This window comes from Saccostrea cucullata, unplaced genomic scaffold (genome assembly GCF_032062105.1).
Source record: "Saccostrea cucullata isolate Sc308-1 unplaced genomic scaffold, CSIRO_AGI_Scuc_v1 ctg5680, whole genome shotgun sequence".
Lineage (NCBI taxonomy): Eukaryota > Metazoa > Mollusca > Bivalvia > Ostreida > Ostreidae > Saccostrea > Saccostrea cuccullata.
Window position 1 is genome coordinate 28,782 of NW_026941278.1, and position 72,089 is coordinate 100,870.

General features: G+C 33.2%; 5 protein-coding genes and 1 pseudogene across 5 annotated transcripts in view; 1 reads left to right on the forward strand and 5 right to left on the reverse strand.

Annotated features, from left to right (window-relative positions):
• Positions 1-2,641: 2,641 nt before the first annotated feature.
• Positions 2,642-6,405, reverse strand: LOC134257536 (protein unc-93 homolog A-like). Its single transcript, XM_062740138.1, has 3 exons — positions 5,280-6,405; positions 3,221-3,488; positions 2,642-3,012 (listed from the first exon to the last, which is right to left on the reverse strand). The coding sequence occupies exons 1-3, from the start codon at positions 6,144-6,146 to the stop codon at positions 2,795-2,797; spliced, it is 1,353 nt and encodes a 450-aa protein (XP_062596122.1). The 5' UTR covers positions 6,147-6,405; the 3' UTR covers positions 2,642-2,794.
• A 4,511-nt stretch (positions 6,406-10,916) lies between these two features.
• LOC134257534 (uncharacterized) lies at positions 10,917-24,925 on the reverse strand. Its single transcript, XM_062740136.1, has 7 exons — positions 24,684-24,925; positions 24,430-24,576; positions 13,178-13,329; positions 12,956-13,066; positions 12,561-12,642; positions 11,670-11,873; positions 10,917-11,411 (listed from the first exon to the last, which is right to left on the reverse strand). The coding sequence occupies exons 1-7, from the start codon at positions 24,889-24,891 to the stop codon at positions 11,110-11,112; spliced, it is 1,206 nt and encodes a 401-aa protein (XP_062596120.1). The 5' UTR covers positions 24,892-24,925; the 3' UTR covers positions 10,917-11,109.
• Positions 24,926-27,255: 2,330 nt separating this feature from the next.
• On the reverse strand, positions 27,256-30,846 carry LOC134257541 (uncharacterized). The gene is made up of 6 exons (XM_062740143.1): positions 30,709-30,846; positions 28,965-29,076; positions 28,633-28,721; positions 28,218-28,334; positions 27,594-27,650; positions 27,256-27,468 (listed from the first exon to the last, which is right to left on the reverse strand). Exons 1-6 carry the CDS (start codon positions 30,778-30,780, stop codon positions 27,367-27,369), a joined length of 549 nt encoding a protein of 182 aa, XP_062596127.1. The 5' UTR covers positions 30,781-30,846; the 3' UTR covers positions 27,256-27,366.
• A 4,199-nt stretch (positions 30,847-35,045) lies between these two features.
• On the reverse strand, positions 35,046-42,822 carry LOC134257537 (protein mono-ADP-ribosyltransferase PARP14-like; annotated as a pseudogene).
• Positions 42,823-42,907: 85 nt separating this feature from the next.
• Positions 42,908-53,592, forward strand: LOC134257533 (uncharacterized). The gene is made up of 7 exons (XM_062740135.1): positions 42,908-43,020; positions 43,414-43,483; positions 44,097-44,186; positions 46,647-46,708; positions 49,104-49,290; positions 50,169-50,323; positions 50,789-53,592. The coding sequence occupies exons 1-7, from the start codon at positions 42,916-42,918 to the stop codon at positions 53,360-53,362; spliced, it is 3,243 nt and encodes a 1,080-aa protein (XP_062596119.1). The 5' UTR covers positions 42,908-42,915; the 3' UTR covers positions 53,363-53,592.
• Positions 53,593-60,942: 7,350 nt separating this feature from the next.
• The window catches only part of LOC134257539 (nose resistant to fluoxetine protein 6-like), a 24,963-nt gene continuing 13,816 nt past the window's right edge, over positions 60,943-72,089 (reverse strand). Inside the window, exons 11-17 of the mRNA XM_062740139.1 lie at positions 71,257-71,422; positions 70,813-70,892; positions 70,314-70,451; positions 66,031-66,148; positions 63,738-63,924; positions 61,641-61,783; positions 60,943-60,987 (exon numbers count right to left, since the gene is read on the reverse strand). Of these exons, the coding sequence (XP_062596123.1) occupies positions 60,943-60,987; positions 61,641-61,783; positions 63,738-63,924; positions 66,031-66,148; positions 70,314-70,451; positions 70,813-70,892; positions 71,257-71,422 (877 nt within the window). The remainder of the gene's footprint in view (positions 60,988-61,640; positions 61,784-63,737; positions 63,925-66,030; positions 66,149-70,313; positions 70,452-70,812; positions 70,893-71,256; positions 71,423-72,089) is intronic.

Genomic DNA, 72,089 nt, shown 5'->3' on the forward strand with positions numbered 1-72,089 from the left:
CAAAAACTTTTGGGGGACAAGATGCGGATGGGGTTTAACACAAAGAGTTTCAAGTAAGTTCCTCCAATAGATATGATTAAAAAGGAAACATATATAGCCAACACAGCCAAAGATCGCGGAAATATCATGTCAAATTAAACCTCGCATGTTACATATCACATTAGACATATAAAAATAAGTAGAATATTTTCTACCATTCGCTCTTAAAAGTAATAATGAAGGTAAATGGAGGAATAAATGTGTGGGAATTTATCTATTCATTACTTAAGTTAGACTACAATTTTTTTCTCTCAGATCAGATTACGTTATCTCTCTCTCTCTTTCTCTCTCCATTTGACAAAAAATAAAGGGGGAGTTCCAACCCCCGGAACCCCCCCCCCCTTCTGGATCCGCCAATGAAAACATTTGCATAAGATTATCTGGAAATTCTAAGGAAGATTGGCTTTTTTTAATAGACAGAACCTGGATTTGAAATTCAATTTTTTGTTAACAATGAAAAAGCGATTACGACTAGTGATTAGATCTCATAACTCAAAATGAGGATGCGATTTCAATATTAAGCCAACATGTGAAAAAATCGAAAATTTCCAAGAATATTTTTCACTTTAAATTACAATATGAACTAAAATAAGAAGCTGAAAATATGCTTAAATAAAAAGGACTCGTGTATTTTTTCAATATTTAAAGTAGATATTTTTGAAAATAAAACAGTTCTCTAGCAACATCGAAATTTAATTTAAATGTGTAATCAAATAAATCTGAGTTTACAAAATTTATGTTTTAATAGAAGCAATATTGACGTTTGGTTGCAATACTGATCATAACTTGTCGACGAGTGGCATAGGCATTCAATGACTTTTTGTCTGATTGATCCTTACCCTCTTCTTGTTTTTTTTTTGTTTTGTTTTGTTTTTTTTTGTTTTTTTTGAACATCAAATTGTTAGAGTTGTTGTTTTTCAAAATCTGTAAATGCAGTTTTCACCTTGCAACTGTTATTATATACACTTTATTTGTAATTGTTAAATCACAGATTAAACTGTGGCCTTCAACTCTACATTTAGATATATCGACGACGTACAATGGTAACAATGGTAATTTCCATTCCTATGTCGATGCGATATATCCCGGGGAACTTGAGATAATAGATACTACAGAGTCTGATACATCTGTTTCATACTTGGATATTTTACTTGAAAAAGTCATTAACGGTAATCTAACAACCAAGCTATATGATAAACGTGATGACTTTAAATTTTCTATCGTCAACTTCCCCTACTTATGCAGTAATATACATGTACCATCATCACCTGCATACGGAGTTTATATATCTCAGTTGATTCGATACGCAAGAGCATGCCCTACGTATGAACAATTTCTAAAACGAGGTTAATTATTGACAAACAAGTTGATGAAACAAGAATATCAGCAGTCTCGTTTAAAGTAATCAATTCGAAAGTTTTATGGTCGATACTATATGAACTTATCAGCAAATACAATTTATCATTGAGTCAAATGCTGACTGACGTTTTTCATACTAAATGTAAGTCCATTATTTATACACTGAATTGACGAAAGATTTTCTCGTTATTTCCCGATCATGACAAGGAGCACATGGCGGGTGTCCATGGCACCTGATCCCACCTCTGATGTTTTGGAGGTTCGTGTTTGTTCTGTTCCTGTTTTGTATTGTTTTATGGACATTTTATCTCGAATACTGTTCGTTTTATCCATATATTTCATTAATATTTTAATTTTATAATTTTGTCCATATTTAAATTTTAAATGAATTGCATATTTTAATGGTGATTCAATCCATTTTATTTCATTATTATTTCAATATTATACAAAATGCCAACAGGAAGGTATCAAGGTCTATTCATCATGGTTGTACAGTTGATATTTACCTTCTTAATTCGATCAAACTTTGTCTTTGCATCTTATCGGTAAATCAAAGTTAGATTTTTTGTTACCATTCGTGTTGTGTGCGTTTGTGTTCAGTTTCATAGATGACATATATGGAGATAACGAACGAAGCTCAAAAGTTAATCAAACAATGCAAAATTGGAGCAGAGCAAACACGGACCACCGAAAATCAGAAGTGGAATCAGGTGCCATGGAGGAGTGGGCTTCCCCTTCCGACCGCTCATACTCGCCGTGTGCTCCTTGTCATGATCGGGAAATGACGGTAATCGTATGCAGGTGATGAAGGTACATGTATATTGCCTCATAAGTAAGGGAAGTTGACGATTGAAAAGTTAAAGTCATCAGGTTTATTATAGAGCTTAGTTGTTAGATTATCATTAACGTCTTTTACAAGTAAAATATTTAAATATGAAACAGATGTGTCAGATTCTGTGCTATCTTTTATCTCAAGCTCACCGGGATATATATGGTATCGACGTAAAAATGGAATAAATCTTTGTTAATTGACAATATGTCGTCGATATATCTAGATATCGAGTTGAAGACCACAGTCAGTGTTTTCCTCTCTTCAGGTTTAAGATTTTGGACAAATTCTGCTTCATATGAATACAAAAAAGGTCCGCTAATTACGGGGCGCAATTGGTACCTAAGGGATTCTAATAAAATTGTTGGAAGACCTTGTCTCCGAAAACATTTTTAAGTATCCACATCAGATTTACACCACTTCTCGAATTTATTGTCGGACAGCACTCGATGGATCTGATTCATCCACTTACTTCCATAGTAAGAAGGACAAAATGTTTTAGTTTACAAGCTGTGAGGTAAAGACCACTAAAGTATATATTTGAAAATATTCTGAACAAATTTCTAATCACTTATTTTCGGTTTCCCTTCTTCTATGTACTTGAACTTCAACGCCTATATACAATAACGACCCAACAGCAAGCAAACCAATGACGATGATCAGTTTGATTTTGACGCACAAGTATAAACTGATGACGAAGTACACAGTAAAGCTTGCAGCCTTAGTGCAGTGGTAGTTTGCAAAAGCAGCTTCCGTCTTCTCCGGAAAAAGTAATGCTATCAGTGCTAGAAAAAATAAAACAAAAAACGTTAGGTTTTTTTCCAAAATTGACAATAAAAAGTTGTATGTTCTAAAAATGAAATAGCAGTTATTTAAAAAAAAATCCCCAATTTCATCTTCAATCCACAAAAACGACCTTTTCCCCAATTTTAATACTTAAAATAATAATAAATATTGTGAAAGAGCTAGTGTACAAACACTTTTCATACGTACCATTCGATTGAGTTTGAAATATCCCCTCTGTTAGGCCCCAGACTACAGCAAGGGCATAGACGTACTCCTTCTGGTCTGGTTTAGGTACCCAGACAAACAGTAAGACAAAGATGGCCATGTCAATGCAAACAGCAATACCAAAAAGGATATATCTACCAGTGTACTTAGCTACCCTTGACGTCACGAAGGCACTTACGGTGGTAGCACAGCCATAGCTCGCCATTACAAAGCCTATCATTTGTATGCCATAGGGACAACTTATGTAAGACTGAAAACAAAGACAAAAAATTGGCAATAGAAAGCCACATGTTATAGGAAAAAACGCGGTTTTGCCAATTTGTTAAATTATTGATTTTCAGACATTAAAGTCAACAGTTGATCGTTTGGCTACTTTATAAGTCTTTATTCGTTAAGCTAACATAAATAGAAAGATATACTTTGGCTACTCTACTCTTTAAAGCAAGTGCTGCTATGAGGATAATGGTGTTCCTCGTTGAGAATCTTTATGAAATCATGGAGACCTGGCCCCGGGATCATGAAGCGTCTTAAGCTTAAGTCAAAAAATGCCTCAGATGCTGAAATTTTTTAGAGGTCATGCAGCCCAAAATGAAAATGCTTTCCGATTTTGTATCATCAGCCTGCTGTTGCATGCAAATTATGAGTTTCCTTTAACAAGTTTAAAGATTTAATAGATAATTGAAATTTTGACTTAAGTCTAAGTCCGTTTCATGATCCCGGGGCCTGCTCTTCCAATAAATTGATAAAATTTTGATTGACACTAATCATGTACCTCCATTAGCCGAACTGTTTTTTTTTTATTTCTTTGATCGAAGCAGATATTATTCAAAAATCTGCTGCACATTCAGATATATATTGACGGCGTTTTATCATTAAGAAATAGTTACTTCCATTTATACAAACAAAAGAATCCCTTTGGATATGCTCAATGCAGATTACGGTGTAACGGGAGGAGCATCATAGTGGATTGAATTTTACCAGAAAATCGATGTCGATTTTTGTCAATTAACTCTCTCAAATCTTCTGACGGAATTCTTCCTTTTTTACGTCCCTAAAGGGGTCTGTTCTTGGACCTTAACTCTATTGTTTGTTTTCAAAACCTTTTGGAGCCATCTGTCGATAACATGGAATACATGTAAACTGTCATGCAGACGATTCGTAAAATTACCTTGTAATATGACCAGCTGGTTGACATAATTGAGTTTTTTTTTCAAGAAAAAAAGCGTGTATAGCAGATAGTGCTAAATCGATGGCTACAAATTCTTAATCTGTTGAAACCTGACCAAGGAAAAACGAATCTAATAATCTTATTCTTATAGACATAAACGAAAATTCCAAAGCACCATCTTAAATCTAGCGTTGTATTGTGTTTATTCGGATTCCCATCTGACATTTGATAATCTTGAGTCATTTTTTGTGATGACATGTTACTTTCATGTTAGTGACTTTGCACGAATTCGCCATCTTATAACAACTGGGGCATGTAAGACTCTTGTTAATGAACAGTTATATCAAGGTTCGATTAAGCCCATTTTTGTGTCTGTTTGGCATCAACAAGACTACTTTGGACCGCTTAAAGAGGGTAAGAATATCACGACAAGACTTGTCTCTCCAAGAACATCAACGTGGAATCAAATTTCCTCGTCCTTGACGAGCTGCCGTCTTCCACATTTTAAGATAACGGTGCTAACCATTAACTACTAATGGAAGCCAGCTCGACAACTTCAATACGACTTGTGCCAAAAGTTTGCAATTATTTCGAATTTTAGAAAAGGGACTTTGCCTGCTACAACCTCACACACACACACACACATACACCCTCCCTCACATAAACACATAAAACCTGCTAAAAACATGAAAAGTGTGGATGTCTTTAAGGCAGATGCGCCTGATGGACAGGAGATGTTTTCTCCTGGGCCCTAGGTACCTGATCCCATCTGGGGTTATTCCCTGTTCACATATTAGTATTGTTCGTACGTTTCTAACTTAAAGATCAATCTGTTCGTTATCATCATTTTTTTTTCCATTATGAAATACAAACCTTGGTAAAATCAGTCCACAACACAGCTTGTTCCATTGCCATTATCGAAATAAACGGTACAAGCAAGACAAGTTTGGGGTCCCATAAAGCGGAGAAACAGGCTGTGATTGATTCTTGTGTATTAGATTGTTCAGCCCATTCACTTTTTGGAATTGAAGGTAAAAATATTACTGTACACAAAAATCCAAGGAGATCAAACGCTAGAAAGATTGAAAGCATGAGGTAAACTGTGCTTGAAGATGGTTCTACGATTTTACTTGTCCCGTTTTCCAAAGCAACATCAGGACAGTCATTACAACCACACTGTGTTGATGCTGGTGTTGAATTGTATTCGTCTCTATTTAACACGAAAGACGACACCAGGTTTCCGGAAATTTGAGTGAGTTCGTAATATGTGAAAAATATCCCATTCAAACGACTGAGGACGGCGTGAGTGTCGGCTTTATTCAGGTCAGAGAACGAGTAGGCATTTGTGGATATGAAAACACTCTGGGAGGTCCACATTGGTCCAGATATTAGTCCGAGGAGAATGGATGCCGGAAGAAGAGTAGCAAAGGTCGGATAAAAGTTGGCGCAAGTGTAAAGCATGTGGGCTATCCACGAAATAAGAAGAGAAATTTTGATTCCAAGTGATTTTATAATCCATGGTGCAAGAATGGACGACAGGATTATGAAACCATACAGACAGGAGAGTGATGTTATTCCCAGTCCCTCCTCTTGGTTTAGACTGCTCTGAAGGTTCTGGAGTGCTAGATATGCCGTAAACACAAAGAAAAAACTGAAGGAGATGATCACAACATTCAGAGTTTCCCGTCCGCTCACCCCTACTTCCTTCTCCACTTTCCGACATCCAAAAAAGATTTTCATGATGGTTTGCTAGGTATTAAGCACTATCGTCTACTTAATATACTTCAAGGCTTTTCCCCTTCCAAATGCCCACCGCTACAATTATGTTAACAGCATTCCTGAATTCTCAATTCTTGTCTGACAAGATGTTTACCTTTTCGAGATATCTTTATTTTTATGAAAGTCACTTTGGTATTTGAAATGGATGTTCTTGGGTTCAACAAGTGGAACAAACAAAGTTAGACCTACCCTAACGATAAAGCTTATATTTGGATCAAACTGTGAGGAGTGATTTCAGGTACAATTAGTAGATATGCAAGATCTAATGGCGAAATAGGCAAGGATGCAATAGTATTCCATCTTTTTGTGTTTCTATCAAAGCCAATAAATGAATTAAACTCCTGGAATTATAAGTAAAAACAAAACCAATTGAATATTCACAGCAGATTTACCGATACATATACAATTTGCAAAAGCAAATATCTGTACACATCGTTTGGTTGATAACATAATACGTACCTGTACCTTAATGTTTATTTAGAAGATATAAAAATGTAAAGTATACACTCAGTGAGAAATTTTAAAATATATTGTATTTAAAATGTACATGCGAAAATATTTGTAGATTTTATATACTTCATTTTTTAAAACAAAAATAAATATAGTCACAATAATAATAATAATTGTTAAAGGACATTATGCATAGACACAAACAAATATTATATACGAGTAAATATAGCCCTTTGATGAGGTCAATCCATAGATATATCAACTTCACAGAAAAGCATATCGACCGAGCACGAAGTGCGAGGTCGATATGCTTTTCTGTGAAGTCGATATATCTATGGATTGACCGAATTAAAGGGCTACATTTGTTATATTATTTTTTACATAGATTGACAAAACAAATTATGAAAATAATTGGAAAAGTTTTCTCCCTTTAACAATAAGAGACTAGAGATCAAAATAAATTACACCGTTTAATGTAAATGCGTTTCCTTTATATTGATGGAGTGATTTGGACGGTTTACTTATTCAGAATACTTCATTTATTTGATTAAGTTTTGTATCAACATTTGACACACATATCGAATATGTTTTAATTAATATGAAGTAATCCTAATCCAATGCCTTCTTTTGTCTCATCAAATACAGAACATTGAAACAAAGTTAGTAAAAGTTGAAATAAATATTTTTTTTTCTAGAAACATCAGATCATACACTGTATTAGCTTTGATTGAATACAGTACTATTTTGTTTCACGGAAATTATCTCCATTTTAAGAAAGCTCAAGTCGATATGCATTTCAGATTCTATAAATAGTAACTCAAGTCTTTATGCTGTTATATACTAAATCATGTGATCAAGTTTGAGCCAATCAGAGAGCTGGGAATAAATGATAAAAATAATATATGTATATATCAATTGTTTTATACCCCTGGTTCGAAAGATCCCGGGAGTATATTGTTTTTGTCCAGTCTGTCTGTTGTCAACTTAAACCTAGCCCATAATTATTGCACTCTCAAGTATTAGTGATGAACACTTCAATCTACGTCCTACTCCAGAATTGTATTACCATCGGGGGCACAATGTTCATCTAAGCTTATTAAAAACAGAATTTTAAAGCAAACACTTGTGCATGAGGTAATTGATAATACTTATAAGGTTTTAGTTATCTTTTAAAATGCATCATTTCATTTATAACGTTAACTATAAAAAAATTTACAGGAAGGTAATTATGTTAGGTAATATACCGGTAATAACGAAACTACTTTAAATTTCTTCGCATAGTCAAACATTTGACCTGCGCTAAGAAAATATCATAACGATTATTCTTCCAATTAAAATTTCATAAACAAGAAGATATAAAATATTAAGCTCTTTTCTAAATGTAAGCAGAGTGGTCAAAGTTTTACAGTATCTTACATATTCCAAAAATAAAATTAGAAAGGTTTTTGGTGTAACTTTTTAGATTATTTATTAAAATACACATGCATTTGATAATTTAAATGTTAAGTTAATTGTGCTTATATTTTTGACTTTCACAACTTTTTTTCTTCTTTTTGTTACAATATGGTGATAGAATTTAAAAAAAATACTAATTTGGACCATACTAAAAGATATTAAAAGATTTTACTGCACAACGTAATTCTGTGCGTAGCGTTCGTATGTTAATGGAACTCTAAACTTAACAGTGCTTGATTATTCGAAAGAAAATTACGAGCATTTATTTTCTTCCTTTTTAAAATAAAGCTCCTCAAACAATATCTTACCGTAAATGTGGATTTTAATCAATGAATTTTACTTGAAAACAGATAAAATCGAAGAAGTTATGACTACCTTCGTCTGCTAAAAACAAAGGAAAAACACTTGTATTTTTCATAATAATTTTTTTTACTTAATTATGTTTATTTCATTTGTGCTATATTTTTTTAAAAACTAAGAGAATTATGATATGAAACTGTTTTATGTTCCAATTTTGGCTGTTGAATTTAGTTAATTTAGTTAGTTAGTTTAAGACATATTCAAGGTATTCATATTGAAAAATTATGAGTTTGACAGAAAATTCTGAAAGTACGGACCTACCTTAAGAAAAATCATCTTTTTCTAAGAGACAAAAAATCAATATGCGATGAAATATATGGAGACAACGAATAGTTTTCAAGCTCAGAAGTCCATTAAACATTACAAAATAGAATCAGAGCAAAGACGGACCTCTAAAACAGAGAAGAGATCAGGTCCCATGGAGGAGTGAGAATTTGCTGCCGACCAGTTACACCTACCGTGTGCTCCTTATTGGGAAATAACGAGAAAAATCCGTCGATAATTCAGTATATAAATTATGGCCTAAGAATAAGTATGAACAACGTCAGTCAGCATTTGAATTAATGATAAATTGTATATGCATGCTTGCAAGATCATTGTATCGACCATAGAACTTACGAAATGATGACTTTAAACGAGACAATTGATTTTCTTGTTTCAGCAACTTGTTTGCCAATTGCAATAACTTACCTTTAAAAGCATGCGTTTGTGTATCGAAAAAACTGAGAGATAGAACCCCGTATGCAAGTGGTGAAGGTATATTGCTGCATAAGAAAAGGGAAGTTGACTAAGGGAAAGTTTATGTCATGTATATCGTTTGTTATAATGCTTGAGAATGAGATTACCTTTAACGTCCTTTTAAAAAATGTAAAAGTATCTAAATATGAAGCAGATATGTTAGACTCTATGATATCTTTTATTTCAAGCTCACTGGTATATTGTACCGACATACCCGGTAGTATGAAAATAACCACACGACAATAGGTCGTCGATATATCTAAATGTTGAGTAGAAGGCCACAGCAAGTGTTTTCTTCGTTTCGTATTTTGGACAAAGAGTGCTTTATATTAACACAAAAATAGACCTGCTAATAACGGTGACGCAATTGGTACCCATGAAAATTCCAATAGACTGGTGGAAAACCTGGTCTCAAAAATCCAAAAAGATATTGTCACTCAGAAACTCGAGCACCTTTTAATATCTTCAGAGTACTTACATGTGTACAATCAGAATGTTTTTAACAAAATAATTTTGCAAATTAAGCAAAAACTAACGCAAATAAATATATAATTCAGATATTTTTTTTATTTAATAAGTGTACATAAACGCCTTGCAAAAATGTGTGGTTGATCACAAAGCATGTACATGATTATTTATTTAGAAGATTAAAACGTGAGGAATGTGTCATTCAGACAGATGTGCATGTATTTAAAAATTACACACAATAAAGCAAAGTAGAATATTAATATATGGTTGCTTTTTTTCAAACAGAAAAAAGTGACATTTTTTTTATTGTTAACGATGTTCGATCCTGATATTTAAAGTCTTAAACTTTTTTGGCCAAGTATATTTTTAGTTTCTACATACATAGCTTAATTAAAATTCAAATCAAAAAATGGGGGTCAATATGCTTCTTTTAGCGCTACAGTACATTTAATATGACCTTTTTGCACTGAAATTTGTGTCTTAATTAAAGATTACATCTTCGACGTTTTCCCTCCAATATTTTTATCCAATTAAAGCATGAAACAAAATGAACTCTAAGTCTGTTTAAAAAGAGATACTTAAAAATTGTGACTAAGAAAAAAATTCTAATTGCTTTGCATAATCAATAATTTGACCTTTCTGCACTAATAAAATGTTATTTTCCGGCATTGAAAATATAATAAGCAAGAAAATTATTTTAAAGTCTTAAACTTTTTCTGATTTTAAGCAAATAGGTCAAAGTTATCTTGAATATGTAGAAAAGAACATCAAAAGTGGGGGTATATGATGTACATTTTCAGATATTACCCAAAAAGTGTGAATTTTACGTTAAAATTGGCTCAAATTTTCCCCGGATTTTCAGAATATATTTACTATATTTGTCACACTTTGCTGATAGAATTCATAAGAAATAATTTAATAGATATTTCAGAACCAGCATAACATATTTCACTGCAAAAAACAGCTTTGTGTGCAACCAGCATGGAAAAATAGGCATCCAAAATTAACAGTACTGTTATAGTGCAAATGGAAAAAACTGACCATCTTCGTCTATAAAACCTTCCGCCACAAAATATAGTCCCCAGCTTAATTCTACTTGAATGGAATTTAATCGCGTTTTTTTCATTGAATATAGTTTAATTTGCATTGTAGAATTCAGTTTTATTGTTAGAACCTAAAAATGATGCTTAATTTTATGAATAAAGGACCTGCGCGAAATACGCTCAAAATATCAGGATCGAACGTCCTTAAAGAACATTCATGCAAAGACACAAATAGATATAAGATTAAATTATTTTCATAAGTTTATTTTGTTCCATATATGGCTAACTAGAACCTAAAATCTAAGACTATGTACACAAACATCATTTTGTATTCACTTTGATGTGCTTATTTAAGCAAAACAACAGATTACAAAGCAAGAAGAAACAAAGATTTTTGGATTCTTTTATGTCTAGCCAATTATGGCTCCATTGCTCAAACTTCCCTGCGCATGCACTTGAGATTTATCAAAATTCATCTCGCAGATGAAGGAATGACGCTCTGTACACGATACATCGCCCCACTCATAGTCAGACTTGGGATATTCTATAACGACACAGTCCTGGTCCCCTGCCACATTATTGGGTTGTCCTGGGTGCCAGTGGGTATAGTTAAAGGTAAAGGGGTGGGAATGCCCACTCCAAGTGAATGTGTTTTCCAGATCGAAATCATTCCCATTCGTCCACAAACCAAAATCTGCGGCAAGCGACATGGCTAAAAGACGGAAAATTAGAATAATGATTTCAAAAGCTTCTATTTATACTTTGTTGGCATATTTATCCTTTTACAAGACAGTGCATATATTGAAAAAATGACTAATTATTTCTAAATTTTAATAGTTTTCATCTTTTTCATGGTAAAGAAAGTCATTCAAGTATAACCCGCTTACGAGGGTTGTGTATTTTTCTACAAAAGCTGCTACAATAATCCCCGTACTAACAAGTAAAGAAAGTATTTTTAATTTAAGTATACCATTTGACTGGTTGATCATGTTAGCTATAAATGCCTGTTCAGCAGCAGATTCGATAGCCACAAGGCTCGCCAGAGGCCATATGGTTTTACATGTCTTCATGGCGTCTTTGTAGGTCTTTGGCTCCATGTGGAAAACATAACATGTTGTCTTATCTCCAATATTGTTTACTACAGACCCTGTTGGACAACGAGGAAACCGGACGCCTGTTAATGAAGTATAGCGTTAATGTTAATACCTGTTACCAAAAAATGTATACATAATGTTTTTTTTACTATTATTTTTTGGTTGTGCATATGGCTGTCGTTTTAAATCGTTTAACATCTTTATGTAGAATAAATCTAATGCTGGGGGTATATATTCGTATGTGTAATAATATTATTGCAAGCGCAGTCAAGCAGATTAAGAATCGGTTTGGGTAAGAACCTTGATATTTTGTCTTTGAAATGCTTCTAGTAAAGAAGTCTTTTTTAATAAAACATTTCAACAGCAAATGTAGAAAAGAGCCGAACATCCCCTTGGCTTTAATACGGTGTGCATTGTTTTTTCTACATAGAATCTGCTGGCTGCTTCATTTCAATGGCAGAATAAATTATTGTCTTTTCAATACTTGTGCTCTTGGTATCATTTTCTGAATTTTGAATTTACTGTTTTAAAAGGGAGATAAATGCAAAATCTAGTCAATTCAAAATTTAACGCACGATAATATAGATTCCTGTGTAAATGTGATCAAAATTCTTCGTTGTCGCCACTGTATTTTGCTGGACGTTTACTATAGTAAACAGCTGTACATGTATTTATTTTTTAAAGGAAATTTTTTAAAGGGATCAAAGAAGTTCTTCAGCAGAATTTAATTTATTGGTCAGGCTACACACTCGTAACACTTTACTTACCTTCAGTTGAGCAGGGTGCATTGTAGACACTCAGATCGTCTATATAGACATACTGACTGACGTGGTCTGCTTCAAACACAATCTGAAATTTTAACAACGTCGGTATCAGCAAAATTAAGACAGAATGTGGCTTCATAATACATGCAAAGGTGTCAGAACAGGGAGGGAGTTTAACCCCCGCACTTTTTTGCACAGACACTTATCAGTATTAGATATAATGAAGGCATGAAAAATCGGTGAATCAGTCCCCAAACGCTTGAAAAGCAATGGTATACATTAATCGTTTTGATTTATTCTTTATTTTTCTTTGTGAGCTCCCATACTTTCAATTAGCGTCCGCGATTCCTATGACATGTAGACATTGTTTCTTACTAACTGTGTTAAATGTAACTTACTTGAAATGGCCTCCTTAGGTATTCTGGATCAGGGCTGAATTCCGCCAAGGTCCAGTTGTGTGCCGGGATGTTGGTCACAGAAAACACGGGATTACCTCTCAGGGCACCCTCCTACAAATGGATTAAAGCATGTCTGCTTTATGTGCATGAGAAAATTCTTTTTACACATTCATGAATATTTGATTCCAGACTGATAATTTTGTATATATGAATATATTTTACTTGTAGATACACATTCAGCTTTCCACTAGTGTTTGGACGAGTTTCTGCCTTGTAGTAAAAACGTATGCAGTACGCTTGTGCAGGGTTGAAAGGTCTTGACGTAATACGCGTCACATATCGACTTCCGTATCTGTATGAACTTAAAGCATGACCTGCATCAAAATATTAAATCAATTTATTATGGTTAAAAAATGAAATATACACTGTATGAGCATGAATAAAACGGTTTAAGGGGGATGTACGGCCATATTTAGTGCAGTGAGAACAAAATGTAAACATTTCTTCAAATGGCTAAAGTACATTATATTTTGATCAAATTCTAAACCCTTATGATAAAGATACAATAAATATGCATAACTGAATGCATGTTGTGCATATATAATCTATACTTTTGCAGAAAAATGCTTTTGATATGCTCCTAAGAACTGCGCAGCTACAGAATTCAGCAGAGCCTTAAAAAATCCAAAAAAATACGCAAAGTGTGATTAATGTTCTCTCTACAACCATTTGTTGAGAAAATGTCTAAATTTTGCACTTTTAAATGATAATTTTAAGTTCAAAACAAGGTATCGTTGTCTTCAAAAAGAGTGTAAAGAACCCTGAAAGTAGTTCATTGATAGCAGCACGTGGTCTATTTTTAGCACAGAATTTTGTTTTCCAGACCTCTTCTTAATATGGAGGGACATAACAATCTTTAAATGTAGAAGAGAATTACAGTTGAAAAATATTTCAAATAATATGAACACTTTTCAAAGAGGAATTGTGTTAAAGTGTGGCTTGAAGTAATTTATTTAGTATTATTATCAACCAGTTGTTAAATAGTGTACGTATTGAAATAAACTTTTTGATTCCAGGTAAGGAAAAATGAGCACCATCAAAGTTTAAAATTAAGAGTTTGTAAGTTTGCCACAGATGACTTATAATATCTATCAGAAGTTTAATTATCACCAATGAAACACAAAGAAATTAAACACATAAAATCGATATGAAAAACCTTGTGTTAGTATCTACTGGTGGACTTTTACGAGAAGCGCTGACTTTTACAGTTGACGAATTACTTTCACACTAGTACAGTGTACGGAAGCTCTTATACGATAAAAATAATCAGCTCAACAATTAATTCAACGAAAATAGCGGGCTATTTCAAAGTAGAGATAAGTTGACAACTTGCCCTTGAAGAAAACGACAACCATCCTACCCTCATCTTCCATCCTTCACATGTACGTGCCCCTAACAACATTACTATGACCACTAGAAAGATTTTCTTGTCTATTATCAATTCTGTACTTCCGTACATGATACAAGTTTAAATGTCCAAGTAAACGGTCAACTGTAAAAGTCAGTGCTTCTCGTAAAAGTCCAGTACGAGGGGTGATCGAACTATCTCTATATCTACAAAACCACAATTTAGATTAGAAACAAATATGGTGCACACTCAAGTTCTATAAATTGCATATGCCGAATAAAGTTTTGCTCACAATGTGAAAATAAAGTCATTATGCAGGTACTTGTGACGAAAAATGGTTGTCTCAGTGGAACTCATTCAATAAACAACTAAAATAATTATGGTATATCTTAAAACTGCATTTGAAGTAACGTATAAGAATTTGTTCAAAGTTTATTAAGACAAATGACTTCCTAATAATTCAATCAATGATTGGATAGACCATTTTAGTGAAGGAAGGCAGATGGTTGAATATGATACTTGTTATGTTGCCCGGTGAAAGCAAGTTTGAAAAGGGTTTTTTTTTAAATTAAGCAATATGCTATCAAAGGTCTCCAATTTACACTTTGAAAAATGCTTGAATATTTCAACAATATAACTATCAAATACCTAAGATATCGTTTACTTTTGATCACCCCCCCCCCTCCTATATACTCTGTCAAATAAACATTAACAATTTTCATTACAGCGTAGCAACATTTGAAAAGGAATAAAATCATTCAGAGTGGGTTAGGAGATTTAATGAATAATTTTTTTCTATTTGCCCATTTTGTTAAAATTACAATTTTACAGAGTAAAGAAAAAAATCAACACAATTAAATATTTTATAACATCTTTAAAAAGACGTTTGCTGGACCTCCCAACTCACGGAAAATTATTGGGTCCGTATTTATGGTGAGAAAAAAAATTCCTTAAAATTCAAACATATTTGTTGACGGAAGAAAAAAAAATCCTGTAATTGGATGTAAAACTAGTGCTAATTGTAACGGGGACCGTTACAGATGTTCCCCAAACGCTCCCCAACTCCCTTTTGGTGCCGTATTCCCGGTTAGCTTCATTAAAGAAGACAACCTTGAGACTTAAACAACGTTTACCTAGAAGTGTACGAAAGGTCATTCAAATTTTAGCAATGCACGCGTGCGCATGTGAATGCATCTAAGTAATGGCCATATCATCTTGTGTACACAATCTATATATTATTTATACTAAATATTAAAGTAGTTAACCGAAATTTTTAAAAAATACGCTCATTCAAGTGTATTTTTGATTTTACATATTTCCCGTGCACGCACGTGCATACACGAGCATGGTGATCATACTTTCTTGTAGAAGTCAATTACATCTATCTATGTTCTAAATCCCATCCCGTTTGGTTGAAAACCAAGGAAGTTATAGCTGTTTAAAGTTTCAGCCAATCAGATTGCAGCGCACATACTTGCACGTGCATGCATGTGCATGGTGTCCATATCGTCTTGTAGAAGTTTATTATATCTATCTATGTTCCAAATCTCATCCTGTTTGGTTGAAAACCAAGAGAGTTATAGCTAGTTAAAGTTTCAGCCAATGAGATTGCAGCGCACGTGCATGCATGTAATTATTGCTATATATCATGTTGTAGGATATACCTGATGCATGGCTATGTTCAAAATTTCATAGAATTTCGTCAAAAAACAAGAAAGATATTGAGTCTTTAGTTTCAGCCAATCAGAGCGAAACGCACGTGCATGCGCGTGAGATCTTGCTATTTTGACCATGTCATATCGTCTATGCTACTAATTTATCCTTATATTACGAGTTTCAAAGCATTTCATCAAAAATTGAAAAAGATACGTCTATATCAATTATATTGGGCATTTCTCGTGTTTCACGTGCGCGCTCTTGCAAGCACGTGCGCGCAAAATGACCTTTGTTTGGCAAATCTACATAACATGTCTACTGACCCTAAAAACATTTTACCTTAGTCCGATGTGTAGTTTACAAGATCACTCGAGGACAAAATTTTCCCAGGAATAATAATAATAATAACTAGATGAAACTCGTTGCGAGCAACGAGAGGTCTTCCGTCCCATTCTGAAATAAAAAACGAAAAATCTAGCAGAAAAAGTGATAAAAAAAATTCAGACATTCCTGGGAGCGAACCCGGGTCGCGCGCGTGACAATCCAACGCGCTAACCATTCAGCCATTGAAAACGCCGCTTCAAATTTTTAAATGCGAATATCTTGAGATTGCCTTTATCGATTCTAAAACAAATTACATATTACGCATTTGCAAATGAGTCTCTATTTAGATTAAAAACACCAAAGAAAAATATTGAAAAACAAAAAAATTAAAAAATTGCATTTTTTAAATATGCTTCCGGCAGAAACCGGAAGTGCTGACGACGCACGAAAAGGCGATTCTGCAAACCTCAAAGTCATGATCTATCATCTCCAATAAGTCTCCAGTTCATATTCTCAGCGATTTTCGATAAAAGTGCGCGACAAAATCGCATTTTAAAATCAGGAAATTGTCCATAACTTGGCACCGAAAGCGAATTTTCCAAATTTCTCTTCGGATGTAACAACTTCATATAATGACGCATATTTTGTGAAAGTTTCATTGAAAACCGCTGAATAGTTCTCGAGAAATCTTCTGCACAAAATTTTGTCAAAAAAAATAATAATAATAAGAACTAGAAACGACTCGTTGCGAGCAACGAGAGGTCTTCCGTCCGATTCCGAAGAAAAAAAGTAACGTCGACTGAATAAGTAAATAAAAATTGCAGACAAGTGGGATTGAACCCAAGTCGCCAGCATGAAAATCAATCGCGCTAAATACTAAGTTATTGGAACCTCCTCTCTAAATCTAATTGTATATACATCTGCAACAGCGCTTCTGTCTTAGTATAATGAAAGGCCGGTCACCATTCAAAATGTCGTGCTAAACGCCACAAGTTAATCTTCGCGCCTTTTTTTTTTGGAATGTTCTATAAAATAGGCGTGTTAGCTTCAATGAAATAAAAAAAACGATCTCATAGCCTAAAATTTGAGGTTTAGAATGTATATTAACACATTTCACAAAATCCATATTGTATATAAGCAAGTTACACAAAATCAGTGAAACGGCTATGAATTTTTAACTTTTTTTAATTTCCTGCTTATCCCCAAAGTGAACTATCGCGATTAGTTAAGCTTTTATGAAAAAGTTTAAATGTTTCGCCGAAAAACATGGCTCGCCCTATAACTGTCAAGGAATCGATACCATTTACGCTCAATAACTTGAATCAGATCTGTGAGACAAGAATGCTAATATAAACTCCATTCACCGATCTTTAAAAAATGTTTTTCTTATTTTTGTCTTTTCTATTAGTTTAATATGACACAAATGTGCACTGTAAAAACAGTCGTTAAGTTTTATAATTACAATTCATCGATATTCTTAGTTGAGAAAGTATTACTTATAAATATGATGTTTTTCCGTTGTGCGCAAAAGATATTAGGTATCGAATTTCATCAGCATATTCAGTCTTTTCTTTTTCTACTTTGTGAACCAGTCAAAACCAATTATAGAAGACGTTAGTTCGACACAGAATTGCAACGTAACTACGACCTGACAATCCAAGTATTCCTTTACATTTCATTTATCCTTATGTTACTTTCGTTCAAGCAAACGCTCTGCTGCCCCATTGCGAAATACCGGAGACAGCCGCCATTTTGGACCCGCTTCAGATTTTCGAATGCTTATATCTAGAGTTTAGATTTATCAATATTCAAACAAATTATATAGTAAGCATTATAAGAAGAGTCTCTATTTACATACCAAAAATAAATGAAAAATATTGAAAAACAAAAAAAGTTAGAAAATACACTTTTTTTCAATGTACACCTCGTAACGACCGGAAGTAATGACGACATACGAAAAGGCGATTCTGCAAACCACAAAGTCATGATCTATCATCTCCAATAAGTCTCCAGTTCATATCTTCAGCCTTTTTCGATAAAAGTGCGCGACAAAATCGCATTTTAAAATCAGGAAATTGTCCATAACTTGGCACCGAAAGTGAATTTACCAGAAAAAGTTACAGACTGCACAACTTCATATAATGACGCATATTTTGTGAAAGTTTGGCTGAAATCCACTGAACAGTTTTCGAGAAATCGCGTGCACAAAATTTTGTCAAAAAAAGAATAATAATAATAATAATAATAAGAAACAATACAATCACTACAAGGTCTTCCGTGAAGACGGAAGACCTTAACTAGAAACGATCTCGTTGCGAGCAACGAGAGGTCTTCCGTCCGATTCAGGAAAAGAACCTAAAATCGAGCTGAAAAAGTGATAAAATAAATTGGGTCACAAAGAAAATCCAACGCGCTTTTTTCCTCTTTATTCCCAACACGCTTAAATTACGCGTTTTAGTCCACTGCTATAAATGTACTTGAATATACAACAATACACCTGTCTAAGAATCACGAAATGCGCGCCACTATTTATAATTTCGCGCCAAACGCCACAAGTTAATCTGCGCGCCTTTTCTTTGAAATGTTTCATTAAATAGGTGAAATAGCTTCAATAGAATAAAGAAAAAAGAAAAAAGTTCTTTAAGCCTAAATTGCGAGGTTTAGAAAGTATATTTAACAGCTTGTACATATTCTATATCTTATATAGGTAAGTAACACAAAAGAAGTGAAATGGTAATCATTTTTAATTTTTTTTAATTACCCGTTTATCCCCAAAGTGAACTAACCTGATTCTTTACACATTCATGAAAAAGTAGAAATGGTTCGATGAAAGACATGTCTCACCCTTCGACGGTCAAGGAATCAGATTTCATTTATGTTCAATGTTCAACTTTAAATATCTTTGAGAAAAGAATGTTAATATAAACTCCATTAGACGATCTTATTTAAAAAAAAGGTTTTCTTATTTCTGTCTTTTGTATTAGTTTAATATGACTCAAGTGTGCATGGGAAACACAGTGGTTACGTTGTGAAAAACTAATAAATTTTGAATACTGCTCTAAATATAGTTATGTATACAGTACACCTGCAACAGTACACCAGTCTAAGAATCATAAAAGGCGGTTCACTATTCATAATCTGGCGACAAACACTACGAGTAAATATTCGTGCCTATCCTTTGGACTGATCTATCAAATAGGTGTGATAGCTTCAATGAAATTAAATATTAAATAAAACAACTTCCACTTATCTCTTTTATTTTATTTCGACGTTAAGAAAGTAAATTTAAAACATTGCACACACGTATCTAGCCCAATTACACTTAAGCAATAAAACGGAAATTAAGTTTTAAGATTGTCACTGAATTGCAGCGTACTACTAGGTGAAAGTCCACGTAGTTTTTTTACTTTTCATGTATCATTTAGTCAAACGCTCAGGTGCCTCCATAAACCCCTACTCGCAAAATGGCGGAGTTGACAGAGACAGCCGCCATCTTGGGTTCGCTTCAGATTTTCAAATATTAATATCTAGAGTTCTGATTAACCAAAATCCAAACAACGTATATAGTAAGCCTCGATCAAAGGGTCTCTATTATCATTCCAAAAATAAATAAAAAATGTTGAAAAACAAAAAAGTTAGAAAAATACGAGTTTTAAATTTGCATCTCGTAACGACCGGAACTATTGACGACGCACGAAAAGGCGATTCTGCAAACCGCAAAGTCATGATCTATCATCTCCAATAAGTCTCCAGTTCATATTCTCTACCATTTTTGATAAAAGTGCGCGACAAAATCGCATTTTAAAATCAGGAAATCGTCCATAACTTGGCACCGGAAGCGAATTTTCCAAAAACAATTACAGACTGCACAACTTCATGTAAAGGCGCATATTTTGTGAAAGTTTCGTGAAAAACCACTGAATAGTTTTCGAGAAATCGCGTGCACAAAATTTTGTCAAAAAAAGAATAATAACTAGATAAGAAACTCGTTGCGAGCAACGAGAGGTCTTCCGTCCGATTCTGAAAAAAAATCCCGCAAAATCGAGCTGAAAAAGGGATAAAACTTTTTATGGAAACAAAGGGGATTGAGCCCGGGTCGCCAGCATGAAAATCCAAAGCGCTTACTACATTGTATTACGGTATCGGGACCACAATTCTAAATCTACTTGTATATACTTCTGAAACAGTTCATCTGTCTTAGAATAATGAAAGGCGGTCACTATTCATAATTTTGCGTCAAACGCCACAAGTAAATCTTCGCGCCTTTTCTTTGGAATGTCCCATTAAATAGGTGTGATAGCTTCAATGGAAATAAAAAAAGAACGTTTTCATAGCTAAAATTTCAAGGTAAAGAAATAATTGTTTTTAACACATTTACAAATTCTATGACGTAAATAGATAAGTAACACTAAATCAGTGAAACTGCAATAACTTTTTACTTTTTAAAATTTCCTGTTTATCCCAATACTGAACTATCCCAATTAGTTAAACTTTCATGAAAAGGTTGAAATTATTCGCAGAAAAACATGTGTCGCCCTAAGACGGTCAAGGAATCAGATACCATTTATGTTCAATAACTTAAATCATATCTTTGACACAAGAATATTAATATAAACTCAATTCTTCTAAAAGATGATTTTCTTATGTTTGTCTCTCCTATTACAAATGTAGTTTAATATAACTCTAGGGTGCATGAGCAAAACAGTGGATACGTTTGATACTTACTACATACATCGATATTGTTTCTTAAAACTATTATTTGTAACTAAGATTTAAAATCTGTTTTTCCGCAAAACAAATGATAGTAGGTATGTATTTCATTTGCACATTTAGTTTTTTCTTTTTCTACTTTGAGAACCAGCCAAAACCAATTATAGAAGACGTTTGAGACGACCATGGATTTAAACATAGTTTGACACATAACAACGTATCTACTTCGTGACAATCCCCGTATTCCTTTACATTTCATTTATCCTTATTAAATTTCGTTCAAGCAAACGCTTGGCTGTCTCTGAAAACCCCTATTGCGAAATGTCGGAATTGACATAGACAGCCGCCATATTGGACCGCTTCAGATTTTCAAATGTTAATATCTAGAGTTTGGATTTATCAATGTTCAAACAAATTATACAGTAAGCATTATAAGAACAGTTTCTATTAACATTCCAAAAATAAATGAAAAATATTGAAAAACAAAAAAGTTAGAAATTACGGACTTTTTAAATTCGCTTCCGCTAGCGACCGGAAGTACTGACGACACACAAAAAGGTAATTTCACATATCTTAAAGTCATCATCTATCATCTCTAACAAGTCTCCAGTTAATATCTTAGACCATTTTCGTAAAAAAGGGGGGACAAAAATCCATTTTAAAATCAGAAAACTGTCAATAACTTGGAACCGAAGGTGAGTATTCCAAATTTTCCTTCTGATGAACAAAGTTCATATAATGACGCATGATTCCTGAAAGTTTCATTGAAAACCACCAAACAGTTTTCGAGAAATCGCCTGCACAAAATTTTGGGGAAAAAAATAAGAATAATAATAATAATAATAAGAAACAGTAGAATCACTAGAAGGTCTTCCGTGAAGACGGAAGACCTTAATAATAATAATAATAAGAAACAATACAATCACTATAAGGTCTTCCGTGAAGACGGAAGACCTTAACTAGATGCGTTCTTGTTGCTAGTGCAACAAGCAGGTCTTCCGACCGACTTTTCTTTAGAGTTTTATGCTGCGTCATCCCATGAAATAGATTTCAGAATGTATTTTTTCGATTACGTTCATTTACAGGAGTTTCTCAACACAGATCGTGATTGTTCCAGGTATTTCACAAAATATCTCCAAATATAGCTTTTAAAAATCGGCAAAATGTTCCACACATGTTATAAAAGAGTGAAAAGTAATTTGCAACTGAAAAAAGACAAAAAGAAAGAAAAAATTTGGGGAACGCCCCGAGCGGGATTCGAACCCCCGACAGTAAGACAAAGTTTGGTTCGGTCATATCTTTGCAATAAACACACGCATGAAGAAAATGAAAACATATATAGATATCTTTGAAGACGCTCTATAAACCCTGTAAATCCGAAAGATAAATATTGAAAAACACAAAAGTTGAAAAATTGGACTTTTTTAATTCACTTCCGTTTGCGACCGGAAGTAGGAACGACAAAAAATGAAGGACGTTCGGCACATCTACATGTGATGTTCTTTCATGTCCATAAGTTTCAATGTCATATCTTTAGCCGTTTTCGAGAAAAGTAGTGTACAAAAATCCATTTAAAAAATACAAATTTCCCCAAAAATCGCGAACGGAAGAAAATTTTGAAAAAATGAAAAACACGTCTGGAGATAATAACCTAGTGCATCTTTCCTGTCAAAATCTTTGAAATCCGTACAGTCACAGCTGAGATATCGCCCTAGAAATGAAAAAAAGAATAATAATAATAATAATAATAATAGGAAACCGACGGAAAACAATAAGGTCTTCCGAAGGAAGTCGGAAGACCTTAATAAGAAACAGTAGAATCACTATAAGGTCTTCCGTGAAGACGGAAGACCTTAATAATAATAAGAAACAGAGTAAAAACAATATGTTCCCCAACTTCGTTTGGGGGACATAATAAAATTGAGTCGGGCCATTTTTAGGCAGTAGATCGGGAGAGAGGGCAACCAAATATATTTACAACAAATGGTCTTCTAAGGCTAGTACATGTTCCATCACATACTTAGTAATGCAAAATTTTTTAATCTTTGGCACTATTTTGAAAAAAGAACATATGATTTTCGGAGGAGGGGGGGGGGGTAGTCTCTCATTTTTTTGCGATGATAGATAGACATTGCATATGCAATGGACCTTTGTTTGCAAACATTGTGATTGCTTCTAAATAAAAAAAAACAACTCTATATATTTTATCAAGCTTCGTATGTTCAATGATCGAGAGCTTACAACGTAGTCAACATAATGAGACATGATGCGTTTTTATGTCCAAACATTACTCCATACGATGTGTTGGTCATTGCAAACAATCAAGCTATTTATGTGAGGTGCCTGAAAGGAAATCCTGTAACTGCCTATTTTTTATATCTAACTGCTAAACAAAATAGACATATGTACCAACTTTTCGAATGTAAGACATGTAATTGCAATTTGTTTTTCATGCACCGCATATTGTTTAACATTTTCAAATTAAATGCTAAGCATCCTCCTTGCAGTGCCCCATTTCAAAATAACTTCTATCGCCACAGAAAAAAGACCCGACGTAAACACATATGTTTAGGGCATTTTTTAGCGTTTTCTTGAGTTTTAAAGAAACCAACAAATTATCAAGACTTGTTCCACGAAAAATTAAATATAATCATGGTTATAAACGCATCTATCCACAGCAGATATATGCACATGTCAAGCACGTGCTCAGTGTATTAATATTTACTAGGAAACTCGAGCTGTGAACAGAACAGTTTTTCCCGATTTGCTGGAGTGGGGTTAAAATCGCGTTTTTTCATTAATCAGACGAAGCGATGCAACAAATAAAAGTAGTAAGTAATATTACCTAATGATTATTACTAAGTAATTTCTTGTCTTGATGTTTTTATGGTCGCATTTATTCTAAAATCAATGTTATTCGAACTCTGTGCGACAGAGGAATGGCGGACGAAATAAACACATGGTCTCAGGAAGACACACATATGAAAAATCAAATTTTCAAGAATTCTAGATAATGACAAGAAAAAAGCGAAACAAATGGTTGTAGCCATATTATCAATGAATCAAACTAACACCATTTTCAATGCATTTTTCATCTCGTGAATGCTGTAGCAGCGCAGTTCTACAATGATTAATCTCCTCCTAATTAAAACAAAATAAACTTAATTATTTACTAATTTTGGTCTCTAACAGTAGGTAACTAGTGCATTAACACTTTGAGTAACTTTGGGCTAGTTTAGACGAGTATTTAGCGCATTCTTGGCATTTCTTATTTCACACCAGACTAGATCCAATTGGCTTGTACATCCCCCTTAAACACTCAATCATCAGAAGTTCGAACAAGCCTACATGTATCGATAAACTTGTAACGTCTCACCCATTTTGGATCCCAGTGTATGATCTGGGTGAGTATTGTCCAGCATCCAATCATAATTGTCGTCTCGGTTCTGGGTAAAGTTACACATCTGACTTCCGTCCTCAAAGTCGCAGTGGGTCAAATTGAACGTGTACAGATTTTGTGCAACTTTAATTGGATTGAAATATATTTAAAGACTTACAATGTATAAATACTGTAATATAAAATAAAATAAATTTTAAAAGCACCTATAACAGAATTGGTTTCAAACTCACCATTTGCACCAATATCGCCGCAATTGAGCTCAATGGAGTTGTCCAGTTGTGCTTTCAGGGTTTGGACCAGTGTCGCCATCTCCTCGGCCTTCTGACGGACGGCCGCGTACGTGTTCTGGAAGCCATGCATTGCCAGACATTGCTGTTCGTTAGCCAGAGAAGCGGACAGGCAACAGATGCCTACTAGTAAGGCCAAAATGTTATGCATTGCGAGTCTGCGAGTTTCACACAATGTTTTGGAAGTCGGTAGCCTTCTTGGGGGACAATATTGATATGAAACGCAGTTATCCAATTTAAAAATGTTAATATTAAATCACTTCAAACTTCTGATAGCATGTACCCTTCTAGAGTCTTTGAAATGGCCAAATATTGGTTATTTGGAGAATCATAATTATCTTTTGGAGTGATTCATATCTTTTCTTTGACAGATGCGGATTACAACTCCTCTTGGCTATCACTAAGATATAGTGTTGTCCTGAAAGTAGGGGAGACCATAAGGTGATCTACTCAAAGGACTTGGGGGTTTTATCCTACATTCTCTGTTGACATTATCTTCATAAATCTTCCCTACCTGATAAGATATGCACTTAATTAATCTAAAAGCAGGTTCTATAAAAGTAACCAATCGATCGTCCCCATGTTTGTTTTGCTGTAAACTTTTAATTTTAAAATAATAATAATTTATACGTGGTCAACATGTTTTTCTTAAATAAATACGACAAGCGAGTATATTAAGAAATGGAGATATTGTAATATTCCTTTTTCACGAAGATAAGTTCGATTTCTCCCCCTCCCCCAAAAAATACAAGTCATGGTTGACTGATCGTCTTACTAACCTATGTGTATACTTGAATTGTTTTATTATATACCAAAACAAAGGTTTCGATTAATGTTCGCCTGTGCCGATGTTAACATGAAGGCCACAATTTGTCATTGTTAGCAAAACCCCATTCCTCTGATTGGCTAGTAGTCTAGTACATGTAGTATGAAAAATGGATCCTAAGATGGAAAATAAGATAATTATGCGTTTAAAGGGAAATAATGGATTCGTATTACAGTGTATATAGTTAATATGACATACTTAAAACGTGCTAATTTCAGCATATTTTTATTTTCATTTTAATGAGGGTATTCAGACACACCTAGTTTCAAGCGCATATTTATATAATGAGTCCCGATGCAAATTAAATGACCTCAGTTTCGCACAAGGACAAACTAACACACGCACAACGCGTCTCTATATTCCCCCAACTGCGTTGCAAGGGAATAAACTAAATTGAAATCCACAGTGTATATATAATCAATTTGTAAAACCATGCAGTTGAAGTTTTCAAACATTTCATTTGACTGATGAATTAATTCAGCATTCATTTGTTTGTATTTCCCTCCTTTAGAAATGACATCATCTCCGTGTATACATTATTGGGCCCTACTCAAAATGATCTGGAGACTGGACTGTAGTTCATTTCGATTCATGCATGTCTACTACAGACATCTCGAGTCTGGAGAAGGGGATGGTATTGATCACATCTTTATTCTACTTTAGGTTCAGATTATTCTGAAATTTGGCAAATGCAGGCTCCAAGACCATAAACTGATTCAAATTGTTCTCAAATGACTGAGACGAGCTGGTATATGTGCACGACGTCCGTACACTGGAAATCCACTAGCGCTGAGAGGTCGCAAATGACTGATGGATTGGTAAAGACGTATGCCTCTAGAATTTGGAGGCGATGTCAATGACATCAACTTATCTTGTCAATTTGGAACATAGGTCTAGACTTATATGATTTTGACCATAACCCAATCTTAAATCACTTTAAAAAATTAAGGTTTAAACTGAAAACTTATCATGATTATCATGTTTAATCTGAATAATTTTGTGTTTCTTTTTTGTTGAGTATATACATGTACCATTACATAAATTTTAATTTAAAAAAAACAAATATGATTTTATGAGATTATTTATTCAAAGATTAAAAAAAAGTATGATGACTAATAATATACAAATATATACATAATGGAAATATTACAATGATATACTATTTACATTTCAATCAAATGTTCTAGTCTATGTGAAAGGTCTAGATTGCGGTTTTTCTGGGTAAAGTTAGTTGTCAAATAATAGAAATGAATGTACTACATATAAATGAAATCATGATATTACTATGCATTAAAACATCTTTGTCATGAATATGGGGGAAAACGAATCATTTAATAGAACCCAATGTGTATGCAAAATGATCTTTGTATGTAGAATGAATGGTTTGTTTCTGGTTTTGTTTTTTTTGGTTTTTGTTTTCCTTTAGGTATTTCACATGATAATGCTGATTCAAATTAAATAAAACAGTGAAAACAATTTTTTTTTGGGGGGGGGGGAAGAGAATATTTTATATCTATATTTGTCGGAATTTACTTTAGTTAAATTCCAAACACTAATAAAATTCTCCATTTTTTTTTTTAATTATAAAACACTTTTTTATAGCCAAAAGTTGAGTCAAAAAAATAATATATATTTTTTTTAATTATTCTATAAAATAAAAATATCTATACACAGTTCCTCTTTAAACTATTTTCCGTGGAGATTCCTTTTTATTTGGATGATACATCACTGATAGGTTTATCCTACGGATGGCACAATGAAGAAATGGATGCTTTGAATCAGCTGTATGACCTTTTGACCTCAGTAATAGCCTCGCTTTGACTCTCCGGCAGATCGGAGTTCATACTCCATCTGCTCGTTCATTTCCTGTTTCCTGGCAAACAACACCACAATGAACGTAACCTACCAAAAAGGATCCAAAACAAAACTTTAAACATTCAACATTTTCCCCACCGATTAATTTGAGAAAAAACAAGAAAAAGTTATAAGCTTAGTTTTTTTTTTTTTTTTTGTTTTCAGAATCTTACATTTAGAAGTGTCCTGAACACCCAGAAGAGCCATGTAAACACCACAAAGGACAGCCTCTGAAACAAAAACAGAATTTTATTATGCATTGTGACAAGGGAGGTAACTCTTCTAGTAGGCATTGAGAGTCAAGTGGAAAACTGTTCAACTCTACATCATAGAACTTAAGATTGTTCTTTTTGTTTATTGTTCACATGTTGCTTTGATCAATTGTTCAAATTTCTTTGTAATAACTAATTTTAAATATTTCCAATGTTGGGGAATATTTCCAATGTTGGGGACTTTAGTGAAATAAAAAAGATATACTGAGAGCCTCAATTTCATAGAACAATCAGCCTGGAAAGGCAGAAATAAATTATACTCATGATGTCTATCAGTTAATGCAATTATTTCTGGGATCATATAGTAGAAATGTACGTAAAAGTCTACTAAGGTTTTGATCATAAATCCCAAACTACTGCCGTACCAGTGAAGCAAACATGAGTGATTGGAGATATGATTATGCAATAAAAGGAAAACGCTTCATATGATATGTTCTTGCATCTCATTTATTTTTTATACGTTATTATTATATTAATACTGAATCAGATAACTAAAAGGGAAAAAAATTTGACTTGTATACTTACAAATGTGTTCATGGCATAGAATGAGTACTCGAAAACAGAGAAGGCAAACTCGACTAAGATGTATATGATGAAGCAGATGATGTAGATTTTGTGTGCTCTCATGTACATCACAAAATGCTGCAAAAAAAGGTAAAATCAAAATTTAATATGAACATGTTTCCTTTGAAGCAAGTATAGCTCATATGTTTTATTTACTTTTCAAATAAAAACTGATATTTAATCATTCTCCCATTCAAAATAAATGGTGTAGTTTCCCTGTATATTTGACCGAATGGTTTCCATTTTATAGCAAACTTACATGATAACTTGGGCATATGTTGGGCAGAAATTTTATTTTATCATTTTCCATTAAGCAAGAAAATGAATGCAATACAATATTAGCCTTCTGTATTTATGTGTTCATGACAAAACCTACCCTTTCCATCACTTGCAGAATCATAAAGCCACTGTAAAGAATCATCACCACATGACCAAAAGTGAGAACTATGTCACTGGCCAAAAAACCTGAAAAAGAAAAAAAAATGTTACAAAAAATGGAGCTGAGTATTTTTATGCGGCTTGCCTACAAATCTGTCTTACGATTCTGTGGAAAAGTTAGGAATTTCAATCTCTAAAGATTATTACATCTCACTAAATATCAATTATTTTGATATAACCATTAAGGAGATAGACAAGTATATCTTAGTTATAATTATTACAAATTTTTGCCCCTACCTGAATTTGATCAAGATGGTCAATTTTACTTACTTTGCCAAAAATGAGCTCGCCACAGCGTTTTAAACCCCATGCTGATTTCAAAGTCTGTTCCTGTAGCTATCAGGTCTACAAGGCGAAGGGTTAGGGCAAATGTAGCTGTAAACTAAAATAAAGGAAAATAAAATTGTCAACTTTACTTGAAGAATGATTATGCTAAATATGTTTATTGTGGTTAGATCTAGCTGCAGAACTGTAGCATTATGGTTTTATATATTAAATTAAGTCTTTGACCATAACAATACAGATCCCGTAATGCAAATGTAACGGAAGAGGAGACAATGCAGTGGACCAGACCAAGATTCGAACCCGGCCCCCTAATAACTCCAGTCAGGTGCTCTACCAACTGAGCTATCTGGCCACCAGCAATAGAACCTGCTGACTGCCACACAAAAAATGTGTATGCAATTTATGGCGCACGATTTTTTGCGCATGTAACTTGGAGAGAATTTTGTTAATTTACATTCCAGCATTGGTAAATCAACTACCTCTCCCTCCCCAATTCTTAGACAAATTCATTAACCAATCTGTATTTATCTATACTTCCAACCCTTTATTATTGTCTCTGCAAGCAAGTAATTAACTCGCTTATTTTGAAATTTTCTGATATCCAAGACAATAAATTATTGAAATCTACCTACTGTTTACCCCTGTAGAAATGATTATAAAGGGTTAATTGGGAGGTAAATAAAATATGCAAAGTAGTGAAAGAATGTGTCCGAAATTAGGAAGTGAGACAGTTGATTGACTGATGCCGGAAAGTGGAGTAATTCTCCCATGAAGTAGTGCGCAAAAAATCTTGCATCATAAATTGCACATTTTTTGCATTACGGGATCTGTAGCGTTAATATGCTCAAAGACTAATCTATAAAACCATAACGTTAAAGCCATATAAATTATGGCGTATGTACAAAGAAAATTACTGGACTAAAATTATAAGAACTTACTATTTGTATTATTACTTTATATAAAGATAGAACGTTTCCGTAAATTACAAAATCTAAATATATAGATATCACAATTTAATTTTTTACTATTTCAACTGAAGAAAATACAAAAGATTTAAATAACACATTACAGAGGAGATAAAATTGTATTATTCGATGAAACAAGGTGTTCTCCATGTTCAGAATTGTATGAAAAGCTTTAATTTAAATGTATCAACTATATTTCTTTACTTAATTTTGTATTTTTCAAAATTATATTTTTTTGATCAGTTACACCATATATGGCTTTAAAAACATAACCTACAGTTCTGCAGCTATATTAAATCTACCGATTTAGATTTTTCCACTGTATTTATAACAATTTCATTTCAATCAAGATGGGCTTTCTAAATGCACAATCACATGTTGGTCTAGCTACCCTCCAAAATTGTATTAAATATTTTTTTGAATATTAGATTATGAATGATGTACTAGATGCATGACTCACAAATACATGCATATCCAAATAGACCGAACTGTTCAATGAGTACACAGCTATAGATCAGTAGACATAATTATATATATACTATTATAATTACATATTAACTAATTATTCATTTCTTGTTCTCTTGATAGAAGAATTTAAATTGCGATCTCTTTTTAATTTCGTATAAATGAAAAATACCGGAAGTGATAGAGAAATAAAAAGTAACATAGATCTAATCGTTTCTCAGTTAGATCTGAAGATTTTCGAAATGTCCCATTTCACAGTTGACTGTTTTAATATATTATTATCAAAATAATAAACTTACCACAACTAAAATATAGAAAACAAAGCATGCTGTTCGGAGATTCCAGCAGAGGAACCTGTGTAAGCACGCCATGTTTGTTGTCTTCCGTCTCGTTTTAAAATCGTCACACCTGAGGCAGGTATGAGGGAATTGTCATTATTTTCATTACAACGGCAAATCAAAACAAAAATGTGTAATCATGAAATAAAAAGTTCCTTTTTCTAAAGAAAGTGTTTTTAAAAAAATATTTAAAATAAAAATAAAACAATTATTTTGTTTAACTTAAATTTTAGGAGCGTTTGCGTTTATACAGGGAGTCTTATTAGATTGCAATATTTATTGAAATAATGAATGCTCCTTTAAAAGGTAACTAATTGGCGGACCCAGGCTTTCATAACAGCTGATTTTCTCAAAAGTCTTAAAAATCGTTTTCTCTGCATTTCTTTAATTTTGTGCTGTATTCTTAAAACTTGAATATATTTTATTTGGGATATATATCTTAATAATCCGCGAGGGTGTCTTTTTTAAACTTCTTAAATTTTTATTTTTTCAATAATATTTTAAGAAAAAACTTCACAGAGTTTGTAATACTTTAATAGTTTATTATAAAATAAAAGAAAACAAATTTTAATGCATTGACATGCATTTTATATTTATATAATGTCATATTGTTTTATACATGAAAACAATGATTAAAATCAATAAAATCAAAAGTTCAAAGATAAAGTGTTTTACCAATAAAATAATGAATAAGTATCACAGTTGTGAACACCATAAAAAAGGAATGACTTTGTACATGTACATTATGCACCAGCTAGATCATATCACAGATACCAATATAATATAAGTGTACATGCTTGCATGTTTACCCACAAAGAATTGAAAGAAGTTTGCTACTTCAAATTTTATCTATTTTCTAATTTCTTAAATGCCATTCCATTATTAATAGAAAATTATACTTATATAATTATACCCGATTCTTTTTGGTAGATTACTTACTTCTTGGAGATTTTATTATAAAAACTATATAAAAAATAATACATGTATATATTTTTATCACCCAAATTCTTATTTTGAAAATTCTAATGTGCATCTCATTTTCTTAACAATTTTTTTTAAAGATATTTTGTTTTATGCATCATAAATAGCAGATTTTGAACTCAGCTATTAAAGCATCATATTTTGAAGTTACACGTATGTGAAAATTTTTTTTTAAAAATCATATAAAAATATTCAAGAGATAATGATGCATAACAGTTTTTCCATGATAAAAATAATTGTATTCTAAAATGCTAAAATTTTAAGAAGATGGGCGAACAAGGCGGGCAAAATGCCTATAGCGTCAGATATTAAGAAATCATATTAAATATGTGAATTGATTATTTAAATTAACTTCTAATTATTGAAATTTTTGAAATTATGAGGAAAAAAAACTTTTCTGAGAGAGAAAAAAATCTCGTAAAAAATTTTTCTTTCATAAAATTATTAGTTGGTATTCGTGGGATTCGAACCCTAGCAATAAAAATCCGACGTAACAATAGCATGCTGCTTTGAGACTAACGCGTTAACCACTATGCTACAACGCTCATGGTGATTTTAGGCATTTAAATCATGTTTGTGATATGACCTGCGGACTTAACGGACTTGAAGTATTTCTCGGAAAGATGCTAATGTTGTGTCATAAAATTGTACTTTAAGGTATAGTGGGTCTTCGCTCCATGTTTTTGAAAACCAAAACATGTGTATTTTATAGCACACTTTTAGGAACATCTTTCAAAACAAGAGGCCCATGGGCCACATCGCTCACCTGAGCACTAAGGGTAGGAAAAAGTAGAAAATGGCTTTTTATTGTAAAGTTTAAATCCAAAAGTAGTCCCATGACCAGTCATGGATTTGCTATTTTTTAGAAAATGATTTTTAAAGAATTTTCCTATATATATATCTTTAAAAACTTTGGTCGGCCATTTTGGCCCCTTCCTACCCCTGGGGGTCATGATTTGAACAAATTTGAATCTACACTACTTGAGCATGCTTCCATATAAATATGGTGAATTATGGCTTTGTCATTCTTGAGAAGAAAATGTTTAAAGAATTTTCCTATATATTTCTATATAAAACTTTGGTCAGCCATTGTGGCCCCGCCCTACCCCCGGGGGTCACGATTTATACAAACTTGAATCTACACTACCTGGGGATGCTTCCACATAAATATGAGCAATTCTGGCTTTGCTGTTCTTAAGAAGATTTTTAAAGAATTTTCCTATATATTTCTATAGAAAACTTTGGTCAGCCATTTTGGCCCCGCCCTACCCCCGGGGGTCATGATTTGAACAAACTTGAATCTACACTACCTGAGCATGCTTCCAGATAAATATGATGAATTATGGCTTTGTCATTCTTGAGAAGAAGATTTTTAAAGAATTTTCCTATATATTTCTATGTAAAACTTTGGTCGGCCATTTTGGCCCCGCCCTACCCCTGGGGGTCATGATTTGAACAAACTTGAATCTACACTACCTGAGGATGTTTCTCCATAAGTTTCATCTTTCCTGGCACAGTGGTTCTTGAGAAGAAGATTTTCAAAATATGCCACCAAATTTTCATCAATTCCCAATTATCTCCCCTTGAATGAGGGGTGGCCCTTCATTTGAACAAACTTGGATCCCCTTTACCCAAGGATACTTTGTGCCAAGTTTGGTTGAAATTGGCCCAGTGGTTCTTGAGAAGAAGATGAAAATGTGAAAAGTTTACGACGACGACAACAACGACGACAACAACGACGACAGACAACGGACAAATTTTGATCAGAAAAGCTCACTTGAGCCTTCGGCTCAGGTGAGCTAAAAATGGAGAGAAGACCCACCCATATTGAAAAATTTTGTTTAATTCTGAGGAAATGATCGTTTTTGTTCTTTTTAGTGTGTGTAAGCATTTTCATAGCCAAATATTTTCAGTCTTTGTGAGATTTTTGTAAATTGTAGAGATTTTACATAAAGTATACTTTAATATTAGATGAAATATCAAGTAAAATTTGGATTAATTTCAATTGAGATTAAAATTTTCACTTCTTATCTGTTGCACTATAGGCATTCTGCCTGCCTTATTCACCCAATGCATCTTCTTTTGAAAACAAAAATGCTTTTTTTTTTGTAATATTTACTTATATAAATAAAAATTGTAAAATCAGTATATTTTCAACAATGCTATAATAGATTACAGTACATGCATATATGTTTTGACATATAATTATGTGAAAAACTTTTTAAAAAAGTTCCAGATCACTGCATGTAGATAATTCTGATTTTCATCCATACAAGCATAAAATCAAAGATATAACTACATTGTACCTTCATCAGATAAACACTTCTGAAGGAGTATGATAAACAAATAACATAAAACTAGAAGCAAATACTGAAACAAAATATTTGGGATAGAGGATCGAGTCTTGCTTGTGATACAAACCATACAGTAAACATGACAGTAAATAATAAGAAGCCTAAGTCTGTGAAAAGCAAGATATTTAATTAGGCCACTCCAGGTTGTTTCTATGTTTTAAAGCTTCCACATGTGCCTCCATGGTCTAACACCATATATCAGGGGAAAAAACAAACAAACAAACAAAATAAGGAGTCCAGAAATGGGTTTTTTTGGTCAAAATCTTGGAAATTTTTCAATTTCTCTAGATAATTGTCTACAAAATGTTATATTATATAAATTTAAACATTAATTACCTTGATTTTGCTTATTTAAAGAATATATCTTTCTACAAAAAAAATAATTATGCTAATAAATCCAAATCCTTTGAAAGCCATCATTTTTATGACTATAAGATCTATCTGTGTTTGACAGATTATTTTTTTCCTGTGAATAGGTAAGTTTTTGAAAAATGTGTAGATGCTCAACAGAGAAAAAAACTTGGAGTGGCTAATATGGCTTATGAAATATAAAATACATGAAAATATCTGCTTGGTTATTAAAAAAAAATCAGATCTTTTAATTCATTTAAATTCTCTTGTATGAAATCAGATATTCTGGATAACAAGCTTTGTTATCGTAAAAAATAAATTCTCTAAAATTCCAGCCACCATCCACAACAATGGAGTCGAAGAATAGGGAACTATGGGTAGCGTCAGTGCACCTGTCCTTGTAGCAGCGCTGGCAAGGAGGTCGAGTGTAGCTGTACTTATTTGTAGTGTCTGTCCTGACAAATATCTCCCCCAGACAAGCTCTCACTAACAACATCTGTTTCTCCTTTAAATCCCTGTTCTGTTTTGGATTAAATTTTGAAAATTAAAGTTAAAAACTTGTACTTGATAATGATTTTATTTTTTTTTCAGGAGAGTTTATAATGTAAGACTTTACACAGCTATAGAATCTCTGGATACTGTACCAGCATATTGGTCCGATTTGGTAGAACTCTCAGCACAGTACACTCCATTTCCAAATACAGGATTGTTTGCCACCCTCCCATCCAGTCCCTGGGTCAGGATGTTCTTAATGATTGTAGGCTGGGTCCCATGAAACAGGTAATGCTCATTAATCCCTGGATAAATCTCTATCTTCAGTGAAGGATCGGCCATCTTTGTTGTCAATACTTCACCATTTTTGGCTTGTGTGATTTGATGAAGTGGCTTCAACACACCTTTTTGCGATGCTCTTAAAAAGAGCTTCTCTCTATACTTCCAGTATTTCTCAAAAAGATGTGGATTTTCCAATCGTTTTATTCCAGTAATCTTAATATTGGTGTAATTTAACTGATCTAAACCAGCAGAGTCTATGCCTTTTCCCACGAATTGCGACTGCCATGTTTTCAAAGCCAAACTTTCTATACTTTTGTATGTTTGAGGGTTGGCGATGTTTAAATCCACAAGTTCATATGATTTTTGGGAGACAGTGGTGTTCCAATCAGCCAAGGTTTTGTTTGAGGTGTATTTTGTCCAGTAGGAGGGAGACACTTTTTTTGCATGGTAGAGAGCTTGAAAGTACGCTTTAGTATTCAATGGAGGTAAGTTGGAAGCTGTGCAAGAAAAAAAATTATCGCTTGATATACGATATACTTATATATAGATATTGTCTTGAAATTCAAAGTATAGGTCAACATGACCTTCTTTTAAGTTAACATGCTTAAAGGACCCAAGATACTTTATATTATTCCAAGCTTATTAGTATCTTAAATATCTAAACATAATCAAGAAATTCCAAATGTAGGTCACAGTACATGACTTACTTTAAGGTTGATGTGTTTCAAGGATATTACACCCATGGCCACCAACTAAAAAAAGTTCAATGATTCCAGGCCAAATAGAATGTGAAATATTTAAACTAGAACTGTTCAAACGGGACAAAATACCCCCCGCTGGGTTTTTCAGAAGTGCTAAATCATGAATATTTTATGGATCTAAGAGAAGAGAGAAATGCTAATTAAAAACATTTTTAGTACAAATGTAATTGCTCATATCTTTTATAAATGAAACGAAGGCGCAGCCTAATAAAAAGATTAGACTAAATATACTGACCAGACACGAATTATGAACTTTTTCTGTCGGTGACCTTGAACTTGCATAAATGACCTTGGTTCAAAGTACTTCATAAGCAATATTTGTGTGAAGTATGTGTTTTTCCATAATAAAGATATTGGACCGGACACAAATTATGAAATTTTTCTTCAAGTGACCTTGAACTTCCCCAAATGACCTTGACCCAAGGTAATGACACATCCTTAGGTTATAAGCAATCTTTGTGTTAAATTAGAACCTACCAAGTTTTTCCATAATAAAGAAAGATATGGACCGGACACAAATTATGAAACAAGTGACCTTCAACTTCCCCAAATGACCTTGGGTCAATGTAATGACACATCCTTAGGTTATGAGCAATCTTTGTGTGAAATTAGAACCTACCAAGTTTATCCATAAGAAAGACATGGACCTTGGTTCAAGGTCAGGACACACCCTTAGGTTATGAGCAATCTTTGTGTGAAATTAGAATCTACCAAGTTTATCCATAAGAAAGATATGGACTGGACACGAATTATGAAATTTTTCTTCCAGTGACCTCTTCCCCAAATGATATGATGACACATAATGGAATCTTTGTGTGAAATTAGAACCATGTTTTGCTGTGGACCTGAAAAACCCAAGGTAATGAGCAATCTTTGTGTGAAATTGTACCAAGTTTATCCAAAAAATAAAAAATCCAGTGACCTTGAACTTCCCAAATGTGCACAATAGGTTATTAGCAATCTTTGTGTGAAATTAAAAAGAGTTTATCCATGAAAGTTTCATTAAATTTCAAATGACCTTGGGTCAAGGTCATGTGGTTATGTGCAATCTTTGTGTGGAGTAGTGTTCCTCCGTAAGAAAGATATGGACCGGACACATTTGCACAGACAGACAGACAGCTAGACGGACAGACGGACAAGGTAACCCTATATACCCCCCCCCCTCCAAACTTCGTTTGCGGGGGGTATAATAAAGTTATAAAATTCCAAAAGTATATCTGTAGGTCATGTATGCCATAATCACTGAAAAGTTAAATGTAAACGGTGACACCTCTCCTTGTCATACTCTAAGGTCAAGGTCAGGGGGTCAAAAAGGTTGGTACCCAGAGGTAAGAATACTCATGTGTAACTTGAAAGGTTAAACTATAAATAGCTACCAAAAGACAGATAGACCGAGGGACAAATTCAAATCTATATTACCCCAAACCTCTGAAAACATTCACAAAAATGTTTTCAAATAGTATACTTGTACTTAATTTATCTGAATATAATAAGGAATGACAGAAAAGTAAATTAAAATTTCTAGTAATTTAAGCCCTTTTAAAACATACTGATTGAGCAATAACCTTATAAATATAATTAACAGTGACTGAGACATTGTACTTTACCTGCACCTGAGGTTATAACAGGTCCTTGTGAAGTCACAGTATGGGTTGGAGTGGGCATTTTCAGAGCAGAAAGAAATGCCTGTAAATTGTATAACATAAAAAATTCCTCTAAATTTTGTAGGGATGTGCGATTTTATCGGTATACCGGTATATCACAATTTTTTGTTGCATGATACGTATCGTGATACAGAGACCTAAATACCGGTATTTAAGTACATATTATAAAGTCCAGATATCATTCATTTATTTGTTCAATCTTTCAAATTACAATTTTAGAAAGTCTATCAAATGTTGTAAAAGGTGAAGAGAACGGCATCTTACCATCTAAACATGATTAATTTTATGTACATAAAAATTTCAAAAAAAGTGAAATTTGTTTTTCTAGAATATTTTGAAGAAAAATAATGACAATTCATTAAAAACCATTGTAAAAATTGCTTGTAAAAATATCATGATATTATCGTGATAGAACTAAAAAAAATCCCTAAAATTTTGTAGTACATATATAAAAATCTAGTAAACTGCAGAGCAGAAAGTCAAACAAATGCCTGTACATTGAAGAACTAAAAAAAATGCCTGTAAATTGAAGAACTTAAAAATGCCTGTAAATTGTAGAAGCAGATCTGTTTAAGAGAATATGCTTTTTTCTTTAAATTCGCTCCATTTTCAATTCACCCAGTTGCAATAATTACAAAAGAGCAAAAAACTAAATGGAGATAAAAAATATTTCTTCACAGTATACAGTAACCAATTATGGATTTTTAAAAATGATTTATACCATTGTTCCTCTTGAGTCGGCCGTTCACAAATTGCCAGCCTTGGTAATTTTGACCTGTTGAAAAAATACTGAATAAAATCCTGCAAATTTTTTTTTAATATGAAAAACAATTTACCTGTTGAACAGTTTGCCATTTCTTGTCCAGGTTGTAAGCTACGATGGTGACTCTGGTGAGTTCAGTTTTGGGATATTTTTTTGTTCAAGTCTTTAATGCACTCTGCCATGACCTCAGCCACTTCATCGGGAGGGTACTCAAGAGATCCAGTCCCCAGGGTGGGGAAAGCAAGGGTCTTTGTCATGGGATGTTTATTAGCCTCCTCCAGACAGTTGGTGACAAAGTCTTCCAAGATCTTCAAGAGAAAGTTGACAAATTACAGTCAAACCTCAATGGGACAAATTACAGTGAGTTCACGATATTATGGGTAAATTCAGTAATAAAATGTTGTTTGAACTCTCAACTCACTTTGACATATCCATGGTATATTCGTCTATTCAATATATCAGAGTTTGAGATAGCAAAGTTCAACTGTAATTATCATAACTGAAATGAATTAAACATGAGTTTTTTTCAGGTCATTTTAATTGTCTTTATACCATAATTAAGTACACAAGTACCTGCTTTGGCGTAGGGGTACAGGATGTTCCCCACTTGGGGAGAGCCCCATGGTACACAAATTGACATGGCAAGTTATGGCCACCAGTGATGGCAATTTCTCCATACTGGATCCCATTTGGATATTTATTTTCACAGTCTTCCTGAAGTCCAGGCCCTGCAGCCTTCAGCATTGTCTCTGCCATTCCTCCATTTTTCAGTTTCAGATCTTGAGGCCCACTACAAACGATAACATCCACCTAAAATACAATAATACAGTAATGTGTAGCAAGCACACTAAACACTGTAACATGTGCTTGAGGAAATAAAAAATATCTCATGCACTGGTTTTGTACAGTGTCAATCATATCAAAAGATTTATTATGGATATACATGTATCAGTAATATTCCAAATTGGATACTACAGAATATGTTATAATAACTATGGGAAACAGCTTTGATACAGGTTTATTGTTGGTACCAAATAAGGTAGGTATTTTAAGGTCTGATAGTATTCCACAAATATCTGCTTTTGTATATCTTAGTAACAGTCCAAAATTATAATAATTATCATAAAAAATATTTATTGATTTCAAAAGGTGTGAAACTGCTTTCAGTATAATGAACTTTAAAGTAAATGTTAACCAAAAATTGTGATATCTTCAATCTATTAGGAAACACAAATAAGATCATACCATAGATCGATGCATGACCTTGTCAGCAAATATATTTCTATCATTAAGTCAAATACTGACAAATGTTTTTCATACTAATTGTTAGACCATTATTGATACATTGAATTTTTGACTGATTTTTCTGTTATTTCCCAATCATGACAAGGAGAACACAGACTGTGTGACCAGTCAGCAGGGAATGCTCACTCCTCCATGGCACCTGATCCCTCCTCTGATGTTTCAGAGATCTGTGTTTGCTCTGCTCCTTCAAAGTTGTACTGTTTAATGAATTTTGAGCTTGAATGATGTTCGTTATCTACTTATATTTCATAGGAAATACTGGCCTCTGGAATCTTGCACAAATGCCCAATCAATGTACCTCATTTTTTATAAGGTTAATAATTAAATGTGCGATACTTTAAACAATCACAAATTCTTGAGGAAAACTATATTTTAAAGGAACATGTCACCTGCCCTTATTAAATAATTATCTTGTCGATGATTTTTTTGGTGTGATTATTTGAACCATTTAAGTTGATGTGGCAAGGAATGCCCTTGTGATTATTTTTATATGAATCTTACCTGTTGTTCGGTCAGTTTCCCAACCTTCAAACAGACCTCTATTCTTCCTAACTTACACTTAGTTGTCTGTGTTACAACTGTAAAGTAAATGATAAACTGAAACTAAGTACAGCATCTCTCTCATTAATTGAAGACCAAAACATAATCAGATCAGCATTTTTTTCTTTAAAGTTTACATGGAAAATAATCTTAAATCTGCTACCTATTGAAAAAAATGAATATTATATGACTGATACCTGAATTTTGAGTTGAAATTTCCTTTGCTTTGTTAACAAATGCCTGTAAAAAACACAGAAGTACATAAAGGTTTTTAATGTTCAGTATATCATATAATTAAAAAAAATGCACATCATAGACTGATTCACAATGAGCACCGTGTAAACTTGATTTTTGAAGATGGAGAACACCACTTGGCAGAGGTTGGGGTTGGTTTTCCCTTCACTGAACTCCTCCACTGCGGTGAACATCAGGTCTGCCAGAATACTGGGAGGGTACCCAATGGGGGACCCCAGATCTGGTACAGCAATGGAACTGAAGCTGTTTTTATTGGCTCTCTCAAGGCAGTTCTTTACTGATTCTATTATAGTCTGGAAAGGTTTGAAAAATATATCAAAAGTCTTAACTACATGTAATAAAGTAGGTATATATTCAGGCTTATATTTTACAGTTTGATTTTCTTTCACAAACTTGAAACTAAAATATCATTGACATAACAAAAGCAAGAAGCAATGCACTATTCATAAAGGCAGGAAGTTAATTTTTATGAGTTAAATGAAAACCCAGTTTAGATTTTGAAGTTAAATGCAAAATTTTTAAAATCCTAAAAAAAAACTAGAAATAAGAAAATAACTTAATCGAACCATGGAAGAGCAGCCATTAATTATACCTTGCTCTGACTGCCATCCTGTTGACTCCTGGGAAGGGTCACATGATACACTCTCTGGCACTTGGAATTAAAGCCCCCTGTGTCTGCGATGTCTCCTGCTTTTAGGCCATTAGGAAATCTCTTCTTGCAGTCAGCTTCCAAAGATGGTCCAGCAGCATCACTTAATTTCTTACTGGGAATTCTACTCATGTCAAAGTTAGAGGACACTCCATTCACATAAACATCAGCCTGTATAGTATATTAATGGATTTACTTTTACATGTATCTTAACTTGATATGTTCAACTTCATTGAATGAATGAAGGAAGAAATATTTATGGAATTAATATTTCTAGTTTGAATAGCACTTTTGTAAGCTATTTTAAATATATGGGAGAGTATATATATTATAGGTAAATTCTTTTGTTTTTTAAGATGATAGTTTAATTCATAGAATAAACAATGCAACTTTTTTATACATTCAAGAAATGCATTTACCAAGTACCAGGTACATGATTATCCTAGCAAATTTCTATATTTCTTTGAAGTAAGGATACTATATGCACTGCATTATCAAATTAATCCTTTTTAAAGGAAAATTAGCATCTGACCTGTTCATCAGTGAGTTGTCCTTTTACAACTGTCACACTGACCCCTCCAATCTTTACCCACTGTCGAGGGCCGGCGCCGCCTGAGGTGGGGGGTGGGGCTGGAGGTGGTACCAAATTGAGATTCGACAGTGCATGTTGTAGCGGAGTTCTCCCTCGAACAGGAACATTTACTGTCAACAAGAAAAACGAATTCCACAAGTTGAATTCATTCATATAAATCGCTATAATTTTTAGGCTTATAAATATGTTCAAGAGTTGAGACCACCCACGTGCATTCTTGATAAACATTTCCCCCTCACTTCAATGCTTTTCCATGCAACAAAGACCCTTAATTATGGCCCTCTTAAAGAGAAACGAAAGCCACAGTGACTTACGTTGCTGATCAGGAGATATACTTTGGGTTAATATTAAATTATGTCACAAAAATTGATATAATAAAAACATTCTGTGTTTTTTGGAAAACCTATCTTAAATATGTATATTTTCCCTGTTTTCTTTTGCATATGGGCTTTCTTTGAGAAACAGGGAAATTACCTTAGGAAATATTGATCGAAGGACTAAATAATTAAGGTTCTGCATGGGTTAATTGAATCAAAACATATAAAAGACTATTATAATTAAACCAGGAAGACTTAAATTCTCTTCTCTCAAGGAGATCTCTCAGAAATCATGCGACTTATCTGGTGGCAGCATGATTTGGTGACTTTTTAAAATAATTTACATATAGAACAAACACCTACTTCATCACTTTTAACTTCATTGACAATTAACCGATAGCGTAAATAATGATCATGCAATTATAATTGTAGATTTCAATTGCTATTAAAATTAACACTGCATGATTATAAAGAATTAATTTTGGTGCAAGTTTTCCTTACCCACACTTGGGGTAGACTGTTTACTACTATTCTGCCCCATGTAGAGTCCTCTCTAAGCCATATGTTTACATGTACCAAAGAAATAAATTAAATGAACAGGTACGTTTTCTTATTCTATAAATAACTCTGAAACAATAATATTCCTGCTTTCAACTTTCTTTTTGGCCACACATTTATCTATGAAATAAATATTATTCTACATAGTACAATATACGTTATCAATAAAACACAGAAGTCAGTGAAACAAGGAACTTGACAGAGAGATCATTAACTTTCATCCTGATGTAAAAACGCAAGTTTCCGTTCTCCAACTATATCGATCGGGCTCGAAAGTCAGAATATCAATAAACGTAGGAAAATAATGGCGGGGCCTTTGAAAGGTAGAAGAGATCGAGGGTACATTTCTACGGATCCAGAGACGAGATTGCGAAGGTACCAGTCCAATCTACAGCATATTTTTGACAAGGTAATTAAATTGAAGGAAATAGCAGAACCTTTTCATTGATTAGATTTGCTCTGAGCCTCATCGATATCGGGATATCCCAAAGAAAACGTGTAAAAGTAAAACAAGACAGATTGAGACCTGTCATGAAATGACATTTAATAAGTTTTTTAGGATTTAATATCCCATAAATTAACATTGCAAATAGAAATGTTTATCTTGCACTTCAAATTAACACATAAATAAATTTAAACAACTTTGATACATTCATCAACTATTCTAAATTTTTTTCTGTATATACTAATAGTAAATGTAATTTCTTAAAGCTTTATTGATATTCTAGTTTGCATGCATTAATATTAATAAATATGTATTGTGAATAAGGTTTTTTATTTATTGATGCTATGTAATATCCAGTATGAAAATTGTGGTGATGATGACGACACAGAAGTGGACTTGTGTGATCTGTCAGTACACAGAGGACGAAGTCAGTACAACTTACACAACTACAGTGGAGCCTCATTTATCCGGACGCTTTGGTTCCTGGTCAATTTGTCCGGATATATGAAGCGTCCGGATACTTGAATTACCAGTTAAACAAGACAAGAAAATGTTAAAAAATTCTGTTCCGGCGTCCGGATATTTGAAGGTCCACTGTATTATACTATCAGTTCATGTGAATTAAAAAATTGCAGCATATTTAGGGATGTTCATTTAACTGAACTTGCCTTTATATTAAATTGCTAGTAAGTGATATTCTGATTAATAGAAGGTAAAATAATAAAACACCTAAGAAATTAAATATTTCAATGAAATAAAAGTAAAACAGTCAAGCTACCACTTATATGGATATGTACAGGTATGTCTTAGAATAAAATACATATTATGATGATATGCATACTAGGATCAGAAAAGGGACTGCTCCCACAATGGTTGGCATCATGGAAAAGCAAACATATTGATTTAATGTAAATTATTGAATTACGAATACATTTAGTGGGTTGTTGTTGTTGTTTGGAAATTGATATTCACTTAAATCTTGATTTGTATCATATGTGTATTTGAAATGGAATAAAGATTATTTCAAAATTATTTTGTAGGTCAGCTGATTCATAAAAAAACAAAAGGGTTTGGACACAGCAAGCTCAAGAGCACACCTAGAGAGGGGGATCTGTGTACAAGAGAACATGGTATGTGTTAAGTGTTGGTTCTCCGTTGGACAGATCAACAACACAGAAAGTCTAAATCGTGTAATTCTGTTTTGGTGATGTATATACAATGTATGTGTCATATTGTTTGTCTGTCTGTCAAGAGTATCATACTCAATTCCCAATGATTCTTCATTAACATAGCTATGATGAAAATATTTCAAAAATATATTTTAGGATTTGGATATTGTATTTCTCTGATCATGCTGATTGAGAAAATTTCGCATCTACAGATCCAAACATTGCAAAAGTTTTCAATTTTCAGCGACATCTTTTTTTTTTTGGTCGCTCTCAGTAGGTATTATTTCTTGCTGTTTGATATGGGTTCCACTCTTTGAAGCATGGTGCCTTTAAATTAATCATATAGATAGTTTTCGATGGACCCAAATTTAGCAAAAGTTACCTCCCGTTGGTCGCCATATTGGAGGTCGACACGGTGAGTTTTCCTCTTTGTCTTACCAAGTTTAAGAAAATATAGCAGAAATATTTGGTAGAAAATCTTTATTAAATAATTTTTTCTTAATAAAGGAGGCTTCCAAAAATTTATATACTTCAGAAAAATAATGATTCCTAATTCAAAATCGCAAATATAAAAATTTAAAATTGGTTGAACAATGAAGGAATATGAGCATTTGGACCTCCAGTATGGCGGCCAACGGGAGCTAACTTTTGCTAAAATTAGGTCATATGAAAACTATATTTCACTTCTATTCCTAATACTTGATTTACCATATAATCCCTATTAACAGCCCCTGCCCCTATAAGCGCCCCCTGAGGTCTTTTTCAATTGTCAGGAAGTAAGGGCCGCCTGTACAGTAATTAAAATCAACTATAATCGTATCAAAAGTCTGCCAAAATGTGAAGAAAGTGAAAATGAAACCCGGCTATAATCCAACTCCTTGGTGGAAAATGAATCATTTAGCTTAATTTGGGTGGATCATCTTCACTTAAAGTATTGTTACATATTATTTTAGTGGTTCTTTGAATTAATTTCTTTTTTCCAGAGATTTTTTTTAAAGTTAAAATGTGACATATAGGGCCATCCTTAAAAAAATGTTTGTTTGGAATTGCCGCCTGAAGGGTTTCAGACACAGGAGGGAGGGAGGGAAATTATTTTTTTTTAATTGAAGATAAATTTTTAATTTTTTATAAAAATCTCAGTAAACAGTAAATGCGTATACATTTTCTTACTTTTAAAAAAAGTATCTACCATCAACAATAAAACCTAATTTTACATAGGTCTGACATGTGATAAATGTAATGGGCAAAAAAATTGATTAAATAAAAAAAAATCTTCCTACTTTTGGTCAATAAAATTTTTTCAGGAGGGGGCATTTCAATGAGGCGGGAGGCAATTCCAAACAAACTATAATTTTATTTTGGCCTAGGGCCTAATATTATAAAGTGAATACTGTACTGAATTTATGGCCCCTCTTTTGCAATTTTCTAAGCACTTTGGGAGGTTAATAGGGATAATACAGTACACTGTACTTCTCAACGTTTCCAAATTGTCCTATACAGATTTGGAATATACAATGTATCAGCTTTTAAAATTTGCATTCTGACATTCATGTTAGGGTCTTACTAGAATAGTGCCCTGAAAGAAAAATAAAGTATCAGGATTTGTTGAAAAATATACTGTAGATTCCTAATTATACGCGAGGAATTAATTTCCGCGTAATTTCGCAAGAAGTATCACTCGCGAAAAAATATTACTCGCTTTAATTTTCATGGTGCTGACAGCTGAAGTCAATGTTAATTCTGTTGATCAACCGTCCATTCGCAATTTATATTTCTTGTGATTTGATGTTAAAGACCCAGATCGGGGTAAAAAGTACTCGCAAAAAATAAGGAATCTACAGTATGTTAAATTAAATTCCCCCACATATTTTCAAGAAATAATAACTGGAGGAACAGCAAAAAAGCATTAATTGCTATAAATAGCTTTCTTGTTTGCCTGTTTGAATTTTCTCATCCAGAGTCCATTCTGCAGCAAGATGAGATGGAGCTTTCATATAAGTGTATAACCTGAAACAATATCCTTTTCAAAATATGTGATTTTGCTCACATTACCTTCACCTTAAACTTTGACCTAACACCCCCCCCCCCCTCCCCCAATATCTCCATTACAACATTTGTACCTTTAGAGTGTATGATGGACAGACTAGCCAAAACAGATAAGACAGTTACAGCTGTACAATAAACATGCACCATAAATCATCACACTCAAACCAATAAAACCTTGATTGGGGGGGAGGGGGTCAAATCTATGAATTTGCTTGTTGGTTTTGGATGTAATTGTTTTTTTTTTTTTTTTTTTACAACTGAGAGTGTTAAAAAGTGAGCAAATGCCAAATGGGCTATATAAGAAGTCAGTATCTGGTACTTGATGATGTATGTATTCAGTAGAACAAATAAATTTCAAAAGAATTTTTTTTTAAGCACATAAAAGAATAATCCCCTTTAATCATCAGAAGAATCAGGAGAAAGAATCATTTCAACAAGTAAGTCTTATTGAATTCCAGTCTGTTTCATTGAAACTTTAAGATTTCTGGGTTGGTACATCACATCAACACCATTTTTTTCAGGTTAATTATGATTGTAGGTTGTATTATGACTCTGAATATATGAATACAGGTAGTGTCAATTTCCTTATACATAGATAATTCAAGCATTTGTAATATTTGTATGGACCTTTATAGTGGATAAAATCAATCTTATAAGGTCAGCCCTGTTTCTGAACACAGCTAATCATTAAGACTAAAACACAGTTGTATTCAGGTATTTAAATACTGTGGTTTCATCAATATTCATTGAGCACCAATTTTTGAGGATTCCGTTTTTTAGCAGATCCATGAAATTCAATGTTCATTGAATTAAGAAACCTGTTATTCATTTTTATAGGCAATGCTATTGTTCATGAAATTACATATCCTGGAAAATCGTCTCACAAAATCCATGAAAAACTGATGCCAATGAAAACCGATGAAACCACAGTACACTGTATTGTTGTACTTCACCACTTGCATAAAATAATTGTACATATTAAATATATATTTAAGTTTGCTTATTTTCAAAGTATGAAAGAAAATTATATTAATACTATGAACTATACAATTTTGATGAATGATAAATAAAACAAAAAATAATCATCTTCATAAAACTGAATATTTTCCTTGTTAGAATAAACATATGATGAAATGCTCCTTCATTCTCTATCTACCTGATTTATACATTATACACTGTAATGACACATTTTAAGTCAGAAATTGAAACTCTGCTTGTTACCTACTTTCATCCATGGTTTTAGATGTACAGGGCTGAGGCTTCTTTCAAATAAGATTCTTTTTGACTTCTTTAAATGTTGAAAGTTTTACTTAAAACTTGCCACGTAATACTATACCCTGTAAGAACAGAAGTGGAATGTGCAGCAGACCATATCTCTTCCTCAAAATTGTAACAGATACAACATAGTTTTATATCTATTACAGTCAGAGGTGTTACACAAGGGAACAATACTCAAACACTATGCCGCATAGCTTTGATATAATATTGTTTTACATTAAATTCTTTGCTGCTTTCTAATAGCTGATGTAAAGACACCTCAATAGTACTTATATTATGAGCCCTACCCTGGCCAAATTTGCAAATTATATATCTGTAGTTGAAATTTGGGACAGGTTTATTCTAAAGTAATAAAGCTTTACCTGGTACATTGAGTCATGGACCAAAGAGCAATATATGATAAGTGTCTCAAATGGCCCCCTAAAATGAATATCTTACTTTTAATTTATATATAGCTTTACTTTGCATAGCCATACATGCGACCTTTATTGTTAATTTTCAATTTGATCAAAATGCTTTTAATATAGAAATATGACATCATAAAGTTCACGGTTTCCCGCAATTTTAGCATATTTTTTATAAAACTGCTTATTTTCCAGCAGTTTTTCTTCTAGGAAATATTGAGCGCAAACTAGAACATACTTTAATTTTTTACCAAAGATGTATCTATTCAATACTAATTACTGACAGAAAAATTATGCATGTTCTACAATGCGCTCTATGTTTCCCATAAGAAAAAACATCAAGAAAAAGACGTATTTTTGGCTTTTTTGGTTAGATATATAAAAAAGTGTTATTTCCGTCATCATTTACAGCCAGTGAGTACATATAAATGTAAAAATATATTGGAAATATATCTAATATAATCTCTTCTACAAAATTAATATCAATTAAACATATCTGAATGTCATTCTAAAATGCTGATTTTTAGGGGGCCAAAATTGGCTCTTAACTTATATAGTCCTTTCCATGAATGAACAGGTTGTGAAAAAAGATTTCTTGTCCCAGGGGGCAAGTATAAAATCATAAATTAATGCTTGTCCCCTTGATGATTTTGCTGTGAATGGGTGCTTTATTTCACACCACGATTACACACACTAACTATAGGCATACTTTACATGCTGCTTCTGATTTTCCTGTGATAATAAATGGATATGTACAGTATTTGCTTTTAATTTTCATAAAAGTTGATTAAGAAAAAGAAGACCACTTTAAATACGATAAAGCAATATTGTACATGGAAAATGTACAAGTGTTGAGTGTTTAATAAGCGTTGAATGTTTTATAAATCAACACCGAAAAAAATTTCAATATCCAATATCATCTAGAGTAAATGGAAGGTGTATGTACCATGAACCATGACTATAGGGATTTAGCTGAGAAAACCCAAATGGAATAATTCCCCACTTCTGTAAAACCAGTGGAGAAGATGGCTTTCCAGATTCACCTTGCAATCAATAATAATTCATACCTAGAATAATTAAACCTACAGATTTGTGTTAGTTTTAAGTTAATGTCAAACTTGTGTCACATGACCACTTGTATTATTTCCAGAGGCCAGATCCCCATGGCACTTATGTCGTATCCAAGCCAGAGGATCCCTGGGATTCCCATGGGAACTTGTTGTCTCCTTTGTCCTATGATGAGCCAGACAGTATGGGATCCCAGCAAATCCTGGGGGAGGATCGTATGGAGGCGGACCCTTATCCTGATGACATTTCTAGGATACAGAGTCTTAATGGTACAGCAATTTGAATTGTTTGTATAATATTTAGAGATTTAAAAACATGAATAATGAAGGAAAACTTGAATCTGGTAAGCACAATGCTTGGAGGACTCTTTATCTTCCAAGTTCATAATGTTAAGACTGGAATCAGTTTTAATGAAATGCATTTACAATGCTTTTGATCCCTTAGTTTTTAAGACACCATTTTTTTGCGAGGACATTTTATTTTTTAAATTTTGATAGTTAAAATGTATAATCTTTTATAATACTTACCATGCTTACCGTGTATAACAAGAGAATGAATTTTTCAAAAGTAACAGTGGTTCTAGGTTATGCAAAAACAAAGTTATGGCAAATAAAAACTGATTTAAATTATAATGAATTTTCATATTGTTTCATTAGGCCAAAAAAATTAATCAATTGTTTCTCAGGCCAAAAAAATCAAAATTCAATGCGGCAGGCAGGCTTTTTTTTTTTTTTTTTTTTGAATCAGGATTTAATAATAGTCTACACCTTTTTTTAAAAGTCATTTGTTCAATAAAATGATAATATCTACTAATTCTTAAGTTTTGTTCTCTGAAATTAGTTATAATATGTATTCAACTTTAAATAATGTTATTCCAAACATTTATTTAAAAGTTAACATATAAAATACTTTAGATTTAGAAGAAAGATAATGTTTTTCCAATAAAAACGTCTATCTTAGCATTTATGAAACGGGCAATAACTCGATTTCCTTTTTCAACTTGGAAAAATAGAAAATTGGGTTATTTACCTTTTCAATATGTCAATAAAATTGATCAATGCGGCCGTTTTTTAACTGATGCGGCGGTGCCTGAGAAACTATTGATTAATTTTTTTGGGCCTTATTTCATTATTTTTTGCTTTCTTAGAGACATACAAGGACGTTCTGTCTCAGCTAGGCCCTGATCTGGAGGAAGACATCAGTGATGCAGAAACTTTGATAACAACATCGGAGAGTGAAGATAGTTCTGATGAGGACATGTCTGAAGCCTCAAGCTCTTCAGGATACTCAGAGGATGATAAGGTAAGGATAGTGAGGATAGTTCTGGATACTCAGTGGATGAAAAGGTAAGGGGAATGAGAATACTTCTGACGAGGATATGTCTGAAGCCTCTAGCTCATCAGGAAACTCCAAAGATGATAAAGTAAGGACAATGAAGATATTTTTGATGAGGATATGTCTGAAGCCTAAAGTTCCTCTGGATACTAAGGGAATAATAAGGTAAGGATAATGAAAATAGAGGTTTGATGAGGATGTCTGAAGACTCAAGCTCCTCTGGATATTATTCAGAGGATGTAATATGTGTAAGGGGAATGGGGATAGTTCTAATGATGACATATATACATGTACATCTTATCCTGTAATTTTATAAGAAATTCATGGTGGCCAATAAATCATGCTGATGAAATAATGCAAGACATAGAGACTTTTGAAAAAAAAACCCTCAAATTATAATAAGTTCAAAACATTTTTTTTTTTGTTTATTAGTTATACAAGTCAAGAGAGACAAAGAAGGTTCATCACAACAACCTACATAAAAGCCCCAGAATGGAGTCCTACTTTGCCTCTTCTGAGGACAGTTCTGGTTACCACAGTTCTGAGCTTCCTTCCTGTATGTACGATAGAAGCCGAATCCACAAGCAGTACCGCTGTCCCGAGCCTCAGATCAGCTACAGACATGTCAGGCACCACCTAATGTCTGGGGACAAGGAGTTAGTCCGAGTCAAAAGACCCGATTACAGACATCAGATCCAGAACTTGTACCAGATGTGTGGAGGAGGAGACGTGATGAAGTCAGAGGGAAGACAAGAGAGAGGTGATACACCAACAACGCTTCAAGGAAAATCGGAATCTGAAAGAGTCCGTGGTCGAAAGAAAGAACTGATATATAGAAATGGAAGTGGTTATAGTCCAGAGAAAGATTCTCATGAGCAGTTGCATCGAAGGAATGAAAATATTTTTACTCAGGGCAAGGAGATGAAGAGGGGCAAAGCAAACATTGATAATAACTCCTCTGATCTGCATATAAGAAGTTGTAGTGCACAGAGAGGCCAAGAGAGAGTTTGTAGTAGTCCTAGAACTGCTGTACAAACAGAATGTTCAAAAAGAAGGAACTCCTTGTGTTTGGAAGATTATGAATCATTGAGTGATGTGTCCCAAACTTTTATCAAAAATGGAATTTCAGAAGGTCCCAAAATACAGTTACTTAATAAAGAAGGAACGTCACAGCTAAACAACCAGCCAATGTCCTCAATAGAAAAAGTTACCAAGTGGATGATGCCTTCAAAAGAGACTGAGGACAAGTACCAAGTAAAGGCCAAAAGAAAACTTGTTATTCATCCAGTGTCAGATGTAAATAGCTCTGGGAATTCAGATGAGCCATCTTACATTCACGTAGCAGAGAATGAAAGGAAACAGAGAATTGAAGAAGAAGAATTGTCACATTTTGATCAGAAGATAAATGGCCAGGAAAACAAATCTGAACTAAGCTTAGATGGAAACTTTGCATTATGTTATGACATCAATTGCTCATGTAGAAAAAAAGCTATTTGTTCATGTCCAGACTGTATGAATGTTAATGATATAAAACTTTGTCAACAACTGGGATGTAGTCATCAACATAAAATAAACGAGAACAGTGATTTGTCTGGTGAGAGAGGTTTAGGTGGAGCTTCACAGACATTGGTCCATTCTTTATCACCTGAGAGATCTTCCTCCACCTTTCCATTCCCAGGTGATCAAACATTCACAGATATACCAGCTTATCCCCCAGCTTCACCAGGCTCTTGTTCTACATTCTTTTCATCACCAAGAGCTCGTTCTAAAAGCTTTCAATCTCCAAGAGCTCAGAGTTACCCATCCTCTCCACAAAATGGCAGAGCACACACTGATGTAAGTCATTCACCATCTTCCTCACTTGCCAGGCTTCATCTATCATCACCTAGATCATCACCAAGGATCTCGCACAACTTTCAGCAAAGTTTTTACATGGAGAATAGTTCTTGTTATCACTCCAGTCAAAGTGTTCCACCAGTCTTCAAGGTTCCAAATGCCTTTCCTTATCAAAAATCTCCATCAACCAAAAGGATTGTCAAGAGGAATGGTGGAACTGAAGGATATGTCAGGGAGGATCGGTTTGGTAAGAGGGAACATGTAAGGTCAAGTTCCTGTGACAGTTTGGTACAATGCAGAAGAGGATCTGTATCAAACTGCACAGCTAAGACTTATAACCAACCTACAGACAATAAGATCATTCGCCATACAGTTTCAGAGAATGCTTTGGGTCTTTGTTCTTACAGTGAACACCAGCAAGATAAAATGGAAGTTGGTGTGCCCAGCATGCAAAAACAAGACTGGAAATATGACAATACTAGACCAAAATACCATGAACAAGAGCCTAAGAAATCAAGACAAAGGCATCAGCCAGGTAGAAAAGTACAGTTGTCATCTAAACACAAGCCTCAGCTGCATCAACAAGCTCCTGTTTTACCTAGACAAGTACATGTATTAGAGTCGCCCAGACAAAGACCTCAGCCATCTGATGAGATAAAAGAGCCATCCAGACAAGAGTTACTGATGTCTAGACAGGTGTATGCTCCAGCTACACAAGAGTTTCAGATATCTAGACAGGTGTGTGCACCATCTACACAAGAGTTACAAATGTCTAGACAGGTGTGTGCACCATCTACACAAGAGTTACAGATGTCTAGACAGGCATGTGCACCAGCTACACAAGAGTTTCAGCAGTCCAGCTCCTACAAACTCCAGTCAGTGAGGGAGTGGAAACCCAAGTTTAGCTTGTTTCCAGAAGAAAACCAAAACTCTCAAAGTAGGTTTTTTCAGAGATCTTCACAGAAAAAGGACAGTTACAAGGATAGAAATGAACCTAGGAGCCAAAATTTAAGACAGAGATCCAAAATCCAACTGAGATCTTCAGGTGTTTGTGTTCTTCAGAGTACCCCTAGAAAACCTAATAGTAAACCATTTCTTGACAGTTCCTTCTCAACCATTAATCCAAGCATGGACAATTATAGTGACGAAGATGAAGTTTCTCTCATCTAAAGTTATTTAACAATGTAGACCTGGAGACATTGGTTGTATTTTTGGCTTTTGGATGAATCAATGCACCATGAACTCTTATCAAATATCTTCTTTGACATAATTACTGTAAGAATATTATTTTTATGAAAATGTTTTTAAATGAAATATTTATTTTGCATTTTTTTTCTCGTTTTTAGAGTATGCAAACATGTTGGTGCATATGACTTAAATGTCAGATTGAGACATAAATGTTTACAATATAAATATTTTATATTTCTTTGTATTTTTTAACCCAGAGGGATGTTGCCATTTAAGAAATGAATTTAATTTTTTGAAAATTTAATTACTAGTATTCATGAAGATATGAATTACGATGCTTATTGCCTGCATATTTAAGGAATTAATTTAATATATAGCTACCCATTTCATACGGTATAAACTGGGTTGGGGCAGTTTAGGCTTTATAAACCGTGAAGTGGTTTATTAAAAAGCGTAATTTGTTCCAACCCAGTTTATACCGTATAAAATGGATAGCTATTAAATTCATCGCTTATAATTTAATTTTCATTCATTTGATGTAAGAAAAAAAGATGATAGTTCTAACAAAATGACTTCAATTTGTAAAAACTTTGAAAGTAACGTCAGGCGGATTGATACGGTTTTGACGCAAGTCATTGTGACGTAGGCAACCCATTTTATACGATAAAAGTATTTTTTTTTATCCAATCAAATACATCGTTACAACCAGAATTAAATTATTTCATCATGATGCATATTTATAGTGCCTCATGATAAATATGCAGGCAGGAAGCGTCGTTGTTCATGTACCTAATGAATTCTCAAAAATTAAATTTATTTTCGATTATTTTCTGATGATTTGCCACACAGTTTTGTCATTCAACGATCTTTTTCGCAAAAAAAAATCGCATGCAAATTTTTTACTTTAGTTACTTATACATACATCGCAATGGAAAAAATCCTACTCATTCCATGAAGTAGTTCATGAGAACATGATATTTTTTTCTAATTGGGAAAAATGATCGGATATGTAAAATAGACGACATTTATAACTGCACATAGGTATTTGCCTCTTAATGTACTTGCCTTCATATTTGTGTAATGTATAACGAGGGAAGAAGCCACAAAAATTCTAAAATTTACTAAAAATGTCAGTTTTTGACCTTTGATTGTCCTCACAAAGGAAAAATTTCAAATCCTAAATTTAAAAAAAAATTAAGCTAAATGTAAAGTTAAGAGAAAAGGTATTTTTTTTTGTTTGTTTGTTTTTTTTAAAACAAATTTTGAAGCAGCACTTCAGTAGCACTAACCAAAATGCATCAAGTTGAGCCTATCGGTAATTCAAAGATGCATGGAAGTACTATTAATGGATCAGAGTAAGGAAGATAATATTTCAGTATGTGTATGAACATGTGTATTTATTATCATGGTAATCTAGAGATTCGAGTGGGAAGGGGGTCATTATGTACAAATTCTTAGGCTATTGCTGCTAATTACATTGCAGTTCTAAAAGTGAAGGAGCTGCAGAACTGTAACTCTCCGAAAAAAATATTTTGATAGTTGCTAGACCGGTCTGTCAAATTATAATATTTTTTTTTCAGAGAGCTGGTAACAGTTCTGCAGCTGAAAGTGAAGCAATTACAAATTTTAAGGTTATTCCCCTTTGAATGGAATTCCTGTCAATAATTTAAATGACCAGTGCTTATATATAGCAACCATAATAACAGTGTAAGAACTGTTAAGGAACCACCATTTACAGATACAAGAAATCTTTGAAATCAATCAAAACAAAAGTACAGGCCGTATACAAACAAAATGGATTCCTAAAAGAAAATGGGCTGTGCTGGATCTTCCAATGCAGGTAGACTGAATTCAGTATTGATTGTTAGCTGTATTGTAGTTTACACACTAATGAATATTGCGCAATAATTATGTGGCAAGGTTTTTACGGATATTTGAAAATAATATACATATTTGTCACAGCAGTTGATGAATTTCATTACATAAAATTTTAATATACTTAAAACTTGTATTTACATGTATGTATCTCTGAGTGATAATATCTGGGTAATAGATATATCTGTTGTTAAAATAATGGCTTATCGAGTTTTAAAATAAAATGCACCATCTTTTCATTGCACACATCAACATTTTTTCTTTAATGATTTTTAGTATTGAAAAAGTTAATTGTTCTTTAGAATCAAAATTAGGGAACAGGTAACTTCATTTTATATTTATAGTATGTACATGTTACATGTGTTATGTTAAATTATAAATCTGTAATAATCTAGATCTATTCCTTAGATCCCTCAGTGCCTAGGCCAGTAGTCAACTCTTATCCTCGAAGTCAGCAAATGGAAACGAGATGGGTTCAGCAAGGTATATATAAGCCCCCTCCCCTCCTTATATTTACATATTTTTTATGTATTCTTGCTAATTAAAAAACAAATTCGACAAAATTTTAAGAAGACATTTAATTGAAAATTCGACATAATATATGTATAAATATGCGCAAATCTCAGGTTTTTAAAGATACTTAGATATTGTCTGTAGGGCAAAAATACTAAATAAAATGTTATTTGGTGGACATTAAAATGCCCTTATACACCTAAAATTATGGGGGAAATGTACATATTAAAAGATCTCTGTTTTGGTACCTTGTCTTAATTTCCATTTTTTTCGGACCTTGGTTAAAATAAAAATTAAACTATCTTAAAATTGGATGCATATAATTATGTAGGGTAATTTAATACATTTTTTTTTGTAGATCAACCGATGACATTGCCACCATCCGGACACAACATCAGGAACAGTAGAAACGAGGACGCTGTTATAGCGGGTGTGTAATGAATGTAATGCATGTGATGAACAAATAGCGTAAAAATGTTCTGATTTCCAAATAATTGAGTATTATTGAATACAACAAGTTTATCAACAAAATTCCAACCAATCAGGAAATGCCTATTAAGAGAACGTAACTAATTGATATGTATTTTATGCAGGGTGTATATTTATATATACTTATTGGAGGTGGGGTCGGGGGTTAAGCTACTTGAATGTAGCAAACTACATGTTATTTTACCCCCTCCACCCTCAACCCCAATTGAAAAGCAATGGTAGTGTTCGGAATGTCCATACGTCTGTCCGTCCATATATGTTAGGCTTTGGGTTTGGGAGACCCATCTTTTATCGGCAACTCCTCTTTTACCACTGAATTCAATTTAATGAGACTTTCACAGCTTTTTGTTAAAAAGTGCCACAGTTTTTGTCATTTTTTTCATCAGTAACTTTGATTTACTTTTTACAGCTGCAGCAATGATGCATTACGGGGGACATCACCACATGCATGGATTTGGTCCCCGGCTTTACAATCCAATGGAAGGGGACTACGGACTTATGTGAACGCCATGAAAATTATATGTTGACAAAATCACATGGCATGAACAAGTCAATGTTGACACACATAACATTTGTTCAACATTTTCATCTGAATCATTTAAAAAAAATTCTCTGAAGAAAAGAATACAGTTTTCTACGAACAGTTGTTCCTTACACTTAATAAAAAAAAGAGGGAGGGGGGTTGGGGTTGGAAAAGAGTTAAATATAAGTTTTAAGAAGTATATGAGAAGCTTGAAGTCAGAAGATCAGATTTTTATTTTTAATTAGACATCATTGAAAATTTTACTGTTAATTTACTTGAATATTGTAAGTTTCAGACTGAAAGACATTGACTTAAATAATTGAATGACAAAGAAAATATATGTATTATGGCTATTACATATTGAATAGAATGCCAAATTGTAAACTCAGGTAAAAACTCATAAACTATCATTGTTTTACACTCATAGGCTTTAAAGGTCACTGACATATTTGATAAGCATTTGTGTGTAAATAAATTTATAACAGTAAATAATTTAATAAACAAATTATTATACATGTAAGGACTGCGAGTTAAAAGCTGTTTACATGTATATATATTTATAAAAAAGATGATGCACTAAAATGAATGGTTGTATATGTATGTATATAAATAAAATTTGTTAATTTTGCTGTAAGCCTTTTCTTTATTTTCAGCTATACTATTTTCCTGGTGCAAATTCTTTATTTAAATGGGCTTTTAAAAGACTTCCAACTCAGCTTTGACATATCCATGGTATTCAAGATACAGGCTTTAGAGTTTGAGATAGTGAGATTCAACTGTCCACTGAGCAGTGTTGTCCTTGAGTTAAGAAATGAAATAGAAGGGGGCATTAGGGATGTATGTTCCAGCATGGAACTCACCCAAGACGAATACCAAAATAAACTGTGAATTACATCATTATCGATGGGGAAATTCCCTGAGTCTTAAGGCCACCCCTGACTGCATGAAAGTCTATAATTAATACTGAAAGATATGTACATCACAAGTAACATTGTTATCCCGACCACTCAATCACTTTTTGAAATTGTTCAAGTTCTAAAGAAAACAGTTCAAGAAACCTTAGAAAATGATAACTAAAATACTGACAGATTTTATGTATTCATATATAAATAACATTTTATATATAAATAACAATATACATTGTAACATTATATATTTACATCCATTGAATATTTTTTCTCCTTTATTTCTTAAGAAAACCCATTGCGTAAACCAGTGCATGAACTGCACTAGGCATGTCACCTGTTAGGTTTCTTGATCAGTGGCTGTTTCATCAATGAAAAGTACAAAGACGTTCACATCATTGACACAATAATTAATCTTTTTAATCCTACTTTAAATGATTATTTAAACAGATATTAGTTAATATAAACAATAAAATGTCTTTCTTTGGTTGTTAGTACGGGAATGAATGTCACAGCTATTGCAGAGAAAAATTACATAACCCGCTTACACGAAAAAAGGGTATAGATATACAGATCAAAGAAATACATCTTGATTACTAACCATGATTAATATGTCATATGATTATATTTTTATTTTATTTTACAAAAAAACCCAACATTTTCCGTAATTGAATCATGAAATAAATTTCTAAAAGGCATTAATTTTAAATCTTAAGAGAATAATTGCTAACATCTATATACTGTAGAACTGTTTTCCTTATGAATCTGGTTGAGTTAGAAAGTAAAGATTGTTTCAACCCTGTTCATTATGTATTGCACAACTGAAACAAGTAGGGTTCACATCACACAAAATCAAAGAAAGTAAGTATTTTGAATTAATCTTGGCTTTTTCTTTCAAAAATATGACTGTTCCCTCTTTCAATGATCCAAAGATTATGCATCATCAGGTAAGTTTAGTCCAAATCTCTAGAATGTTTTATTCAAATCAGGGGGGAAAAAGTAAAAGGAGAAGCATTTTCCCCCAAAAAATGCTTTTTAGCTCACCTTAGCCAAAGGCTCAAGTGAGCTTTTCTGTTCACATTTTGTCAGTAGTCAGTCCGTCTAGCTGTCTGTCAAGCTGTCCGTCTGTAAACTTTTCACATTTTCGACTTCTTCTCAAGAACCACGGGATCAATTTTGACCAAACTTGGTACAAAGCATCCTTGGATAAAGGGATATCTAACTTGTTAAAAAGAAAGGCTAAGTCCCCTCACAAGGGGAGATAATCAAGAAAAGACAAAATAGGGTAGGGTCATTTAAAAATCTTCTTCTCAAGAACCAATAGACCAGAAAAGCTGAAACATATGTGGAAGCATCCTGGGGTAGTTTAAATTTTAAATTGTTCAAATCATGACCCCCATTCAGGGGTAGTGCAGGGCCACAATAGGGAATCAAAGTTTTACATAGAAATATAAGGGAAAACTCTTTAAAAAGCTTCTACTCAAGAACCTTTGGGCCAGAAAACATATGTGGAAGCATCCTGAGGTAGTGTAGATTCTTAATTTTTCAAATCATGATCCCCAGGGGTAGGTCGGGGGCACAATAGGGGATCAAAGTTTTGCTTAAAATATATAGGAAAAATCTTTAAAAATCTTCTTCTCAAGAACCATGCACTGGGCCAGAAACTTATATGGAAGCATCCCGGGGGTAATGTAGATTTTAAATAGTCCAAATTATGACCTGTGGGTAGGGTGGGGTCACAATAGGTATTCAAAGGGGAAATCTGGTAAAGAACCCTGGGATAGTTTAGATTTTGATTTTTCCATATTACATTTGATGACCCATGTGGTAGGGTGGGGTCACAATAGGTATTACAAGGGGGAAATCTGGTAAAGAACGGAATGGTCAAAGCTTCTCAGGTGAGCATTATGGCCCATGGGTCTCCTGTTAAGTTTGACAGACACTTGATCCATGTATAAGCTCCTCTATTCAGATTATAACACAAACTGTCGAAAATCAAATACACACGAACTAGTATAATTATAACTTTTACTTTGTGTTGTGTTTACAAAATTTCAAAACTAAATCTTCGTACATGTATATTGCAATATTTCAGACTCTAAATCAGTAATAGCTAATTACATGCATATTTAAAAATTTCAGTGTACAAAGCAGAAACAATGGTCATGTTTTGTTGCTAAATCAGTTAATCAGTTAAAACTTCATCACAGGTTAAAATAAAAAATAAACAAATAAAGATAATAAACATGATACATGTACATGTAATATACCTAACATACCATTTTTATCAGACCTGCAAAGTTGGTCATGCAGACATGACCAACCAAGAAGATATTAATTTTTCCATATGTTTGTTGTGTAAATCTTTTGTACAATTCATGTAATCACCCCAGTAAATAAAAAAAAAAACCTGGATTGATATATTTATAATATAAAGGGTGTTAAGAAAGTTCGTTCCACAATTTTCTTTTATTTTCGAAAAGAATTTCTATGGCAAGAAATTTACACTTTGTGATACTTCATGTTTACAAAGTCCATTCTTGCTACTAATAAGGTTTTAGTGGTCTTCTGTTAAATCAATAATGAGAGGGCAGGTATTAAAAAAGATGATATCTGTTCAGAAAAATTAGGGATGATGCATATTTGTGACATTCATTAAGCACACATGTCAAAATATCCTTTCAAATACTATGCAAATATTATCAAATCTGTTAAAAAATTTCAAAATGGCAAACCTATTCTTTTGAAAAGTGATCTATCGTTCTTTTACCCACATTCATCAGCTTTTCTGATGCAAGATAAGCTATGGAGAAACAAAAGTAAATTATCCTTTATTTTCACTCAAAATGACCAGCATTTCTTTCATTCGGATGCTTTAAAGATTTTATATATATTTTCATATGGAAGAAAAATCCTATAATTTCCTGCTAAAAATGATTTGCTATAAATGTAAAGCACATTCTTGTGATTTTGTCAGACTTGAAAATCCATCGTTTTAGTTGAGCACTACTTTGAAATGTTTGAAAATATTTCATCATGGAAATAATTTTTTCTTAAACACCCCTTACAAAGTCACATTTTATAAATATGTAAAAATGATTTTAAGAAATATAAATTTTAAATACTAAAAATGAAAAATATATATATATAAAATTACACATCATGATAACAATTAATCTTAGTTTTTTTAGTAGAAGTCTTTCTATTCAAAAATCATTGGAGCCTCAAACAAGCCATGGAAACAATTTGAATTTTAATTAAGCTATGTATGTTGCCATCCAAAATCCCAAAAAGAGGAAGACCTACAACAAGCAAAATTACGTTTATAATGTTAAAGAACCTGACATCCCACTGCAGCCAATATTTCTAAAAATTGAACTGAAAGTTAATAAGAAACAGCCTATGGGTCTTGATCTCAAGTTTTTTTTGTGTGTACTTTTTTTTCATATGTTTATATTTAATGCTATATATATAATCAATAGTCTGAAGTTGGTGAATTTAAACCTTCAGTTAAAATATCAGATGTAAAAGTTGAAAATCTAGCTTACATGTATGTGACTTGTGTCCCCCTACCTGACCCCCAACCTTCCCCTTTTAGTATAGTCAAATGGCATTTAATTTTGATACAATAGTGTATTTTTATCATAAAATCATGTCTGTGCTACATCTATTATATTCCAACTTAATTTTAAAGTTATAGTAGAACTTACATTGATATCTTATATCTCAGAATCAAAGATCAGTACATATCCTGTCTACAGACAGGTAGTATATTGAGAATATAACTTTTTAGCCATGGGTCCAAATTAATCTTTTAACCCCAGGTAGCATGTTGTTCTTATAATCTTTAGATGAAGCCTGATCTTGATTAAAGATATTTTCCCAAAAGATACCCTATATCCAAAATAGAACAGATGAGGAAATAGTTTGAATTCAAAGTAAAAATTGTACTCACAATGTTGATGTCAGTGTAGTATATAGGGTGTCTTTGACTGTAAGTGTAGACAAACATGATGACAGGGTGAACCAGGTAGGCACAGTAGGTCAGGCGACTGAGGGGGGACCACAGACGGGCCGACAGGAACGTGTTGATAAAACCTACAAATGTCAAATGTTACAATGTGTCCATTAAACATGCACCAGACATTGTCAATCTTGACACACTTTTGACACAAAAATACTAAGTATACTAATTAATGATTGGCCAGAAAAGTTTACAAAAATGCACAACAAAGGGAAAACAGAGAGATAATCACTTAGAGGGGCACTCAAGGCCTTAATGTTTTGCGAATGTTCGGGAAGCTTTCCTGTGTGGACTGTAAAGTAAAGTTGAGAACTTTGGCAGTAGTGAATTTGAACTGTATATTCTGTTGGCTAGGTGTTTTTTGTTATACTTTTTGAAAAGGAAAAGTTAAATTCATTATTTTGTAAAGTATTATGTATACTAGATAATATCATTGTCATATGCAGGAATTCCATATGAATACGTTTTTTACCGACTATGAAAAACCCAGACTGAGAAAGAATGTAATTAGAGGTGGTCCGTGCAACACTTAACAGTTCATATTTCTAAAATGATTTTGAGTTTTAGAATGCTAATATATTAGTTCAAATTTCTAAATTTCAAAAACTCAAAATGATTTTGGTACATGTATATTAAAATTTAATATTTTCGTTTAAAAATCTTGTAGTATGGGGGTATATACTGTATGTCGCTTGAAAGAATGTGTGCTTTTGGGAAAAAATGATAATATGACAGGGACAAGGCTAAGGTTTTAATATTTTTTCATGACTGAAAATCATATTTATTTTTCATTTGTTTCCAAGTATGTCAATATGTATTTTTTAAATTGAATAAGCAGAAATTGAATGAATTGACATACAATTCATGTTTAAAGAAGGATACATATTTTCCACTCTCCTCGCCTCGAGGTGATACATGTTCAATGTCCATTCCGTCGACAACATCGCATGTTGTGTAATACCCAGTGATTTATCGGCGTTAAGTGAATTCAGAATCAGATAATGAGACCTTCACAAAATTTTGGATGACGTTTACTCAGGTTTTACAAAACAGAAAGGAATTTTTCTAAAGTATAATATGTTGAACCAAAAATTGTTCTAAATGGATAAAATAACTTAGTTTTAAATCAATATCAATTTAAAAATTTGATATTTTGTTATTTGAAGAAAATATATAGGAACAAAAGTCAATGTATAGTAATGCAGAGGAAATTTGGGTTAAATTTTTAACTTTTTATTTTTGTAAAAATCTTTTATTTCTAGCAATATTAATCACAATGTAAAGGTTAAATATATTTTAAGACATCATTTTGCAAATATTATATGTGTTAAACCTCATAAATTATTTCAAATACATGTAATTAAATGATTTGAAATAAAGAAATTCAAAATATGAGAAAAAACCATTCCAGACAACATATCTCAATAATTTGATCATTGACCCCATATTATGCTAATACCGATTAAAAATGGGGGAAAATATGAATATGACAGAAGAAATTCGGACTATAATAATTATCAAGTTTATGGCCCAAACTCATATTGTTTCTTTATATGAAGCAACACTGTACCATTGTTATAATACTTCATTATTTAAAGAGTTTTGTTGCTCGTAATATTTTGTGAGTGAAGACAAAATTGGTCCTAGTTTTAAAAATTGAGGTATTTCACAAGAAAAAACTCAGGGGCCACTAGGCTGAAAAGTAGGTCATTGACCTACCGGTAGTTATTTGAAATGAAATTTAACACAAAAATTATAGGTGTATGATGTGCAATATGTCATTTTTTCGTTCTTATCAGTGGAATATTTAGTCATCTGAGAAAAGGTATACCTTAGATAGTGCCATTGTGACCTCCTATTTTACTTTTTATCTGACACTTATTTCAGGTTTCCAAGAGCAGAGCATGGATTTATATGGGAGGCGGGTGTATCTTTTAGTGAGCTCAGTGCTAACAGTTCATATAGTCTTTTAGCTTAGATGTACAAAATATCATTTCTTTGTATATTGTATTCTTTTATATTTTTTACCTCCATATCCTATACTGCATGCAAAAATAATCCATGCTAAACCCAAGCTCCATGTTGTTTTGGACAAAGAGTTGTAAAGGGCAGTAACTGCTGTGGAGGATTTATGGCCTCTGTACTGTTCAGTGGTCCCAAACATCACTGAAGACACACAAACAAGGGCAATAACCCATCCCAACACCACAATCACCTGGTTAAATATATAAATCTCATATAACTTTGGTTGAAATTATTTGTCTTTTGGATCAAACATTCACATTTTGCTTTAAAAAAAAAGCCCAGGTGGAATGAAATGAATTTCAAACTAGAATTTCAATCAAATGTATTCCCGGCCGTCCGCGTCGAATTGTACCCGTCCAATACGAGGGCGCTGTTCGAAAATTATTGAGACATTTACATGAAGTTTATGATTTGTTGTTTTTCATTCCCTTCTTTATATGTAATTTCCATGAGGCGCCGTTTTAATATTTTTGAGGTATTTTCTGATATCAAAAAAGAGAAATACCTGATATCAATAATTCGTATTCTTGATATCAAGACAATAATTCTTGATATCAAAAATTCAATTTTTTAATATCAGATAATCACTTTTTGTTATCGAAAATTCTAATTATTGATATCAAAAATGATTTTATGATATCAGGAATTCGAGTTTTTTGATATAAAAAATCTTGTTTATTTTCTGATATAAGAACAATTATGAGGCGCCGTTTTAATATTTTTAAGGTATTTTCTGATATCAAAAATCATTTTGTGATATCAGAAATTCGATTTTTTGATATCAAAAATCAATTTCTGATATCAGAAAATATATTTTTTGATATCAGAAAATAAACAAGATTTTTTTTTATATCAATAATTCGATTTTCTGATATCAGAAAATCATTTTTTTATATCAAAATTTTAATTTCTGATATCAAGAAATCATTTTCTGATATCAAAAAATCTTCGGGATTTTATGATATCAAAAAATGTAATTTCTGATATCAAAAATTCGAAATCTTGATATAAAAAAATATATGTCATTTTCTGATATAAAAAAATTCGAATTTCTGATATCAAGAAATCATTTTCTAATATCAAAAAATCGATTTTCTGATATTAGAAAATGATCCTTTTTTTGTCAATAAAATATGTTCAATTCAATTCAATTCATTTTCTGATATTAGAAAATGATTTTTTGATATCAAAAAAAATATTTGTATTTTCTGATCTCACAAAATCGATTTTTTAAATCAGAAAATAAGAACCAAGTAAAATTACGGTCTACTTCATGAATGCTCCCCACCTGTGATTAACATTCAGATTCCCGACACACAAATTTGTTGCGAACTTTGTTCGGTTTTTTACTTATGAAGATAAGTTTAGGACATGTTTGGATATGTTAGGATGCCGTCGTTCTTTTGCTGTATTGTCTATACTTTTAATCATATATTTTGTAAACATAACTTTAGCACAAATTAACTTTATGGATTACTCAAACTTCACCCTGAAGAATGAATTTCACACAATAAGTACTTGATAGTTAGGCTGCTGTGATACATGTAACATCACTTTACACAAATAGGCAATTGGAGAAGCTAATGACTGCTGTTGATACGGCTTACAGGGACATTCTCAGTTTTAGCCAGACCTACAACACACCTAGATTATTTACTCGGCTTTATCCAAAAATGTAATATATTTGAATTCCATACAAATAAATATGACCAAAAATATCGAGAACACTTATTAAATTCTTTCATTAAATAATATTGAATTTCTTAAAAATCTGAAATCAACAAATTTTAGTAGAAAACAAATCTGTCAATAAACTTCGTGATTTTCTACAATTCAAGGGAGTATTCATTATTTATGTGAAGATTCTTCGACATTTCATTTTATTTTCTGATATCAAAAAATATATTTTGTGATATCAAGATCTCAATTTGAATTTCTGATATGAGAAAGTCGACTTTTGATATTAGAAAAGGATTTTTTGATGTAAAGAATTAGAATTTTTGATATCAAGATCAGAATTTTTGATATCAAAAATACTTTTTTGACATCATAAAATCCCCCCCCCAAAAAAAAGTTATATCAGAAAATGTTTTTTGATAAAAAAAAAAAAAATTCAAATCTAGATATAAAAGAATGATTTTCTGATATCAGAAATTCGAATTTTTGATATAAAAAAAATCTTATTTTAAAACGGCGCCTCGTAAATTTCAATTATCAGCATCCAAAAAAAATAGCATAATAATGAACTGATTTTTTTGTAATTCTGCAGATGTTCATCATTGACATTGATACTTACTTTTGGCAGCTTGACTCGTCTCTCTGATTTCCACATGAAGTATCCTGTTAGTATGCCAATTAGGTATGGGGCTATTTTGGCATAGGGCGTCTGGTACGTTTTATCAAAGAAGTCAGAGCTGTAAAGAAAGGAACTTGTAGGCAGCATGAGATACAAGGATTTACAAACTACATGTAAAATACATAGCATGGGATACAAGGATTTATTCACTACATGTAATACAGTAAAACTCGATTATAACGAAGTCACGGGGACCTATGAATTCACTTCGCTATATCCGTAATTCGTTATATCCATATAAGGAATACGTTAAATTTATATAGCTGGGGATCCAAAATAACTTCGCTATAACCGTAAATTCGCTATATCCGTGTTCGTACTAAACGAGTTTTGCTGTATACATAACCTGAGATAAATAAAGGATTTACTCACTACATGTAATATGCATAACGTAGGATACAAGAATTTACTCACTACATGTAATATATGTAACATGAGATACAAGGATTTACTCACTACACATTTACATGTTATATACATAATATGGCCGGAATACAAGGATCTTCTCACTACATGTAATATACATAACATGCAATACAAGGAAATTAATCACTACATGTAATATACATGACCATAACATATGATACAAGAATCTACTCACTAAATGTTATATATATAACATATGAGATACTAAGATTTACTCACTATTTGCAATATGCAACATGAGATACAAGGATTTACTTACTACATGTAATATACATAACTTGTGAAACAAGGAATTACTCAATTCATGTAATATACATAACATGAGATACATGGAAATACTCACTACATGTAAAATACATAGTATGAGATACAAGTAATTACTCTATTAAAGTAAAATATGAGATACAAGGAATAACTCACTATATGTAAAAAAAAAAGAGAGATACAAAGAATTACTTACTACATATGTTATATATGCATGTTTTGGAATAACTTGAGTGATGCATCATGCAGTATTTTTTTTCCCTCAAAAAAGTATCATTGATCAAGCTTATATTTTGATTTTCATCTATTTCTAAGGAGGCTTGGGGTCAACAAATTAACCATCAGATATAACTTCATTTTATATATGAAGTCTTAAGCATTCAACTATCGTTGGCCAAAGTAAAAATTTCATACATTTCAAATTTAAAATTTGATCATATTTGTATAACTTGATATGGAGCTCTTCTTTTGAAGGAGAAATATAGTCTAAAAATGATCACAACCCCCAACCCACTAAATTAACAACTTACGCCAACACAGATGTTGTGTGACTGGTTTGTCCACAGTATTCTACCTGTAGTAGCGTGAATAAAGTTTATTACTGTTTACACGCTTTAGTTATGGATTCTCCAATACCGTGGCGTGGTGGCAGCGACTTCGTCCCTATGTCTCCGGGAGTAATCATCGAAAACCCTCGTGTAAGTAGTTTTACGCGCACCCGACAACGTGTTTACCTTGACAAGCATGGCCAGTACATACAGAACACCCAAACAAAAGTGTCTTTCTAAAACTGAAACTGTAAATCCATTCGAAAATTGGAAACAAAATTTAATCTATTCTTTATCCCTTGATTCAATTTTTTCTGTATTTTTATCTCATGACGCAAAATGGACCAAGAAGTCAAAAGTCTAACCCTAGTCGTGACTATACAGACGATGATGATCAGGTTCTGGAGGGCAAGCACCTAACAGCACATCAAAAGTCAGCCACGCTAGATGCCTGGTCAGATTGCAAACTACTGTCTTGTGATTTCACGTAATGTAATATTGAAAAACTCAACTTCCTTAGAACAATTATGGCAGCGAATAAGGTTGCACTTCGGCTTTCAGTCATCCGGCGCCCACTTCCTAGATCGTAATAACATTACTCTGCGTCCTGATGAACGTCCTCAGTGTCTGTACCAGAGACTGACAGTCTTCATTGATGACAACCAGTCGAAGATAGAAGGTGGCATCACACGCCATGGCACAAACATTGAAGAGGACGAGGAACCGTCACCAACAGTTGTAAACCTTACTGTTCTGCGCTGGCTTCGTTTGATCAACACACACTGCCACAACTTGTGAAGCAGCGGAATGGCACAGAGCTTGGAGTGCGTACATTAGCATCTATAAAACCTTAAATATCTCAGGCTCTCCCATCACTTCTCGAGGAGATTCGCAACAATGAAGATGCCAGATCATTCCTCACATTCACTCTACCTCATAAGGATATCTGTACTTCTTAAAGTCAGAAACCACCCATGAAGGCTCAAAACCGTTCAATTCGACATCACTATATTCAGATGTCTTTTTTCAACATTATCATGTACGTCTCACAATTTATTCTGGAGTTACAAGGAACACGATAAGAACATCAACTGTGACTTAAATGGAAAGGTCAGTCCCACCAACCAGGCAGCTCATGAGACAGATGGTTCCTCACCTTTGAAGGTTGTGGGTGAAACAAAATTGCACTCATCCAGAGATTTCCACTTATTTTACTTTGAGGGACTAGTAATCGAGAATTTTGACGATATTATTGCGGGTATTCCTTTTATGGTAGCTAATGACATTGCTCTTTCACCATCTAAATGTCAGGTTTTGATAGGAAACTACACTGTATACACTTATAGAAAACCACAGATGAAAAAAACAGTAAGATACCAATAAGAACCCAATTACACTGCGTGCAGTCCAAGAAATACGTTTACACAATCTGAAAATTGATCCCACAGCAAGAGTGGTTTCTCCCCTTTTATTGTCACTTGTCATCGCATCTGTCAACAGTGCTATTCGTCAGGATGGGTTATCTGTACAAAAATTGATTACTCAAAAAGACCATTTCACCAACCGTCAGTTGACCATATCGGATCGAGATTGTATATTGCAGAAACATTTATCTCGCATTGCCAATCATCAAAGCAGTGAAATGGCTTAGGTACCTCATCAGAGTTAACCCCCCCCCCCCCCCAGTCCCACCGTTGGGGAAGTCGAAAGCCTGGAATCATTATCTTGTTGTGTCAACTGATGGAGAGTGGTGTCAAATAAGAAAGTTTGTGGGTAATCAGTTAAGACAGTCGTCATACAAGATGAAAAAGTCAGAGTGTTATCGCCTTTCCATCCCATCTCTTTACCAGTCATATGCCTGTGATTCTGATTCTAAAGAGGATATCTTAAACCATCGCAGGGGAAAAAAATGAGGACACCTCTTCTATTCCTTACATGAATCCTCCAACTCCGTTAGAAATTATGTCTCCTCTGCCTGATATTACCACACTCTATTAAAACACTTCAAACCATGAAATATCGGAGAGTACGACTGATCCATCAGAAAGCCCAACATGTTCTGCGTCAACAGGCAAATCTCCCCGTATTATATGTCTACCAAGTCGATTCAAGGATTTCGAAATGTAGCCGGTGTACTACCTCAGTGTTTTGTTTCAGTCAGTAATAGTACATGTATAACTATTACCTTATTTGTGTTCGGGACAGAATAATCCCCAAGTAGTCAAAATGATGACTACATTGCATTATGTGTTTTATGACTTTCTAGGATTTATCATAGTCAATTTAGCTGTAACATGAATTACTTTGTCTAGCCTTACTTCATCTGGAGGTCAGAGGACTTGTTCATCCTTTTTTATTGTGTTATGTTTCTTAAATATCATTCCTTTTTTACTATTTAATCACGCCTTATTTTTTAGAGAAAAGGAGAAGTTGCGCCAACACAGATGTTGTGTGACTGTTTTATGATCGGACTCGGGATGCGAATGTACTGTATACAGGGTTATTTTCGCCCCGTTTTATTTTCGCCCTTTTGCACTTGAGAACAATTTTGCCCCGTTTTAAATTCGCCCAGTCATAGTTCTGTTTAAGAAATTATGCAATGTAATTTGAATTCACCCCGTTTTAAATTCGCCCAATCATGAAGAGGGCGAAAGGGGCGAAAATAAAACGGGGGCGAAATTTTCCCTGTATACAGTATATTATTCATGTCGCCATATTGTACAGCATTGCACCTGAAGTAGCATGAATAAAGTTTAATATTACTATTTACACGCGTTAGTTAAAAAATTGAATATACCTTATTATATTTATTAAATTAGTTATTTTGTAAAGAGTGGGAGGAAAAGCAAGAATATGAGCCTATAACCATAATAAATTTATATCTTGACAGTATATGTGGAAAAAAAAAGTGAGTGGTTATAAATATCCTGTTTGACAAACAGCTTACAGTTATCTATACATGTATATATGTAAACCAATATATACCTTTCTACAGGGTATGTTGTGAGTTTTAAATCATGTCCTACATTTAAGCCCATATCCAGCTGTACTGACATTATTCCCCTGTAAACCAACTGCATCACCATAAGAGCCAGTATTATTATGTATCCTATCAAAGGTTTCCTGAACAGAACAAAAAAAAATAACTATGAAAATAAAGTTTAAGGAGGCAAGGGGTCATAGACAAATTAAACCATCAGATATCACTTAATTTTCTATATATGATATTTTAAGTTATCAACTATCATTTGGCAAAAAAAAATTGTCAGGACAGTTTTTAGCTTTTTAATTTGATCATTTTTATGTCTTTGAGAAGCTCTTCCTCTAAAGGAGATCCATATACTGAAATACAATACAGAAATACAATACAGTGGTTCAGAGAAGTTTTTTACTTTTTGAACCGTTCGATATTTTACGGACAGCCTTATCGTAACCATCTAAGGTTTATGAGGTAAATAACTTTAATAATCAACATAACACATACCTGTACAGGGGGTATATTATTAATGGTGAAAGTACAAAAAACTGCATGTCAACTGCAAGGTACCAGCCCCAGCCAATGCACTGAAAATTTAAGATAGCAAACTTGGGATCTTTTTTTAAAGCAATTATTGAAAAATCTACATTCTTATGTAGTAGAAAAAGAATATAAAAAATAAATATTAATTATATTTATTAATTATATTAATTTATTGAATAATGGAATAGATTTCCATTATTTTTCACAAACATTAGAGCAGATTGACAGCATGAAGAGAAAAAACTGTACTGAATTTCAAATATGAGCCAAAATATCATAGACATGGCATATTACCACAATACTTTCTACTTGTGGTATAAACATGTGAGCCTTTAATTATCCAGCAACAGCTCACAAAGTGCGTCCCAGTTAGGAGAGTTCTAATCAGGTGTCTCAATTCAAGTTTACCTCTTCACCGATGGGAAAGAAGTTCTGGATATACAGAAGATTCCTCCACCAGTACTCCTTACAGTTCTGGTAGTCAGGGGACGTCAGGGGCCAGAGAGGTCCCGAGCCCCAGTACTGGAAGTAGGCCGTGTACACCAGGATAAACAGCATGAAGGTAGGGGTCAACCTACGTGACAGGATTTTTTTTCTTAATGCAATTTTTTTCAGGAAATCAATGTAAAATAATGTTAATTTTGATAACGTCAGTTTTAAATGAGGAATACACCTTTAATTAATATAAAATAATTAACACATTACATTTACCGTAAAATTACGTGTATTGGCCGCAAAGGTGTAAAAGACGCACCCCCAAAGTTGGGGGTGAAAATCCTGGAAAAAACCGCAGGATGTGACTTTACTTTTGCTAGTACAGTAACTTTAAAATACAATCTTTAAAAAATTACGCAGCTCAAACGAAAGTAGCACGTCAGTTATTTTTTTCCTTACTGTATTTAAAGTATGCACGTGTGAACATTTTAATAATTAACCAACCAGAGCTAATAATGCCTGATTATTTTCTTTTTAATTAATTCCTAGCGATTTATGAAGTTACATGTATGCTTACCGGTATAATGCATGTATACCGAGCGTGTGTCAGTATGTAAACAAACCTGAGTCATACCTAAGCGATATTAGTGTCGAAAATTTAATTGTTTTTTTTATACCCCTCGTTGAAAAATGGGAGGGTATAAAGTAATCGGTATTTCCGTCTGTATGTCCGTCCGTCCGTCTGTTACGCTTTGGGGTACCCATCTCTTATCCGCAACTCCTCTTATACCACTGAGTGAAATTTA

Excerpts from the sequence above, each read along its gene's own strand:
- LOC134257536 (XM_062740138.1), bottom strand. The coding sequence starts at position 6,146 with ATGAAAATCTTTTTTGGATGTCGGAAAGTGGAGAAGGAAGTAGGGGTG. Across the intron at positions 3,489-5,279 it reads TGTGGACTGATTTTACCAAG|TCTTACATAAGTTGTCCCTA; the intron begins GTTTGTATTTCA and ends CTTTGTTTTCAG. Across the intron at positions 3,013-3,220 it reads ATTTCAAACTCAATCGAATG|CACTGATAGCATTACTTTTT; the intron begins GTACGTATGAAA and ends TATTTTTTCTAG.
- LOC134257534 (XM_062740136.1), bottom strand. The coding sequence starts at position 24,891 with ATGCATAACATTTTGGCCTTACTAGTAGGCATCTGTTGCCTGTCCGCT. Across the intron at positions 24,577-24,683 it reads CGGCGATATTGGTGCAAATG|TTGCACAAAATCTGTACACG; the intron begins GTGAGTTTGAAA and ends ATCCAATTAAAG. Across the intron at positions 11,874-12,560 it reads TGCACCCTGCTCAACTGAAG|GCGTCCGGTTTCCTCGTTGT; the intron begins GTAAGTAAAGTG and ends CTTCATTAACAG.
- LOC134257541 (XM_062740143.1), bottom strand. The coding sequence starts at position 30,780 with ATGGCGTGCTTACACAGGTTCCTCTGCTGGAATCTCCGAACAGCATGC. Across the intron at positions 28,722-28,964 it reads GCGAGCTCATTTTTGGCAAA|GTTTTTTGGCCAGTGACATA; the intron begins GTAAGTAAAATT and ends TTTCTTTTTCAG. Across the intron at positions 27,469-27,593 it reads TGTTCAGGACACTTCTAAAT|GTTACGTTCATTGTGGTGTT; the intron begins GTAAGATTCTGA and ends CCTTTTTGGTAG.
- LOC134257533 (XM_062740135.1), top strand. The coding sequence starts at position 42,916 with ATGGCGGGGCCTTTGAAAGGTAGAAGAGATCGAGGGTACATTTCTACG. Across the intron at positions 44,187-46,646 it reads TCTGTGTACAAGAGAACATG|CACATAAAAGAATAATCCCC; the intron begins GTATGTGTTAAG and ends TTTTTTTTTAAG. Across the intron at positions 50,324-50,788 it reads GATACTCAGAGGATGATAAG|TTATACAAGTCAAGAGAGAC; the intron begins GTAAGGATAGTG and ends TTTGTTTATTAG.